At 35.7% G+C, this 72,089-nt stretch overlaps 1 protein-coding gene and 1 pseudogene across 1 annotated transcript; one reads left to right on the top strand and one right to left on the bottom strand.

Annotated features, from left to right (window-relative positions):
* The first annotated feature begins 21,870 nt into the window (after positions 1-21,870).
* On the top strand, positions 21,871-34,331 carry LOC113279832 (protein NAP1-like). The gene is made up of 24 exons (XM_026528486.1): positions 21,871-22,141; positions 22,239-22,630; positions 22,717-22,791; positions 22,982-23,062; positions 23,160-23,240; positions 24,340-24,422; positions 24,636-24,720; positions 25,466-25,591; positions 25,723-25,830; positions 26,078-26,122; positions 26,206-26,348; positions 27,123-27,255; positions 27,591-27,701; positions 27,842-27,920; positions 28,425-28,618; positions 29,186-29,331; positions 29,573-29,654; positions 29,835-29,945; positions 30,453-30,578; positions 30,685-30,824; positions 30,911-31,007; positions 31,590-32,581; positions 32,759-32,971; positions 33,503-34,331. The coding sequence occupies exons 2-24, from the start codon at positions 22,253-22,255 to the stop codon at positions 33,993-33,995; spliced, it is 4,122 nt and encodes a 1,373-aa protein (XP_026384271.1). The 5' UTR covers positions 21,871-22,141; positions 22,239-22,252; the 3' UTR covers positions 33,996-34,331.
* A 1,826-nt stretch (positions 34,332-36,157) lies between these two features.
* On the bottom strand, positions 36,158-38,485 carry LOC113352868 (annotated as a pseudogene).
* Positions 38,486-72,089: the final 33,604 nt, after the last annotated feature.

Here is a 72,089-nt window from a genome sequence, read left to right as displayed (position 1 = left end):
TTTTAGGTCGCCCATTCTTAGCTACGTCTAATGCAATCATAAACTGTCGAAATGGTATCATGAATCTATCTTTTGGTAATATGACTATTGAGCTGAATATTTTTAATATCAATAAGCTACATTCTGAGATAGATAACACGTGCACTGAAGAGGTGAACATGATAGGAACCTTAGTTCAGGAGCCATTACCAAACATTGTATCGGAAGATCCGTTAGAGAGTTTTCTACCCCATTTTAGCCTGGATTTCGACGATGATAGCAACATTGAACAAGTAAATTCTCTACTGGATTCTATTCCTGTGTTAGATATTGATATATGGAAAGATAGGTTTGAAACATTGCTAGCTTCTGAGTCTACCTTAATACCTTGTTTAAAAGAGCCTCCTGAGTTGGAGCCTAATTATACATTTTTAGGCCCACCCGAGTCTTTTCTTGTGATTATAGCTTCCGATTTGGATAGTGAACATGAGAATAGGCCAGAGACCGTGCTTCAAGAAAATAAGGAAGCTTTAGAGTGGACCATAGCAGATATAAAGCAAGTAGAGGATGAACCACTTGATCATAACTTAGAGAAAGCAATCGACCTTTTTCAAGAACCCGATGGTCTAGAAATTAGGAATATTGTGACAAGTCTATGTAGATACAACCAAAATCCTAAGTTTTGGAGTAGAGAACTAGAAGAATCTCTTGAGTATTTTAAGGACTGGGATGATCCGGAAATTCAAGCAATAATCAGAGGTTTGTCTGAGAGTGGCCAAAATCCTAAGTTTGGGGGTAGTGATGATTCTTGTGATCGTCAAGTGTCCCTAATTCGAGTCCCTAACTTGGGACTCGAACCTTGTACGTCTGAGATATTAATAGAGTCTGTTCGGACTCCGCAAACCGATCCTCCTGATACTGTCCAAGAGGTAAACCAGGTATTAGAGACCCATTTTGCGGATGAATCTAGTTATCGAGACACACATATGAAGCTCAATCATGCAAACCCAGTTGTCTTGACAGAAACCTTAGATGAGGACGTGCTCCTTCTTCTCATTTTTCTAAACCAGTGTAGTTGTCTCATACTTGTGTTAGCTCTATTTGGTCTTGTGGATCCACAATTGTTTCGACTATTGGTATACGACTTTGGAAGGTGACAATTCCTTTAGAGGTATTTGATGTCTAGATAATGACTATAAATTTAGCATTTATTGGGAGGCTCCCGCGCTCATGTAATACGGTAATATCCTTCCTTATTTCTTTTCCCTCCAGTGGTATCAGTTTCTCCTTGTTCATGCTTTTAACTTCATCTTTAAAACATTGAGGACAATTTTAGATTTAAGTTTGGGGGTATGGGAAAATCTTTTAGTTGCAATAAATAAACTCCAAAGCCTAGAAATTTATGCGTATTCAGGATGGCACTAACTAATCTAAGTGGATGGAAACATCTTGGTTGTAGGAGTTGAGGAACCAATCTGATTAGATGGAAACATCTATAGAGTCTATTCATAAAAGCACAGAGCTCAGGTGTTAGAAATAACATGATAGTTGCACCATATCTCGTTGAGTCCTTTTCACTTCTATTTTTATTTTGTTTTGAAACTATGTTTCTCTAAGTGATAGGTGGGGCCCACGATTCAAGTTGTTACCAATGCTAGGGTGAATTAGAGTGATTGAGATACCATGAAAAAAAAATGGTAGTTACCAAAAAGTTGAAAAAAAAAAAAAAAAAATTTGAGACCAGACCATTTGACCAAAAGGAATAAATTCAATAAAGTCGACCACTGGTTCCCTTGTATATGCCAGTTGTGTTGACCTAGAGTTAGGTTATCGACCACTGGTACCCTTGTATATGCCAGTGTGTTGATATTAGTCAGACTAGTATCTCAATCCATTAGGATAGGTTCATTTTGGCGGAGGCCTTCAGACAGATATGGGAAACGCCGTTCACTTAGTAAACATCAAAACCATCTATGTTTTTCTATATCCATCTCTTAATCTTTCCATGTGATTAGTTTGATTCCGAATATGATGTCCATTGTGCAACTATCTGAGTAGATCTCTGTCACATATATATGAATTTTAGTATGCTTGAGTGCAAACTCGTGTACATCAATTGGAATTTCGCATCAGGGTACTTCCTCTTGTAGTCAATAAGTATGCCAACCAAGGAGATTCTTTAGTGCCTTCCAAGGTTCGTTGTATATAGCTAGGGTCTGGAGTATTAAGGTTTTGTGGGTATACCTATGGTAAACCCTCCGGAGACAACACTCCGCCACTAGGGCCACCTAGGGGTTCAAATGATTTTCCTTTCTAGAATAAATTTGCTCGAGGACTAGAAAATAATAAGTTTAGGGGTATTTGATAGACACATTTTTGTGTCTAATTTGTCCTCAATGTCCATATTGTTGGAACTCTATTTTTGTACTAATATTGTGTTTTTATGTATTTTTAGGAAATAAACATTTTTGGAAAATTCGGCTCGAAAAGTTGATTTTGGCACCCGGAGGACAAGTGTTATTCGGACTCTCGCTTTTGGATAAGGGGTAACCTAATTACTAAGGGGCACCCCCAGGTCACCCTCAAGGCAGCTGCTATTCGCACCCCAGTTCAGGATAGGGGGACACCCTTTCTTCTTCGTTTGAAAACTGTTTTGGCGGGAAATGAAATTCTCAACTGGCAGAAGTTTGATCACAAAAATGAAGGGGTTACGGGTCGATTCAATGGATGAAATTTGATAGAGAGATGTGATATAGGTTAAGGAACACATTTTGGGCAGTGGGTTCGATCGGAATTGGCTGGAAAACGCGTGATGATTCACACACCCAAAACAGAGCACGTGTACTGTAACACGAGCAAAATTGAAGTTCTTGTGTGCATGGATGAGTTCTACTAGCGTTGAAAGAGTGCTGAGACGTGGACAAGGATAACTAGAGCGTGCAGGATCAAATCTAACGCGTGCATGGGCTTAAAAATGGAAATTATCTTTATTATAGGCAACAAGGAATATTCGAATTAAAGAGAGTATATACGCAATCAATGGTCGGATTTTTGGACTCAATTCACTATAAATACACGTACAATTGAATCTAGCGAAGTTTCGAGAGTCTTGGGGAAAGTTTAGGAGTCGAGAGAATCAAAAGAAAATCACGCAGAGAAGAGAAGCTTGCTGCTGGAGAAAGGAAGAACACGAAGAACATAATACCCTCAGGGACAGTCGTTTATCAACAGTGACATCAACTGTCAGCTGTGGGTCGTAGTTTCCCAACGACAACAGCACTTCATCTTTGTCGTTGACTCTGGACGCCTTCTGTGGGTCGCAGAATCCTGTTTTATATCATTTTCTTGTCTTTCTCTTCATTGTAAAACACTTTTGAGCATCAATGAAATATTTTGAGAGGTTTTCCAACATGATGAGCGGCTAAAATACCTGGTGACTGAGGCGACGGAGGAGCTATTCACTCATGTTTGATTGGTAAATTCTTTTTATAATTTCTTAATTATTTATTTTATTTAATTCACTTGGATCAATAAAAAAAAGAGAAAAAAATGGTTTTCTTAATTAGTTGTGAATCAGTTTGATGTTTTATGCTTAGAATTAATTCTTTGATAAATCATGCTTAAGGATTACAATTTAATATTTGGACACCTTATAGATTAATAAGTGATTTAATGGAAAAAGAGCTAGATAATAATTATAAAATATTTTTGTATCCAATCAACTTGAAGTAATAGTGAATCCGGAGCCTTAGTCCATTTTAAATCTTGACATCACTCTTTGAAAATTAATTTGCTTTATTTTTATTAAATCTAAAAAAAAAAAAGAGTTACCTTCACAAGTTCGAAAAGAACCCCTTTTACCACAATCTACAACAACTTTTGAAAATACATCAACCTATCACTCTTACCAAAAATGCATAAACGTACATGTTCCAAATAATCGAGACCAAATATATTTAAAATACAAACAAAATATAAAAACAATTCTTAGTAGTCAACAAAAATATATATGTCCAACCCTAATTATCTTCTTTATATAAACCACAAATCAGAGGTTTTAAAAATATGATGGTGCGCATTTCGAAAGAAAAACACATAATGGAGCTGAAAGAATTACGTTTTTATTTCTTAAATTACTCGAGGAAAATCTATGTTTTTCCTTCTTAAACTGCTTAGGACAATTAAATCATGTAAGTAGAAAACAGTTCATGTAATGTAGCATCGAAAAGCTCTGTAAGAAGGTATCGAGAATTAGATATCCTAATAACTACTACCTTCATACCGATATTTTTCAAGAAATACAATGATACATTTGCATAATATTGTGAAGGAGAACAATCTAGAAGATTTTTTGGCAATATTTAATGATTTGAGGATGATAAATATTTTTTTTTCTATTTGTTGTTCTTTTGGTTTCAACATGGAAACCAAGACAAAGAGAAAATGAAGAATATTTATGTCCAAGATAGCGATCGTTTCTTACAGGAATAGAGAAGAGGTGGAAAAATGTTTTACGACCAAGAAAAAGAGGATGTCAAAGAATGCTAAAAGAATTTCATTTTCAATGCATTGTCTCCCACAAAATTCATATATGTTTTAGCCCTTTTTTTGTTTTATTTTCTTGCGCACCAACTTAAATATTAGCTTATTGCTTTTTACCATTTTTCTTTTTAGGTTTTGGTAGAAATTAGTTTTAAACATGAGTCCAATATTCCACAAGCAAGAAATAAACCCGTGCATCGCACGAGTAATAAACTAGTGATATAAAAAATTAAAGAAAATAGAACGATCACTCAAGTACACCCCTTTCCCTAAATATAAAGATATCAAAACTATTAATAATAACACAATCTTCAAAAATCAGTGGAAAAAGATGAGGGTGAGTAATCCTTTGATCAAACCCTAAATGACGAGCCACGCAGTCTGCGTTGTAAGACATGGTTAGAAACCTAGCTGAATAAAAACATAAAACATAACCAAGTAGTACCTCCAAGACATAATTAAAATCATGAACAGGTAAGATTTGTGAATAATCAAAAGTTACATAAGAAATCCTAGTCTTAAAATTTGGAGTCCAAATTTCAAAATGCTTTTTTACTTATATTACCCCTATTTATTTGCTTGAGAATCATCACAACTGAGTATATGTCTCTAACATTGGGAATATAATTAAGGGTAAAACGGAAAAAACATAAAAATGTATAAAATCAATAAAAATTTCTTAATCTAAGAGAATTGGTCCCTCCACCTATATATGTGGTACGGAGGGAGTAGCAATGAAGAGGACCTGGGTGGTTGTCGAGGTAAGTGAAAGCTTCAAACTCCGTGGCCATATCCATGTACCCCACTATTTTTTTCCGTGTCCGTACCTTTTTTTATGATAAAAAACCATTCCCATAAACAGTGGGAACAACACGAGCAAGGGTACTATTGTCATTGTAAATGTCTTCATCCTAATGAATGAAGAGATCGTGAACGGTCGTCCCGTTAGAAGAAAATTTTTCCCAAACCACATTTGGAGAAAATTCACAAGGACAAAAGTCTTCACCTCATGAACGACATTGACACGACTGATTTCCGAAACAAGCAAATCCAAATGGTGATACAAATTACGAACATGGGTGAGAATGAAAACAAAACACCCAAGTTGAATTGAATTAATGTAAAATTTATTTTTGAACCAATTAAAATCTAGACCATAAATTAAAAAAATAAATCTCAAAAGCTTTTTTTGACGAATCTTGAAAATGGCATGAGTTTACCCTCTCGATTTACATAATCCAAAACTTAGTTACTCAAATAGGCCGGTACATGAATGATTGAGAGCAAAGCTTGGCAAATATGAACAACCAACAAAACCTTGTTAGAAGGTATGTTAGAAAGAACCTTTACCCCCATACATTATGATTAATTTTAATACAAATTTTGATAAATATTCTAACTTTGCTTGCATAGGTCTAATTGTGTGTAATGATACAGGTGTTTGAATTGAAGCATCAGAAATTTCACTAAAAGCTATGGACGAGGAACAAGCTGAAGCAACTGGAGCTTTGGAAGCTATTTTTTGGGCCAAAGTAATAAGATTTAGACGACTCATTTACATCTAGAGAGATATTATAATAATGTTGGCTTTAAACGGAGAATTCCCACTATTAAATAGACAATGTTGTAGGGCTTACGACTCATATATGTGCGGCCCATCTATATAGTTTGGGTTTACCTTTCCATGTATATAAAGGAAACTATAACTATGTAATAAGGTGGATCCCTAATGAATAGAAATACTTCTCTTCCTTGCCTCTTCACTGTCTTCTACATTTCCACTGCAAAACGTTATCAGCATGATGTTTGTCATGATGCATTATTGTATCATTATTATACTAGACAGTTCCTTTAGTCATGTATGTTCTAGACAGTTCCTTTGTTTTTTTCTTCTTTTAGTTAGATCTTTGAATTGGAAGCCATGATGTTTGTCATATGCAATCTGTAACCTATGTCTTATTAGTGAGCAATTATATTTGATTAGCTGGGTAGCCTGTTTTTCTTTCTTTTTCCTTGTGATTTTTCTGTTCATCATAAATTTCAACATACGTTTTCGCTTAAACTTGTCTACCACTTTGACAAAGCATCTTTGATAAACACATGATTTTATCCTGTTTAATTTTGATATTTTTCAATTTTATATATGTGTCATTTTGGGATGTTTTAGGATATTACTTTATGGCACTTGGTTTTACAATTTTATCATTTAGTGTCATCTGGTTTAGTGTGCACCCACTGTTTGATATTTTGTATGATTTGATCATTGCTATTTTATCATATTTTAATCCATGACTGATTGTGACATCTGATTACGCAAGCATGCATGATCATACTTTCTTTACCTAGTTATATTGACTGATATTTGAAAAGTAAGAATAGAATAACTATTTTGTCTTTAGTGTTATGTATGAAGCTGTGTTAGTTCATGTATTGTAACGTAAGGATTTCTTTTTGGAGTCTTTATTTGAATTTCCTTTACTGTAATTCATTTTTTTAAACGTATGCTATGTTATGTTTAGAATATTTATGTATCTTGGTGTTTGTATATGCCCTATCAATCCCGTATTTTTTTAATTTGTAAATGTTGATTGTAATTCCTTCGCCGTTGATTGATTTTTTTTTCGTCTTTTCTCCCTGGTGGTTTTCCTGTCCTGCACCGCGGAGGAGATGGTGTTTTCCACTTTCTCTGAGAAAGAAAGAAAATTTCCGAACCAATCCAGCCGAGCCGATCTAGCTGAGCCGAGCCGGGCCGATCCAGCTGGTTCGGTTCCAGCATCTGTTCCTGAATGGTTTTCTGGCTGTGTGCAATGAAGATTGTTCCAGTTATGTCTATGTACGGCGGGAACCAAAGCTCAAGGTAATGGGGTATGTAACTAATGGAACATCTATTGGGATTATTTATTTGTTTTTGGAACATTCTTTTGTCTTGGATAAGTCCATATTATATAAAGGGTCAATTTTAATCTTGAAAATGATATTGGTTATAGTTGAATGTTGTATGTTATTCAATTGGTTTTACCAACTCGATTTAAGTGTACTCATTTGAGATTTAGAAATACTTGAGCAACGTTATTACGTACATGATATTTTGTTCCCAAATTTGAATGTTCTGTGGGATGTAATCCATTTGCTCGACTGTTAAAGAGTCGGTAGTTTCAAAAGATACATTCAAATAAAATTACATGTATTCCAATTTTTGTGGAGGAACTCACAAAAGATGATATGAGTCAGAAAAATTCCATTTATCTACTTCATCTATAATACTAACGAACCGGTATATGTTGAAGTATGATGACAAGAGAATTAATTATTTTTAGTAATATATTAAACCTAAAGTAAGTGGTTGACATGTGTAGTGAGATTCTCTTGGCCTATTGAGATAAATAAATTTCTCAAATAAAGCTAAATGTAGCAAAATTGAAAATGGAAAGTACCCCGAAGTAATAAGGGTTAGACGTAATGACTCATACAAAGCATGTGAAAATGGACTTATATATCATGAGACAAAAATGTATTTTTTTTCCCCAGCAGTAATGACACCAAATAGGTATCAATTGAAAATGGGATCAACTAAAATGTAATTCTACCTCCTATCATAAATAAAAGAGTTGAAAATGCACCTGGTCATAGGTGTTGGTATATACAATGTAATGTGTACGTGTATCATAGTAACAACCAATTTTCACATCAACTTTAATGGAAACAAGAACTTTGCCTGGCCAATTGAATATTTTATCGAGCGCAAAACTGCTCTTTTTATTTTTCAAGATAGAAGAAACACGTCGCAAAATCTCTAGATGTACCAAGAGATAATCACACCTTGTTAAATTTCCAAGTAATACCCGTGCAAATGGATATCATGTGGAACATCAAAATGATGGGAATGTAATTGATTGCATCTTTTATAGTCTCTAATATATTTGGAAGGAAATATATTTTAGAGAAACTAATGAGTCAATCTAGTGCAATGTAATTCACTATAATATGTTGATTATTGAATCCATATTGACTCCGACGATGAAATGTTGGAAACTGACTCATACAGGCTTTGGTAATAACCATAAAGAAACTTTGGTTATGACATGATGATTGTTTTGAAAGAACTCATACAAATATCAGTTTATTTGAGTGAATTAAAATGGGGAAAATATTGACAGAATGCAAAGTGACGACATGTCTCTCAATAAGTGTTTTCTAAATTACTAGATGCACAACCCCCCTTCCCATTATGCTTTTAGGTAAGAAAGCATATCACTCATTTTGACAAAGTCTTTAGTAAAACAGGATCGAGACCATCCTAAGATGCAATTGGTAAAAAAAAAATCCATATTACAAAGAAAACAAGGTGAAATTTAGAAAAATATTCATGTAGAATGCGGACCATTAAAGTGACTTATGGCTCTGGTGAATATTTTGACATTTTGGATTAGTTATAGTTCCCAAGAAATTTGAGTTTGAAAACTCCTAGCACATATTACACAATGCAAAGTGCAAAGGCTCACCACCCTTGTTAATGCTATAGAATTTGCATCAAAAGGACTTGATGAATATTGCATGTTTAATAGGATCAATATAGAGCATCTTATACACAATGGTCTCGCAAAGGCTACCATCAAAGGTTACAAATGGTGCCTAAGAAATAGGTTATGCGTACCAACCTATGATTTGGGGATATGCAATATTACACGCATCTTACTTAATTCGTTTTTAGAACCCAATATTAGTCAACCTTTTCTGCGTACCAGTTGGTAACTGGATTTAAGCCTGACACTCGTGTTCTTACGCATTTTTGATTGCACTATATATGTGCCATTACGACTCCACATCGTACTATGATGGGTCTTCAAAAATGTTAAGTAGTTATGTTGTAAATGAGTTTCCAATAATTATCCGCAATTTAAAACCTTTGGAAGGAGATCTCTTACCGCTAGATTTGCGGGTTATCACTTTAATGAGACGGTCTTCCCGCCGTTAGAGGGAGATAAGAAAAAGAATTTTCTAAGGGAACGACAGGAATTGTCATGATGTAATCCCACTGTGTCTCATATTGATTCTAGTACTCCACAAATATAAATGTGAAGTGACAAAGAATAATCAATTTTCAGAATGTACACTAATGTCGTTAACGTGATGAGATCACACATACCATCTACAAACCTACCTGCAAGGTTACGAATCAGGAGTATGGGGTACACCGTAGACTAAGATGTTGCAACTACACTTGGTGGAAGTGTACCTGAGGTCGTGGATCCATAAAGGAAGATGGAGAGACCACCAAGTTCGATCAATGCTCACCTAAAAAGGAAGTAGATGAGTAAGGCACAACCTAATTTGTATTATTAATGAAATTATCTCATATGATTGTCTCTGACTATGTCCATGAATCAATACTGGAGGACGCTCCGAAGTTTAATGATTCTAGAGAACAATGAAATCCTGACAGATTATGAAAATGCACATGAGTCAATAGAAGGATCATGTGTGCACAATGATGATATAATCCATAAATAGTTGCTCTAGAAGTAGAGCACAATGAGATCGAACCAGGCTTTATTTTGATTAATTTCAAATAAATAGCATATTTGGGCTACACAATCCAGGTAGCACTTAGTTCTTTGGCAAATATATGGGTATTTGGTGTGGTAGTGCTAACCAACCAAGTGTAAAGCCTATTGGACATACATAATTAATTTTTCATAAAACATAATGAGAAGAAAGTAGTCTTAAAGTACAAATACTCGCCTTGTGGCGCGAGGTTTCTCACAAATCCCTGGAATTGTTCTCTTGTAATGAACATTATAGAGTTATGCTACCTAGTTAGCTTGGTAATTTCAAAAGAACTTGAAATGCAGCATATGTATGTGGTTGTCACGTATCTATGAAAGAATCAAGAGATAGAAGATATTTACAAAAGTAATTGATAGACTTTTGATGCCAAATCAAATGACTCTAAACCACAAAGTGCTTTTACAGTTAGATAGAACGCTCACTTATAGATTCAAGCAATCAGACGGATGTGGTATACCCGTCTAAGTGACTATTTTATTTGGAGGGGATATATAAGTAAGTTATTTTTCCTTGCGTATTCATAAGAAAGTTCCTGATTTGGAATTGTAGCTATTTATGTTGATGGTACAGACATGATGTGTACTCTTGATGTGATAAGAGACAAGCTATTTAAAATCCAAATTTGAGATGAAAAATCTAGGGAAAGCTCGATCAAATACTGAGCTTGTGGTATATTATTCCACCAGTTTGCATATTGATGAGTGCTAAAAAGTGCATATTTCTATATATTTTTCTTGGCATTTAACTCATTTTTTGTGCATTAATTCTACATTTTATCCCATATTCTGTATTTTCATTGTTTTCAAGAATAAATATTTTACTTACTTAATCTTGCATTTTTAGGTAATAAATGAAGTTCGGATGAGTCGCGGAGCGAAAAGAGCAGAAAAGTAGTGAAAAGCCGGGAAGAATTACGCAAGGAAGCCGCAAAGAATGGAGCACACGTCCAAAAAGCTAGGAATGGGCTCAAGAAGGAAGAATTGTTCTTAAAGAAGATATGGGCTTGGCATACCCAAGGCCCAAAACCCTTACCCAAACCCATTTTCTATATCCATAACCGCCTCCATTCTCAGCCGTTAGATGGGACTACATCGAAATCCTACGGTCGCTCCTTCGTAGAGCATCAAAATCTGAAGTCTCTGCAAAACACCACAACGCTTAAATTCCAAGCCTTCAGATTAGATTGTATTTGAATCCAACGATCGCTTCTTTTCCTGCGCATCAAACCTCGATACTTCCGCTTAACACTACAACACCTAACTCCATCTGGTGTCGTTAATTTTGTTGTATTGTATAATCCAACGGTCGCTTCAGGATCCACTTCATCTCACCGTCAGATTGATCTTTCATCTCCATATCCCACGGTCGAGATTTGCCAAACATCGAACTCAATGATCCCGCTACACACCATAGCGACCGAACCCTATGACCTAACCAAACATCCCCTTCTTCCCAAAAAAATCGACCTTCACCTTCTTCCCCTCTCCGTCTGCAGAACTCGTACACCATCACCTCCACCTGCTCTCCCAACTGCTCCGCCATCACCACCATAATCACCACAGCGTCAAAAAATGATAACCCATCATTGTTCCCCTCTCCCTAGTCCCTCTACTTTACTTATTTCACACATTTTCAACCGAAACCCTAAAGTGTGAAATAGGTAAATTAGGTCGATCTAGAGGCAAATTGACGGTATGGGAAGGAGCAGAAGACGTTGAGGAAGCATGGGTCGAGACTATTGGGAAGAAATCAGAGCTGTTAGGTGAGTAATTTCGATTCCTATTTCTCAACAGGAAACCCTAATTTTACAAATTGGGGATTCTTAGGAATTGATGATTACAACTAGAAATAGAGGCATGGGTGAGTGTTATTGAGTAATTCAGTGACATTAGGTAGGATTATTTTGATTTAATTTTGATTTTCACCAAACCCTAATGTCTACTGTTTTGGGAATTTTTGGGTAAAAAGGGTGTAAACCCTAATTATGTAATTGGGTATAAAAAGGGGACTGTGGGTGTGATGTAAATGCTTATCTCTGGACTAGCCAGTGTATCCCCATGAGGGCTGGACTAGCCAGTTCCTCTTGGGTAGATTTTTTCTTCCCTGTTTTGTATTTGTAGATTTAATTTTAATTTTCAATTTTAATTCCAAATTCAGTTTTAGTTTATCTTGTTTCAATTCATGTTTTGCTATCCATGTTTTGCTATCCATGTTTCTCCATTTGATGTAATGTTCATGTGTTTAATTCCTTTCCCTGTTTTAATGTCATGTTGATGTTGTTGTTAATGTGATGTTTTTGTGTTGTTCCTGTTAATCATGTGTTGTTCCATCTGTTCTCTCATGTTCTCACTAGCTGAGGCTCAGATGAAGCTTTAGTGGACTGTTAGGTAGTGGAATGCTAGGTTAGAGCCTTAGTGCAGTGTTTTGCTTGTGCAATGGGAAGAAATTAGTGCTCTGGTATGCCTGTGATTGACTGTGCTGTCAAAAGACAGTCAATACTAGGGGCATATCAGTGAGCAAGCTGATTTTCCTCCCATTCTAGATGTATGCATAGGATTTTCAACTCAACCTAGGATCACATTGCTTGGCTAGGACACAAGGGTGGATTCAAAGCCTTAGCTTAACCCACATTCTGTTTTCACAGTCACTTGCAACTTAACTGTTTTGTTACTTCTTCACACCCCTGCCCTTGGCTTAGGCCTTGGTTCCATTGTTCTTTGTTTAGTTTCATTGTTCTGTCACCTTCTCATAATACTTTGTGTTGTTTGCTTTTGCCATTGTAAATTTGCATCCTTTTGCCACTGATGTTTGCTTCTTTCCCATGATCATTGTTAGTTTGTTGCACTGCCATTGTTAATCTCTTAGTTATTGTTCCCTATTCTTCCCTGTTCCTCATCTCTGTCTGTGTTCTCTTTTATTCTCTTTCTTTTGCTATCTTTTGCTCTTTTAGTTTCTCTGTTTTGCTCCCCATTAGTCCATCGAAGCTCACTGTGGCCTAAGTGCATTGATCATCAAGATCTCAGTCCAGTTCACTGTGGACTCATTCAAAAACCAAAATGATAGCTCTATCAAGCCCAGCTCACAGTTCACTTTCCAAGCTAAGGCCTGTCACTGTCAAGCCCAGATCCTCATACAAGCCAACTGAGCTCAAAGCTCACTTCAACACTGAGCCCAAGTTCAGCTCATTGAAACCAAAGGCTAAAGCCTAGTTCATAGCTCAGAAGCCTAGCTCAAGCTAAGGCCCAGTTCACTTTTACTGTGAAAGTTCACTGTGAAAGCCCAGCTCAACCCAAGGCTCAAATCACATCACAAGCCCAGTCCAATTCAGTCCACCAAAGGCTCAGTTCACTACACTAAGCCCAAGCCCAAATTCAAAACCAAAGCCTAGTTCACTGCCAGGCTAAAAGGGCCAAGGCCTAAAGCATTTCATCATTACAAACAAACCCACTAAGCCCAAAGCACAATTAGAAGCCCAATAGCAATTTAGAGCCCAAATAGCTAGAAACTCCAAACACCCCCAGTCTCTGTGGATCGACCCGTACTTGCACGAGCTACAACCGATGACCGTGCACTTGCGGTATTACTGTAGGCCCGCGTTTTCATTTCGCTTAATTTTCACACATTTCCGGGCCCACCACATATGTCTAATGTTGTCAGGCAATTTAACAAAGACATGCATCCTGATAGCACTATCATGATTAGTCGAGTTTCAAATGTAAGTAAGTAACTATCTCGTCCAAAGGAATATGACGAAAATGTGTTGGGAGATGAAATTCCCATATCTAAGTACAATAGACGCATTATTGTACTTAGTATAATAATGTACTCGATTAAATTTTACATCCTCAGGGAACTTGTTCGCTAGATATAGCTTTGCGCCAAAGCAACGTCATTGGAATGGTATAATGAATGTAATCATGTACTTAAAAGTAACCATTGACATAAATTTGTTTTATCCCTACAAAGACATTAAAAGGAATGCTAATGAAAGTGCAATATAAAAGTTGTTGATTATGAAGGAACAATAATCAATAATAATCAACATCTCTTCTCCAATGAAAGTAATCAGAGGGAGATATAGTAGACTATTTTCTAAGTCATTACCAATATTCAGTTTCGAAATACACATGACTAAAGGAACTGTCTACAACAACTCTGAAAGTAATCAGAGGGAGATGCCGACATCAGGGGGAGGATCCAAGGATATGTTGTCGACATATTTTACCTCAAAATTGAAGCTGTGTTGTACTCTTTTTCCCTTCGATCGAGAATAGTTTTTCCCAAAGGGTTTTGTTACTCGACAAGGTTTTTAACGAGACAACACTAAAACATCAAGTATGTTGAACGTTGAAGACATAAAGATCGTGTTGATAGTACTAAAAGTATCTGATTCAAAGAAATGAAATGCGACATTCTGTTAAGCAACGTAACTTCCAGAATTAACAACAGGGTTTTATAAACACCAAAGTAAAATGTGTTAAACTCCTTTTGACTGCATTAGACTAACGAAAATTGTCTGACATCAGGGGGAGCATCTAATGGTGTGTTGAACTATTTTCCCTCACCGGGGTTACTTTTTCCCACAGGGTTTTGTTACTCGGTAAGGTTTTCAATGAGACAACAACAAACACGGGAAATATAATTTCCCAGCTAAGGCTATTGTATTTCCCAAGAGGATTTTCTGTCTTAGTAGTTGTGAAGCAACTAGTAAACTTCAACAAATAAAAGTGATCATCTGCAACAAATCACCTTTACTTGCATCTTCCACGTTGTACGATTTTCCCTTCGTCAAGGTTTTGTCACATTGGGTTTTTCCTTGTCAATGTTTTAATGAGGCAACGTATATGCATATAACTATGTCCTAAGTTTGATTAATATTGTATTATTTTCTTTAGCTCAGGTTTTTTCCCTATGGGTTTTCCTGACGAAGTTTTAACGAGGCAATTAACTTAGATCATCGATCTTTGAAGATCGTATTACATGTGATGAACTACATGTAAAGTAAGAAACAACATGTGAAGTACTACATGTGAAGAGTTGTACCAAGGTTTTATCCCACTGGGTTTTTCCTTGTCAAAGTTTAAATGAGGAAATTGATTTCGGCGCAAGTCATCAAGAAGAGGACGACATTTGAAGAACTATGTTCGAATCACTATATGTGAAGCAGTGGATATGAAGTTCTATTGGACCGCACAAGAGGGAGTGTTGTAGGGCCTACGACCGCATATATGTGCGGCCCGTCTATATAGTTAGGGTTTACCTTTCCATGTATATAAAGGAAACTATAGATATGTAATAAGGTTTATCCCTAATGAAGAGAAATCCTTCTCTTCCTTGCCTCTTCACTTTCCCCTACATTTCCACTGCAAAAGACAACTAATTTTATCATCTTAGACTGCTTAATTCTTTTGATTAGTTTTGAAGAACGGAATGCAGTCAGAAAGGCAAACATCCCTCATGATTTATTAGCTAAGGAATCTTGCGGTGCAATTTCTAGATTACTAATTTTACTTTATGGGTGCAAACCTTAGTTGAGGATGATATGTCCTTTAATCACATAAAATGAGGCTGATCAAGAAATAATTAAACGGAGAAATCATCCTTTGGTCCTATTTTAGGTGGTCCAAGTTAGTTTGGTCCTCCAACAAAAGGAAAGTTTTGTTTGGTCCTTATTTATTCACAGATATTAAAATATCTAAATTATCCTTTTCCTCTCTTATTTTCTCCCTACCTCATGTGATACAGATACATAATGATAATTTTTTTTTGTTTTGTTTTCTCTCTTCTTTATTTTCACTACTAATTTCTCTCTATTATTTATATTACAAAAAAATCTAAAATTAAATAAATCTCAAAATATAAGTCAACAATTAATGAATTTAATATATTCTGAAAGGTCTTGACAAGATCTACACAATGATTACCCATTCTACTATGTTTTTTCTTTAAGTATAATATTATTTCATATCCGAGAATGAACACGATTTTAGAACATGGTAGTTCATTCTAGTTATAGCAGTTCATTTCGTACAATGAACTCGTATATGCTAGCAATTTATTTTGTAGAATGAACTCATAATAGTAGTTCATTTTTAAGAATGAAGTCGCAATGATAGTTCGTTATTAAGTTCATATTGTAGAATAAATCCATGACAGATGTTCTTATTGTCAAATTAACTCATAATGGTTGTTCATGTTGCAGGATTGATAATTCATGTTGTAAAATAAACTCGTAATGATAATTAAGTATGGTAGTTCATATTTTAGAATGAACTTAAGTGTTCATTTGGGTAGTTCACCTTATAAAATGAACTCGTAAATGGTAGTCCATATTGTAGAATGAACCCGTGATAGGTGTTCATATTGTAGAATGAACTCCTAATGGTATTCATATGGTAGAATGAAATCGTAATAGTAGTTTATTGTATCAGTTCATTTTGTAGAATGAAGTCATATGGTAGTTCATATTGTAGAATGAACTCACATGATATTTTATTCAAACAGTTCACTTTTTAGAATGAACTAGCTAGCATGGTAGTTCATTAAAGTAATTCATTTTTTAGAATGAACTCGTATAAAAGTTCATTCTAGTTGATTTTTAGCTAAAGGATAAAATAAAAATTAAAAGCTCTGAAATATAGCAACAATGGTACTCGTCTGAAAGCTCTCTTCGAGGGCTTTTCGAAAATATAAAATTTATTATATGTGGAAATAATAAAATATAGCAACAATGGTTCAAAAGATATTTCAGTTTAAGTTTTTATTTTCATACTTTATTTTTATTAAGAGAGAGAAAAATGGTATTTCTATCATTATTAAAAGATTATGACATCATTGACGACGTCATCCCACGTGGGTATTGTCCACCCTAGGACCAAACAATAATATTTATGATAAACAATAATATATATTTAAGAAAAGGACCAAACAGACAGTTGACTCAATTATATTTTTTCTAAGACTATATGGTAGTTTCTACTAATCATATAAGGCAGATCATCAGAAAAAGAAAAGGTCAACAAGACCAAGTTAACTCAATTATATTTTTTCTAGGACCATATGGTAGTTTCTACTAATCAAATAAGGCGGATCATCAGAAAAAGAAAAGGTCCAACAAGCCATACCATCCTAGGAAAAAGAAAAACAATCCGAAAAGCCAGTAGTAGAAGCTTTACAGTTCATTAATAATGTTAAAAATACAGGATACAATTGATTGAAATCTTTTCTTGGTTACAAAATAAAGAAAGGAATCTGCCTATATAGCACACAAAGGACATGTTCGTATGTAAACTAGACCGACCACTACAAGAAAACTTGGCTTTAATAATTATTTTCTTACCAACCGTGGTGGGTGGAATTTTTCAGCAGTAGTTTATGATAACTAAAACCAGCTCTGGTTGGCAGAAACATCTGACCACCAATGTTCCAACAACGAGAGTAGGTGAAACTCTTTAGAAACAATACTTTAACAACCAAAATATCATATTTATTGTTATTAACCTCCGGTCACCATGATTGGGTAACCAAAATGTACCTTGGAAGGTGAATATTTTTTGTCACTTGTCTTACCCACCAGAAAAATCTGTTGGTAGACACCTAAACCAACCATCAAGTTGGTGGCATTGTTAGTGGCTTTCAGCAACGAGAAAGTACAGTAGAAGGTAAATACTTCAATCCACTAAATGTAGCCACGAAGTCAATCCGTTGGTAAACACTTATACCAAGCCACTATTTTGTTGGTGTGATTAGTAGCTTTCGACCACCATAATATGACAACTACTAAGGTTGGTTTATCAATCTTACAAAGACATTAACGTTCAGAAGGCTTCTTCTTTTGTAAACAAAATTGGTTTTAATGAGTTTATCGCCAGTGCATCTAAGTGATTTAAACGCATCACTTTGTTTTTAAAGAAATAAATAAAATCACACTAAGAATATTAATTATAGATCGATAGTGCTCTTTGTTTGTAAATTGATATATTATTTATATATAAGTATTTAGAGTCAAAAATCAGATAAAATTTGAGTAGTTATACAAATATGAAATTCATAGAGAAGTTTTAAAATAAAAGGAAAAACTAATTTAATTAATTTTCTTAAAATTTTTAAATAAAATAAAATAAATATATAATATTTTCCAACATTAACACCAACAACATATGAAATAAACACATCTGAAATTGATGATTGTATCCAAATAATGAGTGTATTATCATCATCACACCAGGCAGTAAAAAAACAAGAAATTTAGGAGGACAAGGAATAGATTCATCTAAAAAACCAGAAACTTGGAATCTTCTTAATAACGGAAGAATCAAGCTTAATTTTCCAAATGAGAATATTATCATCCTTAAGTTTGTATTCAAGAACATTAATAGTTTGTATTGAAAACTATCATTCTTAATAAAGGAATATGAAAAATACAAAATTTATACAAATTTTTTATCATAAAATCAAAAATTGCAGGAAAAGTAAAACAGAGGATACGAAATTGAAGAAAATAAACCACTAAAGATGATGAAACAACAATAGTATGCTCGATTAGATGTCTGATACCGTAGTAGAACCCATGACGCAACCAGTTTCGTCCTAGCTATTTTTTTTCGGAAAAAATACTTTCGGATTAACTATTGACAATGAATCTTGTTTTGTGGATAATCTAAAACCCTTTCCAAAGATACAAAAATTATTAAAATCGGATGTATACATTAAGAGTTGTGAATTTTTTTGGGATATGTTTTAAAGTTGGAGAGATAAAAGGATAAATAAAATAAAAACATAAACATAAAGGACACGATTGTCTAAAATTTTTCATGTCCATTTCACCCATACATAATCTTTACATGTCCATTTGAACCTTATTTTAAGGATTCTTGGGTAATTGACCCATTTACCCATTGATTAATGGGAAACAAGATGACATCACATAGACGGTTGGATATCCAGTTTCAGTTACACTTGATGTAACAAAAGTGTCTACTGTAACATACAAGATTTTAAGTGCTAACTGCTAACAGCCAGACCATCATAATCACAAATTGGTGGTTCTTCTTAGAAAAAACTCGCAAAATTGAGGTATACCCAAATTAATTAGGGTATATCAAATAAAACAAATAGGATCATCGTGAAGTAAAATAAAAAAACCTCTTAACTAAATACTTTAGGAAATGACTAAGTCACTCCTAAGTGATTAACACTAATTCAAATTTGTGATTCTTGTTAGAAAAAATAAATAAATATAACAAAACAATTTGTTAGATTTAACTTATGAATCTTGTTAAAAATTTTGGTTTTTGAACAAAAATGAATCATTATAGTAAAGCACTTCTCAAGATGGCATCGAATAAGGTTATATCGGTTTAATTCGTCAAATGATCGCAGAAATTTAAATTTTCAGAATCCAGTCTATGAAAAGTCGGCATACTCGACTGAAAAAAGCACGCCGATTAAGCACTTTTAGAATTTAGTGCATGCAAAGTCGGCATGCTTTACTAAAACAGAGCACACCGACTAAATTTAGCCGGCATGTTTGACTGAATCAAAACGTGCCGACCAAACATTGGATTTCGCATTTACAGTCGTCATGGTAAAAAATGCACCACACCGATGACTACCTATTAGTCGTCATCTTATTTTTACAAAACCATGACGACCAATAATAAATTTGTTCACACGATATTTTTTTTGGGAGTTATTAATCGTCAAGGTTTAGCTTTTCAAAATCCGACGACTATTCGTACCACATAACTAGTCGTCTAGATATGTGGATGACGACCCTGTGAATGTTACTTTCAGAAATAAAACTCTTTGAAAATTCGTCACGTTATTCATCCTATAATCTTGACGACTAAAAATAAATATGAACAGTCGTCATGCTCGACCAAAAAAAAAACCATGACGACTATATAACTGCAACTCAACAATTTCAAATTTTCTGATATAATATGTCATTCAAATAACAAAACAAAGTACTAAATAGAGTTTGAAAGAATTAATTGCTAATAAAAAAAAGTATAATCGACGATTTTTTTCATTTCAAAACGATAAAATATAGAGAGCGAGAAAGAAATTGATCATTAGGTTGATGATGATGGAGAAGGAGAAGAATAAGATTTATCTAAAACCAAAAAGAGGTAGTTTTATTTATTATTAGGAACTGAGTAATCGAGCAACTTTACATATATTAGCCATCCCTTAGCCCGCTGTCTTGGTTGGAAACAAAATAAATATACCCCAATTTATTTGGGTATACCAATCCGTCCAGTAGAAAAACCTGGCATTTTTAGGGGGATCCTGAAAGAATTAGGGGCGACTAATAAAACAAAATAAGATCACCCAAACCTAAAATGAACCCACCCCTTATATCCCGTTTTTCATAATGGCGATTTTACTCTTAATAAATGGTAGTTAATTTTACAATCGAGAGAAATTTGTTATATAAATGATATTTCATTTTCGCATGATTCAGAACAACCCAGAATCGGTAGATAATGGAGTACCATATCTACCAATTGAAAACTACTGTGCTAAAATATATGTATAATCGATACAAAATGATATTTGATAGGCTTCCGATTACAATGTAGCCCGAAAATCCTTAAATTTTCGAATTCTTTACACAAACATAATCGGTAGTAAATTTTCGAATTTTCGTGATGTTCATTATCTACTGACTGTGGTAGTACCCCCAAATTCAAAATTTTCAAACACTAATGGAATTTCAGATTTCTCTATTTTCATAATTGGTAGTCTCGTGATGTCTATTATCTACCGATTGTACAATCGGTAACTTCAGGATGTCCATTATCTGCCGATTATCATAGTAACCCCGAATTCAAAATTCTTAAAAGCCAATGGAATTTTGAATTTCTCTATTTTCACAATCGGTAGTTTCGTGATGTTTATTATCTACCAATTGTGACAGCAACCCCAAATTTATTTTTTTGAAACAAAGCAAAGAAGAGAAGAACACAGTCATAATCGGTCGATAAAACCAATACTAAACTACCGATTGTAAAAGGGCATATAGGTAGTTTCTAACCACCAAAACATCCCATAATTACACCTACGGGATGATAATAAAGAAATCACCCCTAATTCCTTTGCGGTCGCCTCTAAGAATGGAGTCCAAATCTGTTCACACTCCTCTAACAACTGTATATTTCACATATTCTTTTGATTGGTTGATTATTTAACTGATGACCCCATTGTCCTCGATGTATAGAATCACAACCCTCATTACGTAACTCCCTAAACCAAATCAAAGATAGAGATTGAAATGTGAAATAGACATCCTGGACACGAATTCACACTCCTAAGAATGCGAGGTTGAAAAAAGCCACCTTCACAATAATTGTATTTTTGTTGGCGTGTTTCATCCACTGTGCAATATTTGGATTCAAAAGGGCTCCCCCAACTGCACTCATTTTCTCTTTGTGTGCAAAACAAGAATGTCTGCTCCAAACCTCAAAAGTCTTCACTATTGTTGATATAGGTGAGGTGATAGCCACTCTAATACAGTATAAACAGTCAATTTGTATGCATACCTCCAATCAAGCCAACAAAGTGGAACACCATTACTACCTGCTTGATGCCGCTTTAAATGATTAATCAAAGATCATTAAAATATTTCCTAAGTCTATGTATTCGGTTTTGTACCATTATCATGCTCAAAGATTGTATTTTTTCTAACCAGGAGTGAAGTGATTTACTAAATTTGGCCAGTTTTACCATAGTAATATTTGGAAGTAGGTATCGGCCTTAACATCCACAAATTGACAGACTGAGTTAAAAAAAGAAACCAAACACTACCTAAGAGTCTGACTACGCCTAAAACATTTCTAGTGCAATTAAACTCAGCTGCCCTCTTGCTTTCCCCCCTTCTCTCTCTCTGCTGCTGCACAGAAATACTTTTAAGTTTCTAGTCCAGTTTTTGGGTTTTAAGGTTTCCAGATCTAAACAGGCGATGTAATTTCATTTTTCCGGGTTAGGGTTTTGTAATGTGAATCAAGTAGCTGCTCCCATCTCTTGAAACTACTACTACTTATACCTGGTTAGTATTGTACGTTTTAATTCACCACCTACTTGTCAAAATGTACTTCAAATTCCTCGAAAATTTAACCTAATTTCTTCTATTGTGTAATTTTCAGAGGAATATACGATAATGGCGAAATCAAGGCAACAACAATTAGCAACTGATGATGGGTCTCCAACTTCATCTGTAAGATCAAGAGAGTTTGATAGTCAATTAAGATGGTCTGAATATATGGTTACTGAACCACAACAACAATCACAGAATTCAACTCCATCATCTCAAAAGGGTTTGTTGAATATGCAGTCATTGGTACAGCTTAATGAAGTTGCTCAAGGTTTAGTAGCTAAAATGTATAGGTTGAATCAAATATTAGATTACCCAGATTCACTATCTCATGTCTTTTCTGATGCATTTTGGAAATCTGGTATTATTCCAAATCATCCCAAAATTTGTATCATTGTTTCAAAGAAGTTTCCAGAGCATCCCAGCAAATTGCAATTGGAAAAAGTAAGACTTGTATTTGTTTTTTTATTTCATGGAGGTTCTTAATCTGTTTAGTGTGAAATATAATTGTTTGTTGGGTTTTAATGTAGGTCGATAAGATCGCTTTAGATTCACTGAATGACAATGCAGAAGTACATTTTCAAAGGCTGGAACCTTGGATATCGGTATGTGCTTATTTTAGTTCGACGTTTTATAGGAACACTACTTTATCATCTCATTGTTCATTTAAATCAGACAAGGGACATGAGAATTCAGAAGCATATACCAGTAGATTTATCCAAGAATGTGATCTGAAGTTTGCATAATTTAATTTAATCGGGTAGAATTTAACATCTGTTTTAATCATTTAAGCAGCTGCTTTTAGATTTAATGGCATTTCGAGAAGATGCCCTACGCCTTATATTGGACTTGAGCAGCACAGTGATAACGTTGCTGGTGAGTTCTTGCTCTCTATTTTGTTATACATTAAGAAAGATGTTTACTACATAATTTCCTAAAGTGAAGGTTCTACATTTCCCCCCTCTTTTTGCAGCCTCATCAAAACTCACTGATTTTGCATGCGTTTATGGACTTGTTCTGCTCCTTTATCCGTGTTAGTCTATTCTCTGAGAAGGCAAGTCCCAAATTTCTTTCTCTCTTATAGTCACTATTTATGTTTTTGGCTTCTGCCATCACTGTTTCTACCTCTACATTATATGTGCATAACCAGTGTTTTGATGCATGTGAATCCTCATGTTTGACACACTTAGGATTATATAAGAGAGATAACTACGATAATGACCATTTACACATAAATCAAATTTGAATATCATCTTTTTCACTGTTAACCTTGAATCCAGTATTACAGAGAATAAAGTTCTATACTCAAAACCCTTAATATTTGAAATAATGGTCTTTTAGGTGAATGCAAAATCCTATTAGGCTATTACTTGTTTACTTTATGATCAACAAATATGAGTTAATAGTTATCATTATTGGTCTATCAGTTTGACGTTTGACTTTGAATCAACATATTATTGGGTTAGAGTAACTGAGTTACATGCAATGGTCTTATTGGTGATTTATGAGTGGATCATCCTCACGAAAACTATTTTATACTCTGAGCCAAGAACCAAAGTTCTAAATTTGTAAACGGAAACTCCCATCGTATGAATTGTTAAGCTACGGAAAATTAGCGGAAAATAATCCCCGGTTAAACATTCTGAACCTGTAAATGAACACTACCAATTAGCTCTAACTCAGCAATGAACTTTTTAAACATGGTTGTGCTTGCTAATTGAAATCGAACCAAGGCCTTCTGTTCTATGATGTATATATCTTCGCTATGGAGAACTCTTTCTGCTAGAACTGGACAACAGGTTAAAGTGTTGTTCTGTGTCATCATTGATAGTGTATCGGCATTTGGTGGGATAAGAGGGTCTGAAAATGTCTTATTGTCTTGAGAAGATGCCAGGAGATCATCCTCACAAGATTTAGACTGAGACATATCATCTCTGGCTGTCAGCCAGTAATCCTGTAAGCCGCTGGATGTCGACCTCAGTCACATATCTTTATATATGTATCGGTGTTCTGGAGTAGTGTAGTATGGCGATATAGGTGGTGTTTAGGGTGCCAAGCAATTTCAGCAGGCCAGAAGATGAACATATGCACCATCTTTTTTATTTATTTGTGTCTTTTTGCATGCTAATTAAAGGAACGTGTTTCTGGCACAGATACCGAGGAAAATGCTGCTGCAGATGTATAACCTTCTGCATGCAATGTTAAGAAATGGTCGAGACTGCGAGTCTTATCATAGGTAGTGGACATTTTCGCTGAATTATACAAATTTCGATTTGAATGTCTTGTTTCGTAAGTGCATTTAGAGGGCTTCCTCCAATGGACTTTGCTGTTCGGTTGTGGCAATTATCGAAGTTGTATATTTATGTATGTCTTGTTATTACTTAATAAAATAGTTCTTCATTTCATTATCCTAAGTTGCACCTAATTTCTTCCTCTTTTGTGATGGCAGATTGGTTCAATTTGTAGATTCTTATGATCCACCAATTAAAGGCTTGCATGAGGATCTTAATTTTGTCAGCCCACGCATTGGGGAGGTACGCCTTTGATTTTTCTTACCTCAACATAGGTTCAAACAATTTCTTTCTTGACGAGTGTACACATTTATTTATTTTTGCTTGTTGAAACCTGTTATGTTATTGTTCTTTTATTTTCATTAATTTTTATTTACAGATTATAGAAACATTTTGTCAGACTCATGTGTAATAGTTTGGACAACAACAACCGTGTAATAGTTTGGACGATAGTACAAATTGTATGCTTATCTGGACGGAAAATACATATATAAGAGAAGGATACAAGTATTATTTATTGTTAGGTGCTTCTTGATTAGCCCACTTGGCAAAGTCACTTTTGGAGGAGAGACTTTATTCTTGGGACCTCCGCACTCCCTGGTTAGAACTAAGGGGTCCCAGTGGCTTGGACCTGTGCAGGCTGAAACAAAAATACTGTAGAAAGTAAATGTAGAACACCACTCAAAGAAACAAACAATACATAGCTTACAGAGGAACTCACATAGTTGGATTTCTATAATTTAGGTAATCAAGTTGCCCCATTATTTGCCCACCTAATGGTTAGTGCCATATACTCTGTGAAGAAAAACTACCTCGGTTTTTTTTTTTTCTTTCTTTCACTTAGTTCTCAGCATCAATGAACTTATAACAATATGAGTGATGTTAATATACTTTTAGTGTTTTGTTTAATTTAACATCTTGCATTTTGCGTATAACTTAAAATATAATGCCACGGTTGAAACTTAAAAATTTTACGTTTCCTTTTCAGGTTTTAGAGGCGGTTGGTCCTATTATCTTTTTATCTACCGATTCCAAGAAGTTGAGAAATGAGGGCTTCTTAAGTCCCTACCATCCTCGTTACCCAGACATACTCACTAATACTGCTCACCCAATGGTAAGCTTCTTTTTCATTTTCAATGTTGTGCATTCTGCAAGACAACATAGCTTGATAAACTTAAAATGTACCTTTCACGCTCCTATCATGTTTAATTGTTGCCTTCTATTTATCTTGTCATTTTTTCGCAGAGGGCTCAAGATTTAGCTAACGTAACTTCTTACCGAGACTGGGTCCTATTTGGGTATCTTGTTTGCCCTGATGAACTACTCCGTGTCACAAGCATTGATATTGCTCTGGTATGCATTGAGAGTCTTTTACTTCACGGTTTCTGCTGCCTTTCTTTACATACTGAAAATTGATTAAAAATTTATCCTGAAAGTATTGGCAACAGTAATGCTTCATATGTAAGTTGGCATAGTCATATTTATTTTTTGGGGTGCATTTCTTTCATTATTTAAATACCTATTGTTTAAAATGATGCTTGTTAGGTTTTACTGACATAATTAGATTTAAGGGATCTTTTCTTAAATTTCTTATTTGCAGGTTGCACTGAAGGAAAATTTAATCCTAACACTGTTTAGGGATGAGGTAAATTATTATCTATCCCTGGTTAATTTTTTGTAGTCATGTGCTTGGACATGATAATCAATGTTCTCTTCATAAACATGCAGTTTATTTTGTTGCATGAGGATTATCAAACATACGTTTTACCGAAGATATTAGAATCCAAAAAGATGGCAAAATCTGGCCGGGCAAAGCAAAAGGAAGCAGATCTGGAGTATAGTGTTGCAAAGCAGGTAGAGAAAATGATAAGGTACAAAATTTTCGTACTATCTTCTGAGAAAAAAATATTACTGGCAAAGTTAAGGGTATAGATGGTCGAATAGCTTACTGTTAGGTGTGACAGGTGAAAAACACCAAAATTCTTTACATTTCTCGAAGGTTTAAACTCTCTTACTCTGCAGTATTATCATTATCTTTTCATGCCGGCTTCATGCATGATTTAGAGACTTGTCACGGTATCAGATTTTGAGTGGGTGCGGGATACTACATCTTGTTCACCTGCAGAAACTCCCAACTATTTCTTCAGATTGGAAGGTCGAGGAGAAGACTTATTTAATAGTTAACTACCTATAGGCTATAGTATGGATGTTTCGACTAAAGAACTGAAGCAGGATGTAAAAGCTCTGTTAGAGGTCATGCTCTGGACAGGGTAAACACTTCCTTTAGTAAATATCTGGCTGAAACCCTTTCTCAAAATTTGCTCGTACACTTAAGTATTATCATGCCCAAGCAAAACACTCCCCTGTTTTGATGTGATATCCCCATTGGCTCATTCAGTAGGAAATGATATTTGAAATTAATTGGTGATAATTCGTATCAGAAAGCTACAATATCAGTTATGACCTTATTTTAATTCAGTTTGAGTGATCTGATAAAACCGCTGACATCTGAAATACAATATACATGTCTTTGAAACTGGCACCATGTACTTTTCTTTAAGCAGGTAGAACCACTTTTCCTCGTTGATTTTTTTATATATACAGGAAATAGGACATTTGTATGACGTAATGTTGAAATTCTGTAGTGAAGTGCACGAGCAAGCACTAGTATCTTGTGATGCTATACACCGCGAGAGGAGAATATTATTGAAACAAGAGATTGGAAGAATGGTTCTCTTCTTTACCGACCAGCCAAGTTTGTTGGCTCCAAACATTCAGGTGGTTTTTCTTCTGTTCTTTGAGTTATCTCCCCACCCTTCCTTTTCCAGGTTAATTGCACATATGATAATGGATTTTTGTCATTGTCCCTCTCCTTCCTTCGTTGTGAATCTTGTGATACATCTCAATGTTATGTTCAGTTTGAAGTAATACATGATATACACATCAATCTAATTGTATGAGGGAGGATATAAATCATGGACATTTTTTCCTTCCAGAAACTTGAGAGTTATACTGTTTTCGACCAGATCATAATTTTCCCTATTCAGTTTAATTGCTGTAAAATTTAGTTCGAATAATAACTTTAGTTTATTATGACGACTTTATGCGTGCAGATGGTATTTTCTGCATTAGCTTTGGCGCAGTCTGAAGTCCTTTGGTACTTCCAACATGTTGGAGTTATATCATCAAAGTCTAAAGCTGTGAAGATGGTACCAGTTGAGCTAGTAAGCTATTCACTGTTTATGTCTCATTATTAACTCGGACAACAATTTTAAGTTCCTCATCTAATTCTGTGAAGAGGCTGCAGTCTTGTAGTTTTGACCAGTTAAACCTGTGCATATAATGAGTATAATTTTTATTTCAGGATCCAAATGATCCAACAATAGGGTTTCTATTGGATGGTATTGACCGTCTTTGTTGTTTGGTGCGGAAGTACATTGCCGGTAAGTCGGGATATGTTTTCAATTCCTCAGTGTTGAGAGCGGAAGTGTTGTATGGACTTGTTGTCATAGCATCAACATAATATATAACAGCAGAAAATTAAAAGTTAAAACCCAGTTTCTTGAACATGGTTTTAGAATTTATGTACTCTTGCTTTTACTGTACCCAGCATTCAAACTTCTTGTCTGAATTTTAGAATGACCTGAACTGGAGTACAAACATGGATGACACATGGTCCCTTCATCTCAAGCCCGTCCTTGCCAGTTTACTGGTCAAGTGGGGGTGGCAAGGTTTCTTCCGAGCATCAGGAGGAAAGACCTGATCAAGCCCGACTTTATTAGAACTTAGGAGCCTTTTGATATTAAAAATTTGAATGAATTAACAACACAATGTTTGCGTTGTTAATTCATTTGCCTGGTTATGGTTTTAGTTATTATTTTCGTCAACTAGAAGGAGAAACTCCTGGTAATATTTCTAGAAATAATATAGGGTGCATTTGTATGCAGCAATAAGAGGCTATGCACTATCGTATTTATCATCCTCCGCTGGTAGAATTCGTTTTTTGCTGAACACGCCAGGCATGGTGGCTCTTGACCTAGATTCAACCTTAAAAGGACTCTTTCAGCAGATTGTTCAGCGTCTTGAGAACATACCAAGGCCACAGGGTGAAAATGTGTCTGCTCTTACATGCGATTTATCAGTAAGAATTATCTAAAATACATTCTCATTCTCACACTTGTTCTGGTTCAAAATCTGTCTACCACGAGTATATTATGTTATGGCTATGCATTACTCTTCTGCATTTGGATAGTTCATCTCGATTCTAGTTCGCATGTATAACGTACATAAATTATTATTATTTTACATTTTGTGAAGAGACAATGCCATACTTCCCCAGGGAAATTTAATCATTATCTTATTTAGAAGGATGATTACTTATTTATCTTCACCCATCTATGAGTAGTTTGATGTTTATTAATGCTATAGAAGGAGGATTATTCCTACAGGGATTTAGTAGTCTTCTATTGAATTTTTAGCCCTCAATTTTATTTCAGTGGAGTTTTGCAACTCTGATTCTCTTCATCAAGCCCAACTTAGCATTGGAACAAATGGTGCATCAATGGAAGAGAGAGTCAAAAAAATTATTCATGATCAACTGATTATTAGGGATAGTTTTTTCTTAGTTTATGTTGCAATTATTAGGGTAAACTAATAATTATTATAGTAGTTTTGCCCTTTGATACAGCATTTGTTTTCCGTGGTGCAGGATTTGCGCAAGGAATGGTTAGCAGTATTAATGATTGTCACATCTTCTCGCTCATCTATAAATATTAGACACTTGGAGAAGGCTACTGTCTCAACGGGGAAGGAAGGTTTATTATCTGAAGGAAATGCTGCTTTTAATTGGTCAAGGTGATTTTTTTCTCCGTAGTAGTCTCAGACTTGTTGTTAGTTAGTTTGCAATTCATAACGTACTGGTAGATTAAAGCCTCATAATTAAGTGTCCTGCTTATTCAAGCTAGGTTGATGTTTTTGCATTCTGAGTTGCATATATTTAGGTCAACTAAGTGATGTATAATTATAAACAGGCCGGGTTGTAATTTGCAATGGGATATGTGCTCACCTGCACTGACTCAAATAAACTATCTTGCAGATGTGTTGATGAACTTGAATCTCAGCTGTCGAAGCATGGCACGTTAAAAAAGCTTTATTTTTATCACCACCATCTTACAGCGGTAGCATTTTCATTTCTCTAGATTGGTTGTTAGCTAATTAATTTAAGGACTTGCTGGTTTATCGGATACTAAATCTTTATTGCCCTAATTTATTTATTTCTGTTTTGTTTTGTTTGTTATTCTCTCCTGCTTGAGAAACACGTTATTGGGTTTGCTGTTTACATATTACATTCTGACCAGGTTTTTAGAAACACCATGTTTGGCCCAGAAGGCCGGCCTCAACATTGCTGTGCCTGGCTTGGAGTTGCTAGCAGTTTTCCAGAGTGTGCGTCCATTATTGTTCCAGAGGAGGTAAAGCAATATACTCCCTCCATTTTCTTACTTGTCACTTTGACACAATTTCGTGCCTCTTTACTTGTTATTTTCACTAAGTAGCTGTTTCTTTACAGCTTTAATCATTTCTACAGAAATAGCTGATTCTTTTGTCTTAAGGCACCGCCTCATTTCTCCAAAGGAAACCTCTGCTCACTGCATTAACACATATTAAAACCTTGCTGGTCATTCTTACAGAAATTTTGATCGTGTTCTATGACATATGCCTTGAGGCACCGCCTCATTTCTCCAAAGGAAACCTCTGCTCACTGCATTAACACATTTTAAAACCTTGCTGGTCATTCTTACAGAAATTTTGATCGTGTTCTATGACTTGAACCCCATTTTAAAAACTTCCCCAGATATCAAAAGATTTTAAACCATCCCTTTTTCTTTTTTCCCCCTTTCTCTGCTGACCATGTCCAGTAATCAAGTCTCTGTGTATGTTAATTTTATTTTATTTTTTTTTAATTTGTTTTGATACAGGTGACTAAAATTGGTCGGGATGCAGTTTTGTATGTGGAGTCTCTCATTGAGTCCATTATGGGTGGACTGGAAGGACTGATAAATATTCTAGACTCAGAAGGAGGTCTTGGATTGCTAGAGACTCAGGTTGTTATCTCTTTGGTTATAATATTATAAGTTAACCTTAATAACTATGAGATTATTTTTACTTAACTAAGACTTTATATGGAACCAAAATTTATTGAAATTTCAGCTTCTTCCAGAACAAGCAGCTATGCACATGAATCATGCAACAAAGTTCTCAACCCCCTATGCTAAATCTCCAAAAGGCTTCTCTGGTTTACCGCTCCCTGGGTATGAGAGCTACCCGGAAAATAACAACTCTATCAAAATGTAAGTGAACCCAATCTATGGTATACCCTTCCTGGAAATATTTGGATGGACAAACTGATGATCTTTCTTTGCATTCGAAAGAACAGGTTAGAAGCTGCAATGCAGAGATTAACAAACCTTTGCTCAGTTTTAAATGACATGGAGCCGATATGTGTTTTAAACCATGTATTTGTTCTTAGAGAGGTAAGAGTTTGAGCACCTTAATTTTTTTGGCTTTTCGAAACTCGTTTTGAATGACATGGAGCCATATTCAACTTTTTGTTGTTGAATATGGCTATTAAATGTGAGCTTTGCATATAAGATTGAGAAGGATGTATATTATGTCATAGATTTGTCACATACTCGAAAGGCTTAGGTCAGTCTATATAGTAATTTTGGAGAATTAGGTATTAATGAGTTGGCATTGATAACATCTTCGTTTTGTGTAATAAAATCTATATTTTCTGGAGAAAGATGAAGACCTCTCTTTGCATACTAGTCTTAAAAGCAAAATGATTAATGTGTATTTTGTAGAAAAAGCGATAAATATTTTGCAAATTTTAATTACAAACTTCTGCTGTGTGAGCAAATTTTAAAGGATAAATTGTAGATAGTCTGGTGTACTATTAATACAAATTGCAAGCCATTTTGTAGACTTGTTGGTAAACCCCATTAGACAATGGTTAAAAGACCTTTCTTTTGCTTCCTGATGCATTCATGAAGTCCACTGCACTGACTTCGAACTGCCCAAATATCAACCATAACACATCTACCATTTTCTTGCAGTATATGAGAGAATGCATCCTTGGTAACTTCCGGAGGAGATTGCTTGTGGTTCTTAAATCTGATAATGATCTTCAGAGGCCTTCGGTGCTGGAGGCATTAATCCGCAGACATATCAGCATAGTTCATTTAGCAGAGCAGCACATTAGTATGGACCTTACACAAGGCATTCGAGAAGTCCTGCTGATGGAGGCATTCTCTGGGCCAGTTTCTTCCCTGCACTTGTTCGAGAAGCGGGCAGACCAGCAGACAGGTTCTGCGGTTGAATCAGTATGTAATTGGTACATAGAAAACATTGTCAAGGACATATCAGGTGCAGGACTTCTGTTTGCACCTATTCATAGATGCTTCAAGAGCACAAGACCGGTTGGTGGGTATTTTGCTGAATCAGTCACAGATCTTAAAGAACTGAAGGCCTTTGTTCGGATTTTTGGTGGCTATGGTGTTGACAGGCTCGACAGGATGATGAAAGAACACACTGCTGCACTTTTAAATTGTATTGACACAGCTCTGCGGTCTAATCGTGAGGTGCTAGAGGCAATAGCTGGGTGCACACAGTCTGGAGATAGATTGGAGAGAGAAGCAAATCTGAACCAGATTGTGGACATGGATACAGTAGCTGGATTCTGCATTCAAGCAGGGCAAGCATTGGCCTTTGATCGCCTTTTAGCAGAGGCTGCTGGAGCTGTGCTGGAAGAAGGTGCACCTCTTGTATTTTCCCTGCTGGATGGCGTAGCTAAGCATTTACCTAGCTTCTTACCTGAGAAGGAGGAAATTAAAAGGTTGAGGTGTGTTGCAAATAGTTTCGGTGTAGATGGTGATCATGATTCAGAGTGGGTGAGGTCCATTTTCTATGATGTAGGGAGTGCAAGTGATGGTTCCTGGAGCTTGCTTCCATACCTGTTTGCTGCTTTCATGACATCTAACATTTGGGACATTACGGCATTCAATGTTGATACCGGTGGCTTCAATAATAACATCCACTGCTTGGCCAGGTTACTATTCTCTTTCTTTCTTTCTTTCTTTACGTTGCCAAAGTAGCAGCATGTTTTCGTGAATCCAAGTGTTCGTTTACTTCAGTAGTGATTATCGGTTACTAATTGGCTTTATTTATTTATTCAAAATTTTGTTGAGATGTCTTCTTACTTGAATGCTGTGTTTGCTCAATGTAGGTGCATCAATGCTGTTATTGCGGGATGCGAGTTCGTTAGATTTGAAAGGGAGCAGCAACAAAGTCGGTCTCTCTCAAACGGGCATGTTGAAGAGGCTCAAGAATCTGATGTAAACAACTCTTTGTTAGTTGAAGGAAACATTAAGTCTGCCATGCAGGCCTTTGTGAAGTGTGCATCAGGGATTATACTGGATTCGTGGAACGATAGTAACAGGTAACTTGGTTATCATTCTTTTAAATGCCAATATGATGGAAACTTCTGTGAACTTGTTCTGAAGTGGCTGCTTAACCAGATAATCTTCCAGATATTTTTCAGCACTCTTGTGTATGTAATTTCCTTCTCTAGACAAGTACATCTAGTTCATTAGACTTACCAGCCTACCAGTAAAATCTCTGCATGATTAGTCAAGTGGTCTTAATTGTGGGTTATATCGCACTTCATTTCTTGTTGCATCTGTACTGTAGCCTTTATAATCAAAGTAACTTGGTTTAGGTTTTAAAGAATTGGTAGGAGCACAAACTGGCTAATCAACTATCATGCATCTCCACCTTGTATAACTGAGAATTTTTTAGAATCGAGTTTCTTATTAGGAACTCGAAAATTGTCGAAAATTCTTGCTGACCGCTATCTGGTTGAAGCAGCTCTTTGATATATTTTGTTACGTCTGATGTTGCAGAAATTCTGACGTTGTTTTTCTTTTAGCTTTCTTATAAAAGGTATTAGATCTGACACTATTTTTAACAGGTCTCATCTTGTTGCGAAACTGATCTTTATGGACCAGCTGTGTGAGTTATCCACATACCTCCCGAGAAGTACACTTGAAACCTATATTCCATATGCCATTCTTCGTTCGATATATAGCCAGTATTATGCTAATTCTCCATCAATCCCGCTTGCGTTACAAAGTCCATCACCCCGGCTATCACCTTCAGTATCTCTAGCGCACAGCTCTCCTGCATACCGACAGAACCACGGGGAATCGACTCACTCATTTGCTACTGAATCTGTTTATTCCAGATCAACTACTCATGGGCAAGACCAACCTTTTGACACCGACAGTGGTAGCGTACGTAGCAATGACAGCGGCAAACATCGGAACCTTCGTGGTTCTGGTCCTTTGGATTATAGTTCAAGTAGGAAAGTAAAATTTGCGGAGGGTTCAACTTCAGGGAGTAGGGGTCCAAGTCCATTGCCAAGGTTTGCTGTGTCAAGGTCTGGTCCAATAGCTTATAAGTAGTAAGAGGTATTAATGTGTTTTTGTATTTTTGATGATTTATTAGTTATGTGATATATGTATCTAATTGTTTTCTTGCAAGTTTAGGATAGCGTGTGAGTGAGAGAGATGGTTAGTCCATGCAGAGATGATCCAAGGGCTTGCTTATCTGTAAGGTGTTGATGCCCACCATTTCCCTTGGAATTCTAATCCCAAGATGGGTCTATATAATCTGTGGCTTTTGAACCATCCAACTGGCCACAGTTGTTCAAGGAAGTGGAAAATTTCAAATATTTAACTTAGATGTATTTCAAAAGAACATTATAAACATTAAACAACCACATGTTCTTAGTATCCCAGCATCCAAGAATCTGCTGCATTCGCGTTGCATTGCTAGCTGTTATGCTTAAATCCTGCATTCAATATTTATGTGTGTTATGCTTAAAACCTGTGTTCCACACTTATGTGTCTGAGAAGATTACCAGCAAACATTGGAGGAGGAAATTGAGAATAAGTCTGAATACTCTGGTCAGAATCTAACTGAGAACAATTTAAAGGGAAGAAAAGAGATAGTTAACTGAGAATAGCTACTTACAGGTTTCAAAACTCGTGTTTTTAGTTATGGGCTTTTCACGCTTCCTGCCGTGTTTTTCCATAGCTTGAACTTCAACAATCCACGCTCATTTGGAGATTACTCCATGAAGGCCTTGCTATCAGTACTGCATTATGGGAAGATTTTTCCAAGGTATTGATATGGACAGCAGATTATGCAGCTCTCACAGAGAAACGATTGATCACCAATTTCTGCAGTGTCCTATAGTTTTGGCTGTATCGTTTGGGTCTCACTTGGGATACAAACCTTGTCATGACCGTGCAGGCTCTACGAAAGAACATGATTTTTTTGAGGGTACCATGATTTTATTAGGCCACCTTCCCTATAGCTATAAGGGGTGTCCTAAAACATTGAAATGACTAACCTACCCTTAACCTAATTTAATTTAAAACCAACCCAATAACCACCTATATATATATAACCACCACCTCCTCCCACCACCACCTCCCATCACCGATTACCACCACCACCACCGCCCACCACCGCCGATTACCACCACCACCTCCGATTATCACCACCACCAACCACCAATTACCACCACCACCTCCGATTACCACCACCACCGATTACCACCACCACCTCCTCCGATTATCACCACCACCAACCACCGATTACCACCACCACCACCACCACCTCCGATTATCATCACCGATTACCACCACCACCGATTACCACCACCACCACCTCCGATTATCACCACCACCGAATGTTATAAGGGGTGACCTATATTTACTTCTAATGTCTTTACCCAAAATAAAACCATAGTCCCCAAAAAAACCATGATCCCAAAAAATCGTTCCTACCAAAGAGGTCATTATCTCTGGGCTTTTACAAGGAAAAACTTCAAAAGTTCAAGCTAGGCAGCTGCATTTTCTGGGCCATTTGGAAGGCTAGAAATGAGAAGATTTTCCAGGAGAAACAGCCAAACATTGGTAAGATTTTAGAGAGGCTCATTTCTGGTTCTACTACACCCAAACTGATGAAAATCAGAGCACTAGTGACATGCAAAGTGCTGAAGCTCCCATTGAAATTGGTGTTTGGACCGTTCCAGAAGATGATACTACATCAAGATCAACATCGAACCAGCCTTCAAAGATAAATCTGGAGCTTGTGCTGCTGTTGCCAGGAATTCAAGTGCTATGTTTGTGGCCGGAGAATCAACCCCTCATAAGTTGGGCAGCCTTGTAGAAGCTGAAGCAAAGGCTATGATTTTGGGCCTGGAGCTGGCAAAGAACGACGCCCCCCTGAAGATCAGAATGCAGGTGTTCTTGATTAGAAGGCTCACGGCTGAAATGGTTTCGTGCGAGTTCAGTTTCGTGAAGAGAGCTGCTAACCAGGTGGCTTACATCTTAGCCCATTACGGGACTACCCCCCTGTATTACTACTCTCTGCCAGAGTGGAAGCAATTCTAGCTAGTTGGTCTTTTCTTTCTTTTTTTCATTTTTTGTTGTTTGGCTGTCTAGCAAATTTCTCTCTTGTGCATTGCTGCTAATATTTTTAACAAAATCCACTATGTAATTTCTCTTTTTCGTTTTCCCTTTTTAATAATTTGCAAACAATTGAAAACATAAAATAGGGAGTTGAAAATGAAGGCAAATAACTTTTAGGTAGGACTTAAAAATGCGTCACATATAATAGTTACATTTTGGGGATGGTGTTAGTGGAGGTCCCATTTGAGAGCAATTTTCACCTACAAGAGGCTCTTTCATTGAAATGATTGATATATAAAACACCTATAACATGCTAGCATATAGTACCATATACACCTATATCTAATTTGGGATTGGGCTTAGTTAAAGTAGTATATGATAACAATGAAGAGTGCGCAGATTATACAGTTGTTCACTTTCCTGGTTAATTATCATGTCACTGCGTTCTCCAAAATGCACAAGTAGCAACCACCATAACGCATGTGATGCGCAGGATGCTTATATTACTTAACGCAGGTGATGCCTGCAAAAGGTAGAATCATAGTGCGGTTATGAGGCCAATTACATAGACAAGCTATTGAAGTATTAAAGAGATGTTGATGAAGGCGATGCATCTAACCTCAAAGTTTCTTTTGTCCCACGTCGAACCTTACAACGTATTGTCGGGAGTCCAAGTAGCTGGTGAGCCTCGTAACGGTGGCAACCAGAGAAACCTGTAGATGTAGATACAGACAGGTGCAGCAGTTGTAAAAATGTTATCTCCTCGAGTAATAAATGCAATTCCCATGACCTGGTCACATCTAATACAAGTACTTACCGTAGTAAACTCCATCGACCTCAAGAACATCAATCTGCAAGGAAACCAAGACAAACTTAGGTTGATACAGTCTTTGTAAGTATAGTTACAATAACATGAATCCTTTCTGCTACACAGAGTCAGATACCAGACAATTGAGAAATGCTATTAGGCAATTTACAATAATAGGACTTATATTTGAAAATTGAAAGCAGCAATCAGGATTTATATTTACAATAATATAAAGCCATTATATTTTATTAGGCAATGTAAAAACTGCTATTATTCTTAGTGGTTACAAAGCTAGTGTTATGTACGCTGAGAAAAGTAACCAGGTAAAACAAATGATATTCACCATTGTGCATTAAGTTAGATAGGGCATCAAACAGAAATGCATGCTTAACGAAACAAAGATTTTCTTTGACTCCAGAAGCTGCAACGAACGGTAAGTCCATGTCTTCTGTATTTTAGAAACTGCCCTTGCATTTTCTTCTTTAACGTGTTGGTGCCAAATGCTTCATTAACCTAACACCCACAAAACCTCCAGACCAAAAATTCTGTTCTGGTTATGTTAGCAATACTTGAATAAACAAACTATTCATATAGGGAACCCCATAACTCCGATAGCCTAACCTAGACAACTTAAATTTTTCAGAATTTCCCATATAGACACATGGACACTAGTATTCGTGATGCACAGACACTTCAATAGCTCTGCTAGGCGAAAATAGAAAAGAAATGATAGAGAAGAAATTAGACAAAGAATCATAGATCCTGTTCTCGTGATTCATTTTCTTGAGAAGATTACATAACACTAACTCCTGCATCTACTTCCTAATTTATTTGGTTGCCATGTCAAAGTAAATGCGTTCATACCCAACAGCCACACTCACCCACGTTGATGTTACACAGGTTTGTTTCCCCTGCTATCTGACGCTGTAAGTTAACTCAATTACGCATTTACTTACTGCATACGTTTGTAGTTTGAAGGGCTCAAGATTTGTAAATTCTAGTTGCTTAACTAAGAATCATTGCCAATTTAGCATCTGATAAAACTAGCCAGCTTCTAGGTAAATACAGGATAAAAGGGCAAACCATTTATGTTTTGACTTACAGATTTCAAGATTTTGTTCTGCACATGTGAGGCTCCAATGGACCCAATGATCCTATTCCTATCTTACAGATTAATTGTTGTAAAATTAGGCTTTGTTCTTACAAAATCTTCTTCTTATTGTGTATTATTACTAGGAAAAGGAAACAAACAACAATAAGTTAATTGACTTACAGGTACTTGGAGGCCAATCTGTTGAATGCTATCCATGAGTTCCTCAACTTTTTTAGGGTCATTTGGTACGCATCAATGGTCTTCTGATGTTATTTAATGGAATTTCTATAATTACAGGTCCCCTTCCTCCTACCGCTGGTGATTTGGTCTTGGGATCACTACTGGAATTGTTATTTGAGAGAAACCTTCCTGGTGAAAAAAATTTGAAAGTAGCTAATTAGTAATTTGATTACCCCAAAACTTATTAAGAAAAATCCCAGTTGCTGGGTGAGAAAAAGAGAGAGAAGGAGAACCATTTCCATTTGGCGAGATAGCTGCTGTTGTTATTGAGAATGGTTTAAAGTTGTTACGGGGGAGATGATTTAGATACAGAGGAAGAAGATTTGCCATTTTTGTTTCCTATTCTTCTTATTTTTTCAAGTGTTTTGTGATCCTAATTTCTAACTTCATCTTCCTATCATTACTACCTTTCGTTTTTGTACTTTGAGTTGGAATCTCACACTTCGGGACACGTTTCATTGCCGCACGGCCCGCACCTTGTTAAGGACTTGCGCATGAGCTTCTCCCCTGTAGAAAAGTGAAAAATACCAGCACAACCCTATTAGATGGGTTCAACATATAGAAGCCCCACTAAATGGATCCTTCATTGTCAACTCCATACTTTCAGAAAATGCCACTACTAGATCCAAAATATCAATTTTTCTTCAGATCTGGCCCATAATTAATTATTCCGAATTTTAGCAACATGACCCTTTAGTGTATATACAAGAGGAATACAAAAGATATTTTTCATTTCTCAATTTTGTTTCTCTCTCTTCTCCATTCTCTTTCTCTCCCGTCTGCATTGAATTCAGATCGACGAAGAAGAAGACGAATCGATCCAATAGATTTTTCAGGTGATCATCAGTTAATCCACAAATATGAATAAATCATTCAATCGATTTCATGTGAATCTAGGTTTTAGTTGTTTCTAAGATGCATCAGGTTAGGTTTCGTTGGTTCGACTGGTTTTTTGAAGATTTTGAATTGAATCTAAGTTTCAGTTGATTCGAAGTAGCAAAAATCATTTCCGATTAGGTTTTTGATCAGGTTCATCATTCTTAGTTCGATTGGTTCGATCAGGTTTTTGATTTTTATTTTGATTGATTATGTTCAGATCTGAGAAGAAGAAGAACCTGATTGTTTCTGAATCAATCGAAGATCTTCAAAGTCGTTTTAACCTTAATTACTTATTTTTTGTGCAGATTCAACAATGAAATCAAGAAGATCTTCAACAACAGCAGAAATGAAATCGTCGTATGAGCAAAGATCTGCAAATCAGTAAGACTCTCGTTTTTTCTTGAATCAACAGGTTTTAAATCTATGTATGCATTTAGATTATTGTTGTTTTTGTTGTTGATGATGATTTATTGTTGTTATCAGTAATTGTAGAGGGTACTGATGTTCATCAATAGTGTTTATATATTGTATGTATCATTTGAGTAATTATGCACGTCATAATTCCTTTTAATTTTGAGCATATGGGTAAGGAGTCTTTGCATCTACTTATTACAGAAATTTGAGAGATGAAAATGGTGTTGATTCTGACAAGGGGAAGAAAGTTGAGACTTTCGGCGATGAGATAAAAAGTTTAGGTGATTCAAGTGTCAGCAAGGCCGCTGATATGGCTGCTAGGTAATGCATTACTTTCTAAATTATTTGGTTTTCTGTATATTTTGGTAAAATGTGTATCATGCATGCTGGGGAGTTCCATACATTGAAGATTCTGTTTCATGGACCTATATTTTGGTACTGAATATTAGCTTTTAGTATGATGCCTTCAGACTCTACGAGTACACAATGATAATTAGATGTATAGATACTAGTTACACATGTTAATTAGATGTGTAACTGCGAGTTACGCATGCTAATTAGATGTGTAATTGCGAGTTACACATGCTAATTATATGTGTAAAAGTTTGAGTAAACCCGAAATGATGAGAAGTTCTGTTTATTAGTTACATGCGAAAACTAAGTAGATTCCTTCGGATTGAGTTTGTGTTATGAAGTGAAATTACAAAGTGTTGTAACTATCCTATTGAGTTTGTGATTGTAGGAGGTGTTGGTGGTGGGGGTGCAGGTGCAGGTTTTAGAGGAGGATTTAGATCCAGTGGTGGTGCAGGAAAATGTAAGTATAATCAGTTTTTCTTTAACTTCCATTAAGCCATGAATTGATAATTGCATGCAGTTTAAATTCTAAGCTTGTGAATCTAAGGAAGGTTTTTATTTGCTGTGCAGGTTCAATATGTTATGTTAGCAACTCAGTTGAATGAGAAAGTGTTTAATGGTAATGTTCGTAAAGGATATGTGGTTGAAATGATTGATTACGCATGTAATATTATTCAAACTCAAAAGTAAGTTTTTCTAAATTCTGATCTAATTTTCTATTTGATTTCAATTTTGTTAGTGTTACAAACCTTTCAAATGATGCTGGCTTCAGTTTATAAATAGTTTTAATATGATATTTTGTTGGTTAGACAAGAAGGTTCTACTATATTATTGAGTTTATCAGCTTAAGAATCTAACAGATTTTGTTCCTGTGTGTGCCTTTTGTTTGATATAGATTACTAAGTGTCCATGTTTGTGAATATCAATTTGAATGATTGGTGAACTATTAATTAACTAGAAATAGTACAAGGAAGCGAAGTTAGTGAGAAAACATGGAGTAAACGATGTTTTTTTTCAGTTTCCTAGTGTTTTTTGTCTGAGATTATGTTGATTGGGTTAGAAGATACCTAAACTTAACCCTAATTGAATTAATTAACGTGATTACAAGATTTTTTGTTGATGTGTATACTATCAGTAGTTGTGATCGACTCCAACCATCTAAGAATCTTATTTGTTAGGTTTTTGGAGGTTGTGTGTCTGTCTTTTGTTGTAGATTATTAAGCATATACATGAGTGCTAGTAACGCATTAATTACTGAAAGTTGGGGTTTGTCCAGATGAGAGTGGAACTTGCGTAAGCAAGCAAAATTAGTGTGAAAACATATCTTTTAGTTAAGTTTCATCTTCTTAATGCTATAAAGTTTAGATCATTCACAGATTTTTCATCATTTTAGCTCAAATTTCATTTCATTTTCTCTGTAAGTGATCTTGATAACTTGACTTTCATCTTTCAGTATCTGTGTTTCAAGTTTGCATCCTTAACTGACCTTTTTTGGATGTGTAACTATTAATTACACATGCTAATTAGATGTGTAGCTTCTAGTTACACAAGCTAAATGGATGTGTAGCTACTAGTTACACATGCTAATTTGATGCTTTTGAAATATGGTTATGCAGTTTGTTGGAGATAAATTTTCATATGTACTCTCTCAGGGATTGAAGGTGATTGATTATATCTGTGAGACTAGTCCTTGAACAATGAGAGGCGCGCGACACACTATGACTGTTGTGGCCGTCCAAACAAAAGCAATTGCAGGTACTTTCCTACCCCTAAATGCTATCTACTACTTAAATGACTTAAGTCCAACACTTGCATTTCATGGCCAAAAAGTAGTTATATAGGAAATTTTTCGTGTAACTTCAGGTTACACAAGCTAAATAGATGTGTAATTTCTAGTTACACATGCTAGTTAGATGTGTAACTTTTACTTACACATACTAATTGAATGTGTAACTTCTGGTTACATACATTTTACTTACATATAATTATGGCTTCTACCACTAATAATTTGTGTATAAAATTATTCTATTACCTTGTTAACCAGTGAGTTATGTGTAATTTCTAGTTACACATGTTAATTGGATGTGTAACTTTTACTTACACATCAGGTTATATTAGACTATTGAGTGGATATAATGTATGTGCTCAGGTCATGGCAAACAAGCCTAAAATGTATAACTCCTAGATTCATGTGAAACTATACATTGTTGCATGTACTATTCATTAAATCTTAAAAAAACTGATTGCTTGGTGTTATGTTTCAGGTTTCCAATAACTTTATAAAAGTTAATTGCTTATTTGTGGTCTTGGTCTCGCTGGAATTGGAGTTGACGCTGAATACACAAGTCAGACGCATGTAAAAATCTCAATTGCACTCGATAGATGCATATGTAACTCTCAATTACACTATACAAATGCGTGTGTAACTAAAAGAAATTGTTGTAAATAAATCTTAGAGTAATACATGTACTTTTGTTTTTATGTTTGCTTTTTTATGTCTATTTTTTTGATGTGTAACTTCTCATTACACATGCCATATGGATGTGCAACCTCTACTTACACATGTCATATGCATGTGTAACTTCTGCTTACACATGTCGTACGCATGTAAAACCTTTTCATGCCATACCCATGTGTAACTTCTGGATACACATGCATGTTGCGTATGCAACTTCAGATTAATTACACATCCATATGTTATTGGTGGGAGCCGGTGATCGGTGGTGATGGCCGGTGGTGGCCGCCGACGATGGTTGGTGACGGTGGTCGGAGGCGGTGGTTGTGGGTGACGGCGGTAGTTGGCGGTGGTGGTTGTTGGTAGTGGTTGTGGGTGGAGGTGGTGGTGGCGATCGTCGGAGGTGGTGGTGGTGGCGGTCGCCAGAGGTGGTGGTGGCGGTCGGTGGTGAAGATGACCGTGACATCATGTTTACTATGTTTTAATATTTTCGGCTTAAATTTAAATTTTATTTAATTTGAGGTTTGACAATATATAAAAGGGTACGAATGTCGTTTAATAACTCGAGGCTTAGATTTAAACTTCTTTTAATTAAGGACCTTTTATTATGGATTACCCATGGGTGGGGCCTTAGCCTAATTTTTTCATTAGAAAAATCAATACCACGGTAGAGAATGGAGTCCGATTTTGGTGCACACTGACATTTTAATCTGCACTTCTGATTCAATTTTGGAAGATATATAAGGAGGGACAAAAATTTACACGTAATGAGGCTATTTGTTAAGAATTAACCAATTAAATGAGCATGTCGGATATACACTTTTTAGAGGAGTGCGTAAAAAAGTTGGACTCGAAAGGATGTACGTAGCGGTAAAGATCTGCGCTTGACCGACTTTCTGTTGCTGTTCTTCAGTGGTTATATCCCTAAATCATTTGTTAACTCGTTTCATACTCTCAATTAACTCACACCTGGTGGCTCTCTAAAAGAGTCACAAACTAATATCGCAAGTGCACGGTGTCGAGGTGTAGAACAATGCAAATACGGGTCGATCCACATAGACAAGGTGTGTGTGAGTTGAAGTTTCCTAGATAGTTCTGAGCTAGTGACAGTGAAGCAAAGGGACAAAGACAATGAGCCTAAGGCAGTGAAGTAAAGAGCCAAAGAAACAAAGTAAAACAGTTGCAGTGAGGCAGTGAGGCAGTGAGGGAAAGAAACAGTGACTTTAGGCTTAATCACTACGGCTTTTGATTCCACCTCTAACCTATGCTAAGTCAATTTTCAATTCTAACTCATGTTCTTGCCCCTTGTTTAGATATTAGTGAGATTCTAGCCTCAGCTAACTATCTAGATAGCAGTGGAGGTTCGAGCCTGCTGCTTATCAAAGAGGTGGTTTTAAGAGAAGGATTTAGGGTCACTAAGTTAAGTCTATTCCTTGTAGTAATTGGGGCTCTCACACTGCAACTACCCGCAGATAAGCCACTTAGATGATTAAACCTTCCTAAAGGATAATCTAATTACAGCTAAAATGTTCTTCCATAGCACTAACTGTCTGATTAGAGCACAACTAGTCTAAGGTTTGAACAATAAACATTAATCATGAGCTGCAGCACCATCAATCACAGGGTTATCCTAACTACAATGTATGCTTGACATACAATGTGAGAGCAATGTGATGAAATGCTTAAATTATAACTGTCCTACACAGTTTCAGAACACAAGAACATTGTCTACACCTTAACCAACTAGAATTAGCATGGAAGCTTCATCTCAACCTTAACAAGTGATAAATTAAAACCTGATGAATATGTGAAAATAAAACTGAATTTGAAAGTGAACCAAAAACAGAACATGAACAATTGAGGAACTGGCTAGTCCAGTCCTCTTGGTGGTGCACTGGCTAGTCCAGGCATGGCTCTACAACAACACCCACAAGTCCTATTTATACCCAATTTACATAATTAGGGTTCATACACCCAATTCCCAAAAATCCCCAAATAAACAATAAATTAGGGTTTTAAAATTACTCCTTACCAACTCTCTGAAAACGAATGATAACTCTCACCCATGCTTCCAATTCTTCTCTTGATACTCCCCACGCTTCAATTGCTTCTCAATTTCGACCTAATTTTCCAATTTTACACGCTAGGGTTTCTGATAGAAAACGTGCAGAAATTGAGAAAATAGGTGGCTAAGGAGAAGGAAAAATGATGGGATTAGGTTCCTTTGATGGACGTGGTGGTTATGATGATGGTTGAGGTGGTGACAGAGAGTTGGTGGCGGAGCAGGTGGTGGAAATGGTGGTGGTATGGCGTCTGAAGAGAAAGGGAAAGAAGGAGATGGCTCGATGGAAAATGGATTGGGTTTGTTTGGTTTTGGGTTATAAACCTAGATGCTAGGGTGTTGAGTGGGTTTAGCAATTGTTGATGAACAGCGAGGATGAGACGTTGGATGCGAAGATGATGGATCGATCTAACGACGAGATGGAAGGAAGCGGGAAGCGACCGTTGGATGCCCGATACAACGAAACTGACGTCTCAAGATGGAGTTAGGTGCTGTAGTGTTTGACAGGAGCTTCAGACTTCGATGCACGACGATGAAGCGACCGTAGGATGCTGAGATGATCCAATCTGACGGCTAGAAAGGGAAACGGGTATGGATATAGGAATTGGATTTGGGTGAGGGTTTTGGGCCTTGGGTATGCCAAGCCCATATCTTCTTTAAGAACAATTCTTCCTCTTCAAGCCCACTTCTAGCCTTTTGGTCTTGTGCACAACATTCTTCGCGGCTTCCTTGTGTAATTCCTCCCGGATTTTCACCGCTTTTCTGCTCTTTTCCGCTCCGCTATTCATCCAAACTTTATTTGGTACCTAAAAATGCAAAATTAATTAATAAAAATATTTATTCTTGAAAACAATGAAAATACAGAATATGGGTTAAAATGGAGAATTAGAGCACAAAAGATGAGTTAAATGCTAAGAAAAATATATATAAATATGCACTTTTTAGCACTCATCAAATACCCCCAAACCTGAATTTTACTTGTCCTCAAGTAAAACAAAACTAAGGAAATCCTAACTATACCACTGTCGCTGGTCTCTCGAATGCATTTAGCGTATGCACTAAGCCTTTTAAACCACTAAGTGTCCCTAGTGGACGAGTGAAGTCTCGTGAAGGTTTGCTTAGAACGTACCTACAAAGTTCTAGGCCAAAATATAAGCTCAGATTCCATGAAATGTGACATGTGCAAGACAGTTTTAGCTCACAGCAAAATGGAGATGTCAATCTAGCTATCAAAGGCACAATCCTAGTACTGATAACAAATAAAGACACGTGATAAGAGTGTAAAGTGTATGTACACATGTTTCTAGAATGACCTGAAGTTATGACTACTAATCACCAAGAGATAGTTTTTAGGCTAAGAACCGAATTCTAAGCCAAGCTAGCTGTCCGGCTTTACGAGAATTGTGAATGTTCACCCAATGAGTTGGTGATATTTCAGTTTACCCGCGTTATACATCGATGGCTGCACCCTCCTTGCTTATTACAAGACTATTTACAACAAAAAGATAACTCTTTACATGACTCTTATTTACATTGATTACTCTCTTTTATTTTTGCAACAAGAGAGAATATTGTCTTTAACATGACAAAACATGGAATAAATAAATACTTGATTGATTTGATTTTTTTTTTTTTTGAAGAAATAACTTTGATCTTTACAACATAGTGACACTTTTGATACATGAACAAAAAAGAAAAACATTATTACATGACTCTTAGCAAGAGGTGGCCCTTATCGAATGCATCCGGTCAAATTCTATGGTTGCTTTTCTTAACGTATCCTCCAACTTCTATCCCAGCCAACCAAAGAACAAGCTAGTCAAGTCTCATTCAGTATTCTAAAGTGATTGGCAATCTAACTTCCTATCAAACACCTTGAAGATCGAGGCTATACATGTATTGGTAGATTGTGCGTGTGCAAGTTTCTTATCACATGTGAATTGTGCTAGAATCAGGGTGCCTAAATATCTAGACTAAGACTCCTAAAATTTACATATTTGCACAAGAGTCAACATTTCAAGGTAAATGAGCTCCATTTTTATGTTTTTTTTTTCAATTTTTTAATTTTTAATTTTCATTTTTCCATTTTTTCCATTTTTTTTTTTAAAAAAGAATGAGTTCTATTTTTCGATTATAGCAAGTTATCAAATTATCTAGTTTTCACCCCCAAACCTAAACTAAACATTGTCCTCAATGTTTCAAAAGATAAACATGATTATAACACATACCATGAGAACGATGCTAAGTGTAGAAAAAGGAAAGAGATTACCGGATATTGGCGAAAGCAAGTTTTGAACTCCATTATTCAAGGAAAAACCCAACAGTAACTCAACTGAATTCACATTGGGTTAACAAAATATATACAAGAAACATATGATTCCACTAAACATTACCTACCGGATTATATACAAACAATTCACTATATACATACAGTCTAAAGAGTTGAGGATCAACCCAAAAGACGAAATGTAGACATTTCAACAGCTTCACACAATAATAATATGATAGGCATGCAAGTGAAGCTGTGAAACAAAATGAGCTACCCCCAAACCTGGATGTTTCAACAGATAAAATTTTGGATACAAAATCTCGCAGTTTTGGGGGTTCATCATGCACAAGGTCTAGCTCGAAATGAACTTTGCTAGGGACGGGCAAACATGCTAATTCCAACTGTGGCTCCTCAAAGATATTATACTTAGATGCAAAATAGTCCAAAAGGAATTGGGAAGCACACAGTTCCAAACCTAGGTTGGGCATTCTCAGAAAAATTGGTTTGACAATATCGGTACAAACCAAATCTAGGTTGGGTGGACGGCCATCAGATTGTGACTTATGTAGGACGATAGGCACATCATTATTAATCACATCAACATCTCCTAAGTCTTCTACAAGTGTCACAACATGCTCACCATGCTCACACAAATCAGAATCATCAACATCATCAGAAGAATTATTCTCATGCATCGGCAAATCAGTTTTATTTGAGAAACTTCCCGACAGTCATCATTGCATTCCACCGTTTGAAGGTGAATATCAACTGAAGATTTTGGAGAACTTCTTCGAAAAAAAGGTAAGTGAAGACTGAACACCTATTTCTCAACTTATAATCATCTTTCTTTCTATGAGACGATGTCACATAACTAATTATGCTATTATGCATAGACAATAATTTCGAGTCAAGTTTATCTTGATAATTAGTTCTCGAATTATAATGACTAAGCTTAATGAACATTTGTTCATACTCGATGATTTCCGATTAAGGACAATTTATTGTTCGGAATCAAAATCATAATTCAGTTTTTATCATTCGAAAATAACATGGAACATTGATATGTGTCATTGATGTTATTCGGAAATGGTTGGAGTCAATTTAGAGATAAATATAGAACTACTATATTCGGATACAAGACAATGTTATCAGTCTTACAAATTGAGAAAATTGTTATAAGTCTGAAGTCGTATTACATGTACTCGTGCACGTAGCAAAGTAGCTACATGTCGACATGCGCGTATTATTATGCATACCTTGAATAAAATCTGTCAACTCGTGAACCTGATCAGTACGCGTACTCGTATGGAAACAGTAAAGGAACTGTGGTCACATAATCGGTTTGGTACACATACCGGAACACGTACCAGAAAAGTCATGTGTTCTTGAACTCGGTTGAGTACCCAAACCAATACGCATACCTAAATAGTTATGTAGACTTCGGAACCGGTTATAGTCTTAAGGTACACAAATCGGTATGCATACCAAAATAGTTCGGTGAACTTCGAAACTTGGTTGTGTTTAAAAGTACACAAACCTGTACACGTACTGTGATTTAACCAACTCACGAACATCTCATGTATTTTTACTTTGTACACCTCCTTGCCATATCGATTAAATTCTTATGCACATAAATTATTTCTCTGAGATAATTTACATTTGAATAATCTCTATAAACACCATAGATATATTTGATCACTTAATTGTGCTTCGAGTTAAGTCTTAAGTATTTACGAAAATGAATATTAAGATTTTAAGTTCAAATCGTCTAGTTTCGGCTAACCACCTTGACATAGTCTTTGTACACGGTTCAGTTACGGTTTTACCTAACCAGAGTGTATATCTTGTTTATGTAAAATATATTTCAAAGATTCATCTAACGGTGAATATTAATTGCTTGGTTCCAAATCTATCTTAGCTTAAACCTAAAGCAACCTATGCTTTGAATATCTATATAAGGTTAACTTCAAGCAACTAGGATCTTGGAATCCTGACACTACTTTTTATGCGTCCTAGTTATAACTAGAGTCTTCATTGGGATTCGTGAAGCCAAATCCAGCTATTGTTTATCTTGATAGATTGAGTATCCCGATCTTGTTCGATTGTTGAGTCTCACTCCATCAACAAGATAGATAGTAATCATCAAAGTTCTCTTCGTCTCAAACTTTGTTGAATAATAATCTAGGCTGCACTTATGGTTGCATAAGTCCACATTTAAAGGTTAGCTATACTTTGTCTATTGCTATCGATTTTCACTCAACTTGATCAAAATCTTTTTGATCGTAAAGGAAATCACATATAGGCTTAATATGTGGGAGACAGATTGGTTTAAAGTCTTCAATTGAGTTAAAACAACTCTTAGCTGGTGTGAGGTCAGGTAAGGGAATCAATTGCGCGGATTCCTGCTGGGATTCAAGAGGCGTAAGGAATGCGACTGTAACTGAATTGCTGGGAGGGTTTAATTCGGTATCAACTACATTCAAGTACGAAGTTAATTGGTGGTAGGCTAATGTCTTTAGCGGATTAATACAGTTTGTTGTTCAATCTGGACTAGGTCCCATGGGTTTTTTACATTTGCGGTTTCCTTGTTAACAAAACTTTTGGTGTCTGTGTTATTTCTTTTTCAAATTATATTGTTTATCCTTATAATTGAAATATCACCGGTTGTACGTAAATTAATCATAGTGGATACATCCGACCTTGTTGTTGGATACAACTTGATTGATTACTTGGATAATTGATCTTTCGAATCATCCAAGTACTCTCACCCAGAAATCAGGTTAACGATCTTGTGTATGTAGATGTTCTAATTTGAGAGTTAGAGATATAACTCTAGATATTCCTTCTTGATTGAGATTCATTAAGTTGAACTCTCATAATTGAATATTGAGTTTTTCCATAAAGATCGCCTACCAAAAAATTGGTGGTATATTTTGGTATCCCCGCATTTTCAATTGGTATTAAAGCAAGAAAACACGTTAATACCTAATAATTATATGTTCAGAACTCTCTAAGAATCTGTATTTACGTACAAACATGATTCCTAACAGTTTTGATTATGCCAAGTGTTTGGGACTTACCTCAAAGGATAACACCTTAGATGATTCTTCCGAATCCAGAAGAGATGATCTAATGTTGTTAGTTTCTGATAATCCTAATCCCAAACACATTAATGGACTCATGTCAGAATCTGAATTGGAGCTAATCAGAAGCCAAACAAGGATGCTGAGATTATTGATTTTCTAGTTTCCAAAATCGAAAATATTGAGAAACAAAAAGATCAGTATATCGATCAGCTTGAAAAGTCTCTTGATAGAAAACATAATCTCATTGTCATGTTAAATTCCTTCCCTGATGATATCGAAAAGCTTGCTCAAAAGATTAACAATATCCGTGAAAAAGTTAGCATTCTTGAAAAATATTGTCAAAGAAAATGAGACACATGAGAAACAACTAATTGAGACTTAATCATCAAAAATGAACGAACTTCGTTTTGAAAAAGAAAAAGTCGAATCAGATCTTCTTTTAGCTCGAAAACAGAATAAACTCCCCAAAAAGGATATTTCAGCAATTACAAGTAAGGAATTCTCAAAATCTGATGTTGTCCTGAAATCCTCAGTGACATTACGTAATATTGAGAATTCCAGTCTGATAAAGGAAACTGGAAAGAAACAATCTTGTAGAAAACCAGAACACATTTTCTCCAGAGATCATGAACCGACTAAGTTTCATGATAATTGATGTAATTTTGAAGTGGTAAGAAATAAGGTTCATTGCTCAGACTTGTAGAGATTCGATTTCAGACTTAAATTATAATTCTAACAAATTTATACAAAAATATGGTAACAAGATTAAGAGTTACTAGGACTCAGGATTCCACCATTAATCACATTAAATTGGTTCATATAATGATTCATAACAATTCTAGATCCTTTGTAGACTCTTTTATTTTCCAAAAGTAGATTTTGTAAAACATTAATAGTAAATCACAAGCATGGCGCATCAAAATCTCTAAGTCTAAGCATACACCATCATACGAAATCACAAATAATTAATAAAAATCATAAATCAATGCAAAAAGTCATAGAGAATCAATTATAGTTACCAATCAATTGTGAAATATGGCTTCCTCCATTGTCCCAATGTTGGGATTTAGCTCATTATCTCAAAACACTCTCAAAAGGTTGATACACGGCTAAAAAGTGCTTGAGAAGAATAAAAGAATTCGAAATAAATAAATCAGTGAATGTGTAACGTTTATAAGTGGAAGGACAGTTCGTTGGTGTATCAGAATATGCGACTGTTAGTGTTCGTCCAATGTTCTTCGTCTTTTTCTTCTTCAACAGCAGTAAAGATGATTCTCTACACTTCTTCTTCTCGGATCTGCAGTCTCTAGTGACTTCCCCCAACTCTCGATACTCCTCTAAGACTCATATCCCCCATATTTATACTTAACAGCCAATACTCAAATCAACTGAGTATCTTTTCAAATATTTTTTTTCTTTTTCTTCACGGAAATAATCCTTCAGGATTTCTTTATGTCCTTTTAATTCATGCGCAAACTATGTATATTTTGATAGAAACAAATCTTGGATTGTCAAGAAGCATATATCCTTCATATAACAGGAATATCATACTATGTATCTTCACCTATCCTTCCAAAAGTAATCCGAACCATTCCCATATATATTTCTTCTTTTTCTTCTCCTACACGACTTCTGTAGCTTCCTTAAACTATTTCTAAAGATAGGATTATCCAACAGGGAAAGTATTATCCCTTATTCTCCATGTAATTCCATGTTTCATATAATTTCCATGTAAATACCCGAGATACTCTCTTTATCATGTTTTATCGAGATTGTCTAGAAATCCTCTCGTATTCCGATTATAAAGAAATTACCATTCCTGTTTTGGTGTAACATATCAATATGAATTCAAATCCCTGAAAAAGTCCAACTAAAACTCGACCAAATCCAATCCAGAAAACTTCGCAGAAGAGAGAAATTTTCCCGCCAAATTCTGTTGTTTAAATGGTGAAGAAAGGTGCCCCTTATCCAGATGTTGGGTCCCCTTATCAGCTAACCTGGTGTGCTTTAGTAATTTCGGGGTGCCCTTTTCAATTATTCAGGTGCCTCTAGTGATTCTTCTTGGGTACCAATAACACTATTCCGGGGGTTCCTTTAACGCATTTATGGGGTGCCTCTAATACTTCCTTCCAGGGGTGCAAACATCACTTTTCGAGCTAATTTCTCCGCAAAATCTTATTTCTCCAAAAATACCTACAAAAACATAAAATACCAAAATAAGCACAAAGTCGAGTACTAACATTACAGTGAATTGAGAATAAAATAGACACAAACACTATCAATAACGCACGAAGTTGTTCATACTTCAGAAAAAGGAATCACATTGCCCTAGAAAGAAACAGATTTCTGATCTTCAAAAATTTCTTAACGTTGCAATTAAAGAAGTAAACAATCTGAATGCAACGGATTTAAATTCTTCAAAAAACCAGAAAACTTGTGGGAGAAATAATCAAGGTGATTCCTCACGCAAATTCCATAAGTACAATAACTTTCATAAATGCAGTGTCTAACAACTGATAGCTAAGGAATTAAACCTAAAACTATGGTTATATTTACACCTGCAAGTATACAGGGTCAGATATTAGATAATGAATAAGCAGGGGAAGTCCACAGGGACAAGGAGGGAGCTGGTGTTGTTTCTACTTTTCTAGTGACAGTGGGAATGAATTTTGTGTTGTGTTGAAACACAACTGAGCTGTTTTGGTATGTGACTGAAATAGTGACAGAAAGTAAAGCAATGCAACAGGGTACTAAGGCTTCGAATCCACCATTTTACCTACGCTAAGGCAATCTCAGTTCAATACTGCTCTTGTCCCTTGTATAGTTATCAGTGAGCTTCTTGGCTCAACTGACTAACTAGATGGCAGTGGAGGTTCTATGCCTGCTGCTCATCAAAGGGTTGGGTTAGAAAGGAGGCTAAAGGCACTAAGATAATTCTAAACCTTGTGATAGTTGGGGCTCTCACACTGCAACTACCCGCAGAGAAGCCACTTAGGTGTTTTAACAACCTAAAGGATGTTCTTTGATTAAGACTATCCTAAACATTTCAGCACAACAAGCACAATATCTAGCTTGGATTGAATTAGCAGAAGCATCATGATTTCATCTCCCCCTTAGAAATTAAACTAGAACATGATGAATTGAACAACTGAAATTTAACAGTTGAGGTCCTGGCTATTCCAGGCCTCTTGGTGGTGCTCTGGATAGTCCAGGCATACCTTCTACAACAATTCATACATCCTATTTATACCCAAATTTTAGGGTTTACAATTTTCCCCCAAATTGGCAGTTGAAATTAGGGTTCGACTTTACCTAATTTGATGGCACAATCTCTCCCCCATGCGTCGACCCATTCTTCCTCTGACTCTCCTCCTCCATTCCCATGCCTCAATTGATCCTCTAGCTTCACCTATTTCATCATTTTCTCATCTAGAGTTTCAGAGAGAAAAGAGGGGAAATTAATGAAATAGAAGGCTAGGGAAAGGTAGGGTGATGATGGGTTTTGTTTGATTTGGTGGAGAGAGTTGTTGGTGGCGTTTGGTGGAGATGGCAGGGGAGAAGGTGGTGGTGATGGCGTACGGGTTCTGCAGACGGAGAGGGGAAGAAGATGGATTCGATGGTTTTGGGAGAAGGGTGTGTTTGGTTCGATTTGGTGAAGGTGGGTTTGGTGTTGTAGTGTTAGGCGGGTGTAGCAAATGTTGATGAACAACGAGGATAAACGTTGGGTTGTCACTTCTGAAATGGATCTAACGGCAAGATGGAAGCAGGCTTGGAGCGATCGTTGGATATATGATACATCAAAACTGACGGCTTAGATTGGAGTTAGGTACTATGATGTTTGACAGGAACTTCAGAGTTTGATGCACGATGATGAGGCGACCGTAGGATGATGTGATGGATCCTATCTGACGGTTCTCATGGAAATGGGTATGGATATTGGAAATGAATTTGGTTAAGGGTTTTGGGCCTTGGGTATGCCAAGCCCGTATCTTCTTTAAGAACAATTCTTCCTCTTCAAGCCCACTTCTAGTTTATCCGGCTCTTGCAAACATCATTCTTTGCTGCCTTCCTGCGGGAGTCTTGACCGTTTCTTTGCTCTTTTCGCTCAACAATTCATCCAAGCTTTATTTAGTACCTAAAAATACAAAATTAATTAATAAAAATATTTATTCTTGAAAACAATGAAAATACAGAATATGGGATAAAATGTAGAATTAATGCACAGAAGATGAGTTAAATGCCAAGAAAAATATATAGAAATATGCACTTTTTAGCACTCATCAAATACCCCCAAACCTGAATTTTACTTGTCCTCAAGTAAAACAAAACTAAGGAAATCCTACTTATACCACCGTCGCTGGTCTCTCGAATGCATTTAGCGTATGCACTAAGCCTTTTAAACCACTAAGTGTCCCTAGTGGACGAGTGAAGTCTCGTGAAGGTTTGCTTAGAACGTACCTACAAAGTTCTAGGTCAAAATATAAGCTCAGATTCCATCAAATGTGACATGTGCAAGTCAGTTTAAGCTCACAGCAAAATGGAGATGTCAATCTAGCTATCAAAGGCACAATCCTAGCACTGATAACAAATAAAGACATGTGATAAGAGTGTAAAGTGTATCTACACATGTGTAAAGAAAGATCTGAAGTTATGACTACTAATCACCAAGAGATAGTTTTTAGGCTAAGAACCGAATTCTAAGCCAAGCTAGCTGTCCGGCTTTACGAGAATTGTGAATGTTCACCCAATGAGTTGGTGATATTTCAGTTTACCCGCGTTATACATCGATGGCTGCACCCTCCTTGCTTATTACAAGACTATTTACAACAAAAAGATGACTCTTTACATGACTCTTATTTACATTGATTACTCTCTTTTATTTTTGGAACAAGAGAGAACTATTGTCTTTAACATGACAAAACATGGAATAAATAAATACTTGATTTTTTTTATTTTTTTTTTCTGATATTTTTTCTGATTTTTTTTCTGATTTTTTTTTTTTTGTAAATAACTTTGATCTCATATTGACACTTTTGATACATGAACAAAAAGAAAAACATAATTACATGACTCTTAGCAAGAGGTGGCCCTTATCGAATGCATCCGGTCAAATTCTATGGTTGCTTTTCTTAACGTATCCTCCAACTTCTATCCCAGCCAACCAAAGAACAAGCTAGTCAAGTCTCATTCAGTATTCTAAAGTGATTGGCAATCTAACTTCCTATCAAACACCTTGAAGATCGAGGCTATACATGTATTGGTAGATCGTGCGCGTGCAAGTTTCTTATCACATGTGAATTGTGCTAGAATCAGGGTGCCTAAATATCTAGACTAAGACTCCTAAAATTACATATTTGCACAAGAGTCAACATTTCAAGGTAAATGAGCTCCATTTTTATGTTTTTCATTTTTTAATTTTTTTTTTTTTTAATTTTTTCAAAAGAGAGGAGTTTTGTTTTCAATTATGGCATATTATCAAAGTATCTACTTTCACCCCCAAACCTAAACTAAACATTGTCCTCAATGTTTCAAAAATGAACAAAATTATAATACAACATATGAAGAGGATCATGTTGAGTAGAGAAAAAGGAAAGAGAATACCCGATTTCGGCGAAAGCAAATTAGAACTCCGTTATTCAAGGCAAGAATCCAACATATGTCAGCCGAGATCATTGGAGTAGCAAAATATATAAAAGGAACAAAAATTTTAAAATTTTATCTACTGGATTATATACAAAAAATTCACCATACTAACAATCTAAAGAGTTGAGGATCAACCCAAAAGAAAAGTGTTGAAACATAGACAGTTTCAAAACACTAAAATTGGACTGAAATGAGAGCGAGAGTGAAAAACCGGATGAATCACCCCTAAACCTAAATTTTTCAACAGGTTTACTTTTAAGCACAAAATCTAACAATTTTAGGGGTGCAGGATTCACAAGGTCTAACTGAAAATGGACTTTGTTTGGGATGGACAAACATGCATATTCCAACTGTGGCTCCTTAAAAGTATTGTATTTAGATGCAAAATAGTCCAAGAGGACTTGAGAGGCACACAGTTCCAATCCTAGGTTGGGAATCTTCAGAAAAGTTGGTTTAAAATTTTTGTTACAAACCAAATCTAGGTTGGGTGGAATAATCTCAATCTGTGACTTAGGCAAGAAGGTGACATCTAAGTTTCTCACATGCATGAGATCAAAAGTACCAATATTATCAGTCACATCAGCATTTTCTAAATCATAATCAAGTTGTGTAGCATGCTCATCATCACAACACAATTTCACAAGTCCAAATTCAGAATCATGGTTATCCGAAATATCCAAATTAACATCAAAAGAAGCAATATATTGTGGCTTAAGTATGGAATCAGACACATCAACTATATTTTCATGCATAGGATCATTAGTGTCAACAGAAGATTCAACATTACCTAAGTCATGCTCTTCACAGGATAACTGCACAATATCTAAATCAGTAGCCTCATCACATGTATATGGAATACTAGAAGAAACATCATTCATGAAGGTCGGGGCAGAAAAGCCTAATGTATTTGAACCCAAAGGTTCCATAACATTTTCAGCATAGACATGTTCTTCTAATATAACATCATCATAATCATCATCATCACAAATACATGAAAATCCTACTTTGTCAAAACCATTAGTGTTTTTCGTCCATACATCTGCCTCTAAAATAGGTGAATATGGATTGACATTTTCAGCAATAGGGTATGAAACACTATATCCAGAATTAAGCTCATTGGGAAAATCAACATCTGACTCATGGTGATTACCCATATCATGTGGCATGGTCCTAGTTTCCCTATAGGTTTCCCACTGATGGGTTTTCTCTGCAACTTCAGCTAGAAATAACCATGCATCGTCCACAGTTTTATCAATGAATTCACCATTACACATAGATTCAACCAAGGCTCGAGACTTAAAGTCTAGTCCCTCATAAAGAATGGCGACCAGTCTCCACTTCTCGAGGCCATGATGAGGACACTCAAACAACAAATCATTAAATCGTTCAAAATAATGAAAAAGTGTTTCTCCATCTAACTGGACAAAACAATTAATACTTCGACGAATAGAGATGGTCCTATGATGTGGAAAGAACTTTCCGACAAATTGATTTGTGAGTTGGTCCCAAGTGGTGATTGACTGCGGTCTCAGATTGTAAAACCATGTTTTAGCCCTTTCCTTTAAAGAAAATGTAAACAAGCGCAATTTCAAAGAGTCTTCGGATATATGGTCAGGTTGTAAAGCCCGGACAATTTGTTCAAACTCTCTTACATGGTTATAGGGATTCTCAGAATCGAACCCTCGAAATATAGGAAGTATTTGTATCATGCTTGCGTTTAGTTCAAATGGGCCATCAGTCTGGGGTAAGACGATACATGATAACTGACTTATTATGTTAGGGTACATGTATTCATGGAGACTACGGAGTTTATTCACACACTCGCCCATTTTTTCAAAAAATTTGGTTTTAATGGGTTTTGAAAATTTGGTTTGAAAGGGTTTTGAAAAGAAAATTTGGTTTTGCTTGGGATAAAATTTTGGTTTTTTAAGAGGGAGAAAAATTTTGGTTTTTGAAATAAGGAGCAATTTTTTTTTTTTTTTTTTAGTTAAGTTTGGTTCACAAAAGAGGCAAGCCCAAAATCCAAAAAGTTAAGTTTAGAGCAAGCCCACTATTAAGAAACTACAAGCCTAACAAACAACTAAATTACAAGCCCAAATAAAGAAAGAAATAAAAATAAAACTAATTATTACAAACCCACAAAAAAAAAATAAAACTAAAATTATTACAATCCCAAATAAAGAAAGAAATAAAATTAAAATTAAAATAATTATTACATGCCCAAAAAGATAATTAAAATTACAAGCCCAAAAGAGAATAACAATACAAACCCACAAAAAATTACAAGCCCAAAAAATTTGGGTTTGGGTTTAGGTTTACCTTTTTGGAGGGAAGCCCAATTGGGCTTAAGTCCCTTTTCTTTTGTTGCAAAAGCCCAGTTGGGCTTGGTTCAATTTCTGTTCAACTCCACAAGCCCAGTTGGGCTTTGGACTTTACTTCCAAAAACTCACAGCCCAGCAGCAAGGTTCTTCTAGCCCAGCAGCTAGGTAAGCATAGTGTACCTACAGCCCACCAGCAGCTCTGGCAAGCAAGGCAACAACCAACAGCAGCACCAGTTACCTGCACACTTAAATGTGTGTGATCAATACACAAAGAACATGGGCAAAGTAAGCAAAGTTGAAGAACTGCAATGCAGTTGTGCAATTGCAGATGGAGAAAATGCTACAGAATGCAGAATATAAAGTTGCTGAGAACATGCAGTTTAAGAAGTTGCTGAAAATGACAATGCATAGCTATCATTACAAGAGCTAAGTTACAGGAAGAGATGAAGGCTAAGGCTACAGAGCAAGATGCTAAAGTGAATGAAATGCAGAATTAGTTTAAGATGACGATGGTATGCAGCTAGACTAAAAATTCAAGTTTAAGATATAGTGGTATGCAATTATGAATTATGCTACAGGAATGGAATGCAATGCAAAAGAATGGCAACAGTGAAGATTGAGCTAAAAATGCATATGTACAGGAGAGACTACACAGCAAGCTAGAAGAGCAAGTGATCAGCAAATGAGCAAAGGGAAATATGAGAAACAACAAGGCACCGCCACCGAGTCCCCGGCAGCGGCGCCAAAAACTTGATAGCTAAGGAATTAAACCTAAAACTATGGTTATATTTACACCTGCAAGTATACAGGGTCAGATAGTAGATAATGAATAAGCAGGGGAAGTCCACAGGGACAAGGAGGGAGCTGGTGTTGTTTCTACTTTTCTAGTGACAGTGGGAATGAATTTTGTGTTGTGTTGAAACACAACTGAGCTGTTTTGGTATGTGACTGAAATAGTGACAGAAAGTAAAGCAATGCAACAGGGTACTAAGGCTTCGAATCCACCATTTTACCTACGCTAAGGCAATCTCAGTTCAATACTGCTCTTGTCCCTTGTATAGTTATCAGTGAGCTTCTTGGCTCAACTGACTAACTAGATGGCAGTGGAGGTTCTATGCCTGCTGCTCATCAAAGGGTTGGGTTAGAAAGGAGGCTAAAGGCACTAAGATAATTCTAAACCTTGTGATAGTTGGGGATCTCACACTGCAACTACCCGCAGAGAAGCCACTTAGGTGTTTTAACAACCTAAAGGATGTTCTTTGATTAAGACTATCCTAAACATTTCAGCACAACAAGCACAATATCTAGCTTGGATTGAATTAGTAGAAGCATCATGATTTCATCTCCCCCTTAGCAATTAAACTAGAACATGATGAATTGAACAACTAAAATTTAACAGTTGAGGTCCTGGCTATTCCAGGCCTCTTGGTGGTGCTCTGGCTAGTCCAGGCATACCTTCTACAACACATCATACATCCTATTTATACCCAAATTTTAGGGTTTACAATTTTCCCCCAAATTGGCAGTTGAAATTAGGGTTCGACTTTACCTAATTTGATGGCACAATCTCTCCCCCATGCGTCGACCCATTCTTCCTCTGACTCTCCTCCTCCATTCCCATGCCTCAATTGATCCTCTAGCTTCACCTATTTCATCATTTTCTCATCTAGAGTTTCAGAGAGAAAAGAGGGGAAATTAATGAAATAGAAGGCTAGGGAAAGGTAGGGTGATGATGGGTTTTGTTTGATTTGGTGGAGAGAGTTGTTGGTGGCGTTTGGTGGAGATGGCAGGGGAGAAGGTGGTGGTGATGGCGTACGGGTTCTGCAGACGGAGAGGGGAAGAAGATGGATTCGATGGTTTTGGGAGAAGGGTGTGTTTGGTTTGATTAGGTGAAGGTGGGTTTGGTGTCGTAGTGTTAGGCGGGTGTAGCAAATGTTGATGAACAACGAGGATAAACGTTGGGTTGTCACTTCTGAAATGGATCTAACGACAAGATGGAAGCAGGCTTGGAGCGACCGTTGGATATATGATACATCAAAACTGACGGCTTAGATTGGAGTTAGGTACTATGATGTTTGACAGGAACTTCAGAGTTTGATGCACGATGATGAGGCGACCGTAGGATGATGTGATGGATCCTATCTGACGGTTCTCATGGAAATGGGTATGGATATTGGAAATGGATTTGGGTAAGGGTTTTGGGCCTTGGGTATGCCAAGCCCGTATCTTCTTTAAGAACAATTCTTCCTCTTCAAGCCCACTTCTAGTTTATCCGGCTCTTGCAAACATCATTCTTTGCTGCCTTCCTGCGGGAGTCTTGACCGTTTCTTTGCTCTTTTCGCTCAACAATTCATCCAAGCTTTATTTAGTACCTAAAAATACAAAATTAATTAATAAAAATATTTATTCTTGAAAACAATGAAAATACAGAATATGGGATAAAATGTAGAATTAATGCACAGAAGATGAGTTAAATGCCAAGAAAAATATATAGAAATATGCACTTTTTAGCACTCATCAACAACACCACAACTATCAGTCTCTCTACTGATAGTGAAAGAAATTCAAGGAGATTCAAGTTCAGAAAATGGAATTCAAGTGAGTCTCAAGAAAGAATCTCAAGAGGCCCTCTTCTTACTCCTCAAATAATTTTTTTTTCGAGAAAACGTTCAAGAAAAGAGGAGTTTTCGAACTTCCTTGTAACTAAGGAAATAAGATCAAAACCTCATAAAAAACATAATAGAAGAAGATAAAGAAAAAACAAAGACAATGTCACAAGAAAGTCGATCTCAATGTATCTCTGGATGATACTAGTGGTGATAATTTGTCATTCTGTTGATTAACGTCGACATATGTGTCCTTGACAGTTAAAAGGACTATACGTATATCAAGGGTTGACCTTGCTCTCGATAATGATCAAGTCTAATTCTTGATTGATTATATATTGCATCTCTTCGAATAAGGATTAAGTATTACAATTGGAAAATTTTGTCCATATTAGTATTAATTCCTTGTACAACTCTATCTAGTGATCTAATCTGTAGTGCCTATGGAGAACACTAGTTTTATTGAGTTGAGAATCTGTTGTTATGAAAAGAGTAAACTTGTCTTTGTTTTAGTTATCAACCCGGGAACCTTCTCTTGTTCCGGATCGCTACTTTACCCGGTTCGCGTATCCTTAGTTGAGATAAGTCTTAGGGTTTACTTATAAAATGAGGTACAAAATTCTTATTTATCAATAAACCTTGATTGGAAGAATAAATAGTTGATTTTTTAGTTTTCATCTCTGCAAGAAAATGGAAAACCCAAAAAGATCTCATGAAACCATTGTCCTCGATGAAGATGATACAAAGGGAAGAAGCTCGTTTTATGAAACAATGCTGAAAAGAATTGCTTCAAGAAAAGAACATAATTCCTAGAATTTTGATTCCTTTAAGGATATAACTCACGCTCAAAATGACTCTAAGGTTAAAATTGCTAACCTCCAGTTATAATATAAAAAACTTAGACACCAAAGGAAACTTCTTGTGAGAAACCAAAAAAAGCTAATCTTAGAATATACAAAACTTAGACAGCATAGGAAACTTCTTGTGGGAATTTATTTTTACTTTTGAGAAGGATAACTAGTGGTTGGTATAGCATAAATTGTAATTACACAAGCTATTCAAACAATTTTTCATCTTGCATGTTTTTAGATTTATTTATTTAAATTCTAGAGTTTTTGGAAGATGAACTTGCAGTATGTAATCATTATTGGTTTAATTATTGCAAAAGTCTTATGAAATATATATGCCTTTACGGTTTTCGTGAATCAAGCTGATATTTCATATATGCTCAGAAGTTAAATTTATTATGTTTGTATAAACTGAAAAGTAGAACAAACTCTTTGAGAATTTTATCGCAATATTGATCTACTTGTAATCACACTTTTGTGTTATTACTGCAACATACACTCCGTAAGATTTTCTTATGTTGAGTCATACCGATTAAAATTATCTATTTGTTCGTAACTGAAGTTGAGATAATTTAAATCGATATTGTGGATAGAAATCCATGTGATTTGTTAATATCCAATAAAATCCATGTTTTTCATGAAGAAGGGTCACTTTTGTTGTTTTCTGGGAAATGACATCAAATGGGGGAGAGTTCTTAAATGAACTTGTGCTTAATTGTAATATCTTTGTGGGGAGTGTGGTTGTGGAATTTAAAAGGGATGCTTGTATATTTAAATCTCCTTCATGAGCGCTAAGTATTATGTTACTATGTGAAATCATCTAAATAAAGTTGATATGTAAACACCTTAGAATCCTGAAGTATCTTCTGGTTGTATTCATTAAGATCCTACGATTTTCGTACCTTTGCAAATTTTATTGACAAAAAGGGAGAGAATTATTTAGTAGTTTCGTACTACATACATATGATTTATGGATCATTATGTAAGGGGGAGTGAACAATAATCTATAGGTTTCAATGATGTAAGTATTGACTAAGGGGTAGATACATATCACCATAGTATTATTTCAGAGTTGGGATACAATTGACCTTTGGAGAAGATAAAAATACTATGTTTATGTATAACGAAAATTGAGAATATTTGTTTTCAAAGTTGTTATAGCTACGGATCTTCAACAACAACGATGCTGAGTTGAACACGTTAAGAGTCATTGCAACTTGAAGCAACGACGAATTCAAGGAGTTGAAAAAACCAAAGAAATAAAGCATGATGGATTCAAGGAGTTTCAAAGATTTAGTTATTTTTTTTATCCATGTGTATTGATATTTTTGCCACTAAAATTGACAAATGGAACTCACAAGTATTGCTATCTCAAGCTTCTTGTCAAATTTAGTTGTCAAAACTGTATCTTGATTTCTAGTCTACAATTAGTTAAGTCTCGGATTAGGATAGAAGAGTAGTTGAGAAACGTAGATCGCGGCAGTCATCATTGTGTTCCACCGTTTGAAGGCGAAGATCAACCGAAGCTTTTGGAGAATCATCACTAAAAAAAAGTACTTGCTACAATACGGGCAAAACATTCCATAAGTTATACATACATTAAAAAAACCTAAATATGGAATGCCATTTTAGTTTAGATGGAAGAAATATCAATTACTTTTAAACATATTTTTTGCAAAAACATGACTTCGCATAGAAACATCGTTGATTGGATAAAGTAGTTTGGTTTATTTATATATATTTTTTATATATATGAAACTTAGTGAATATTTAGTTATATGTATGTAGGGCCTTTAAGGATACAATTTTTTTATTCATTAATGCATTTACCGAGGTTATTCATTTATCCTCTTTTCCCAAATGGGGGCCGAAAAAAATTGTTCACCTGGCGAATATTCATTTATCAAGCATTTATTTTATTGAGGTTAGACTATATATAACACTCCGAGTGTAGATTTCTAAGAGATTAATACTTGAACAGTCAGGTTTATTGTGTAGGATCATGTACCCATCATTTTTTATAAGATCATGTATACTTCATTACAAATTAGTTATCACAACAATAAATCTGTAAGGGCATTTGGGCATGCTTTAAGTACACGATCTTGTGTTTATCATTATTTATAAAGTTATCATTTAATTGTATGTTGAGTTGAGAGCCATTGTATAATGATATAACTTTTCTTAATGTGTTATAGAATCATCTCTGGTTCTTAAAACAATTGATTCATATTTTACTTCATTATTTTCATGGATACTAAATATTATACATAAACATATTTTGATTTGACTAGAAAATGACCATGACCTTAGAATGCTATCATACACCCTTAGTTAGCATTTGTATTTATTATAAATTAGAAAAAACGCTCAAACAGAACACGATATGAACTAAGTAATTTAAAAGATTACAAGATAAGCTATGTATTAGGTTCCATCTTATTGGCCAGTGAATATAAAATATTTAATAAGGTATCTTCTTCACTTTAATAAGTTCTCTTCTTTAGTAAGTTCTTTCTATAAAAGGGTTTGATCATCAAAGTATGTGAACAAAAAATCTTTGATCTTATCAGCCTAACTTCCTGAGTAACGTGGTACATTTCACAGGTAGAGCGGCAAAAAAAATCACTTTTTATTCTAGAAATTAAACCTCCCTTCAATGGGGAAAAAAATTTAAGTATATCCACCCATGTATGTCTATAATATGAACCCATGCATAAGTAATGAGATATTCTCATTAACACTATTAACACTTGGTTTGATCCCATGGATTGGTTCGGTTTCGAACTTACACTATATATCAAGTATACATCTTGTTTAAGTAATCTCCTTGACAGTTCGTGTCTGTATTAGGTTACACAAAATGTGTCTGTAGTAGGTTAATATCTAATATATTATAATGTACTCTGTACCTTCGTCATTTCATAGGTGGGTTATGGTTAATGAAAACATATATGGTCCACTATGTATGAAGTTCTCAGACCAATTTTTAATCAACTTGGAATTATTTACATAAGCCGAAAACACAACCCAAAATACAAAATTTCACATTCTAATTTTCTTGATTTTAAATCTAAATGTCTCTCAAACAAATGCTGGTTTAATATTGTTATCATGATAAAATACAATTAGTGAATACATAGACCTTACTTGATTAATTGTTTCACTTTAGTTTTCAATCTAGACCAAAGAAAGAGAATAATTTTATTATTGAATCTAATGACATGTTTCTATTACTTGGTGCGCATTAATCTGTGTATGGACTATTGTTGTACGTAGTTGTGAATTTCTAATCACAACATAAATAATAAAGCATATGAGATACGTATGTAACAAAATATATGCAACATTAGCTAAATTATAAATATTAATAATAAATAAATCATTCCCTAAAAAAAATATTTTAAACCTTGTTGGGTCCATCTCTGCTTGTCAGTCTCTTTCTTAGATATCCACAAAAATTAGTTATATGAAAAATATATCTCCTCAGTATAAAAATTTATTTGGAAGAAAAGGTGTACCAGTGCTTTCTGGGAAGCTAAACATAATCCTACAAATGCGTCTTTAGGTATCGAGAGACATTTATCTTTCTGGAATAGAACAATACATGCAAGAGGAATACAACAATAAAAATGCAGGAGTAAGCTTAGAAAGCACCGGACATAGGAAAAACAAAAATAAACATAGATATGTCATGTAACATATGTTTAAAGGAAGTATATATACGAAACTTGTTTCGTAATCGAAAAAGAAGTCAAAAGGTGTTTTGGTCTGGTTTTCTATGAAGATCTATTGGATGACTAATTCGAACCTAAGGTGGGAATTTTGGTAGAACCGATCTTAACTTATGTTGAGAGTTATAATAGAACCAATCCCTACCTACTTTGGGATACATGGTAGAATCAATCCTATATTTTGTTGGGAGTCTTGGTGGAACCGATCCCTACCTATATTAAGAATCTTGATAAAACTGATCCTAACATTTGTTAGGAGTCATGGTAGAACCGATCACAACTATTGTTGGAATTCATGGCAGAACCGATCCCTACCTATATTAACTTGGAGACTTAGTAGAACCTATCTTAACCTATGTTAGGAATCATGGTAGAACCGGTCCCAAGAGAAAAACCTATTTTCAACATTCACGTATTACTTTATGGTTTTCTTTGAGTTTGGAATTAGGGTTTGCTAAATAGGAAAGTTCAAGATGTCAACATAATTTGAACATGTACATAATTCTTATCTTTATTTGTTCAAAGATATTCCTTTATATTCAAGGTGATCCCATACCAAAATATTGTAATCTTTAAAATAAGATTTTCGAATTATATAAAATCATTAATAACATGGGCTAAAACGTGCGATACAGAAGACTGAACGAATGATAGTTGGAAGGACCCAATAGTATGGTAATATTGGGCCAGTGTTTGTGCATCCAACAAGTTGCCATAAAGGATTGGACGTCGAGAAACTAAAGAGAAGTATTCCAGTACAATTTACAAAAGTGCTCACATGGTTGTAGCATAGTTCTTCTCAGTTTTGAAGTGTGGAAGCACCGGATGGAATGAAGATGGAATGAGCTAGTCACTTTTCTGATTTATACTAACAAAAAAACATTATCTATATAGTCATAGTATGAGGCCCATTGAAAAATACCTTTACCAACTTAAAATATACCTTTAGGTTTCTAGAAGCCCAATACCCAGATTGTCCAATTACTAAAATATTCCTAGATAAATACATACGACCATTAACCAGAGATTATACGGGCGTTATTTTCCATTTCATTCAGTTTCTCTTCCTTTCTCTCTCTCTCTGCAGAAAAAAACGAATCGAAAAATTCAAAATTACCGATCAAATCTTCGAAATCAAACATAAAATTAATCGAAATCAGTAGATCTATAATGTTGTTTGATTTAGAACATTAACTCTAACTGAAAGATAAAACGAGAAAAATAGGTTTCGGAGATAAATTTACTGTGAATCATCAACAACAACACTTTTAAAAGAGATGAAATCGAAGGTAAAAAACGATTATGTGTTTGAATTAAGTTTAAATTTCATTCTATTTCAATTTTTAGGGTTTCATACATAATGTATCTTCAAAATATAATTCGATTCATCGCTTTTTGATTCGTCATTGATAATTCTTCGATTTGATGTTGCCTATGATGAAAGACAAATTAACTACTTCTTTTATTGGTCATTAATAATCAAATGCTTTTGCTGGTGTTAAGAGATCAGTAAAGATAAAAAAAACAAATCACTGTGATTTTGTTGGTTTACTTGTTTTTGTTATATTTCGTACTTATTTTTTTCAATTTAATATGTTGAATTAGAACTGTAGTTTAATGTTGATTGTTCAAAGGTAATACAACTGAAAAAACTATAGGTTTTTGGGTTTTATATTAATTTTTCATTGTATTAGAACTGAATTAGTGATAACCTGAGTTTCTATTTTTGGGTGGTCTTTGTTGATTGAATTGTTCATGGTTTTTGGGTGGTTTTTGTTTCATTGAAATTCTCAAAATTCTAATGTGAAAGCCTGAGTTTCTCAAATTCTAATGGTTCTACTGGAGTGTATGTCAAATCTTTCTATCAACTTAGTGATTAGAAAGTAGTTATTTGAATCTCTACAACCGTTTTGTAGGAAAAAAGTTATTTGACTACAGATTTGGAAGACAACCTATACTAGTTGAGTTCACATTTGGAGGCAACTTGTTATAGTTGTTCCCAGTTTTGGAAACAACTGGTACTTGAATATATTATGTGCAATTGTGCAAGTTCCAACCTTAGCTTGTTGTCGTTCAATTGTGGTTACCAAAGATTATATGGTTTTAACTTCTAATACTTCCTTTTTTAATCTAATCAACAGTAACTGGTGCTTCTCGAGGTTATGCATTTGTTAAATATGAAAATGATAAAGAGATGAGGCGCGCATATGAGGTGCGTAATCTTTTGAGATGGAATATATCCCAGTTGCCAGTGCAAAACTGTCTCAGTTAGAGGCCTACTTCGATATAGTATGTGTGGAACCCTTCACTTATGCTTGAATGAAATATAAATCCTAATGTGGTTTGTATAGATATGAAATTTACATACTTAATCTGGTGTAGCTTATCTTGTATTGTATGCTTCACATATTGAGTTTGATTATTGTGAGATGAATGTTTGGCTGGAGAACAGTAGTACATATGTTAACTCTCAAGTTGTCTCCAAAGGTGGAAGCAACTTGTTTCAAGTTGTTTTCAAAATCTAGAAAACAAAAATCTGTGGTATCTCATTTGGGAAGCAATTTTCTCAAGTTGTCTCTAATATTGGAAGCAACTAGCAAAAGTTGTCTCCAATGTTGGAATCAACTAGTTTCAAGTTTGCTCCAGATACATCAGTAAAGTATCTTAAGCTTGACTTTTTTTTACAAAATTGATGTGATGATGCAGATGATGATAAAAAATTTCATAGCCCAAGGAGATGAATCTGCAATAAAAGGAAATTGATGTTGCATTACTAGTAAACAGAGAATTACCAAGTGGATGGGCAAGTACAAATATAAACTTGGAGTGTATATAACCTTTAAGATGGAAACATAAGAGATCTAGGCGTCTAATGAAAGTGAGCGAAGAAGAAGTGGCTGCTAAAATAAACAATAAAATGGTCAAGATTGCATTACGTATCTGTAGATGGGGAAAAACGATTTACTGGTTTTTACGGGATTGAGGAGATGACCGTGCGGGGGAAACTCCTTGAACCGAGAAAATGCTCAACCTCACACAGATGCACTGCAAGAAGGGAGTGCTTTAAGTTCGAGAGATCAATCTGTAGGACTCTGGCCTAAACCAGAACAATGACCGTTCCAGAGTCAATTCAGTCACAAGAGAGGATGGGTCGATCTGTAGGAGGGAAGCTGAGAAATGTGTGAGATCAATGGTGATCAAAGATTGTAGGTGTGTTGCGTATTCTGCATGAAGAAATAAAATAAGTTCTGATTGATTGAATTTTGCTTTGTTGAGAGTAATTGTTTAGACGTTGAGTTGTTAATCTCGTGTTGTTTGCTTGACCAGAGATTGTCCCTTTTTTCAATCATGATCCAGAGACTTATTTATATTGCTAGAATTGTAAATACCTTTATCCCATAAAGTGTGACAGTTGCTGGAGTCAAGGAGTGGAGAAATGTAAATCGTGTTAAAACCAGTTTCTCATCGTGCATAGACTTGGTTGATTTTCCACCCACTACTTTGCTAACTCCTCCAACTGATTGCACGACTTGCTCACATTCTCGTCGTGTGTATGAACACATGTTCTGTAGACCGCCAGACCAAAATTCTAGTTAATATCCCCCATGTGACACGATTGATGTCTAGTGATTGTGGAGTCAGTTGCTGACTTCATGGGACGATGGGTCCTTGTATTGCTGAGTCGAACGTGATTTGTAAATTTTCTGAGACTCATGAATTGAACATGTCTGTTGAGAAGAAGGTATCGAATAAATGTTGATAACCTAAGATGAGAAAATGTTGCTGAATCGTTGAATATTGATAGTTGAACCAATATTCGAGCAAAATATTGCTCATCTGAGCAAATGTTGCTTGTCTGGTGAATTGTCAGTATCGCTGAATATTGATAGTTGAACCAATATTCCTTAGTCTGAGAATATTAATCGTCTGAGCAAAATGTTAATTTAAGATGCTGACATCTGAACCGAGCATAATTATTAAAGTGTTGATCATGGGATCAACATAAAATTATTAGCGTTTGAATCTGCTCAGAATCATGTTTTTGCCGAGCTCTTCGAAACCCTAATTTTTGATCAATTGATGATTTATTGAAAATCAACCACGGAGTGAAGGAGGGACCGGCTACAGGGGATGAGGAATCGACCATGTCATGCCCGTATGCTCAAGTGAGCAAAATACCAAAATCTCTTGAAGACCAGTTAGTGAAAGGATGATTAAATGGTGGTTTAATCATCTATTAAAATAATGCTCGTGTGAGCGCTAGGTAGTAAAACCTGATTATGGACAGATGAGGGACCGATCAAGAGGGCATGAGACCGACGCTTGGTGGTCATGGGACCAGCTGATGGTTATTTGAGCAAATTCCAAGTTGTTTAAGAAAGTTTGGACCCAATATGAGCAATTGAGCAAATTAGGTCAAAATTGTTAAAACACGTGGGACCGGCTCTTTGCAAGCCTCAGGGCCGGCCTTGGTATGTCATGGAGAAATGCCCGTGTCACCATAATGTCCGTGTCTTAGTCCTGAGAGTTTCGATATTTTCTGATGCGCACTTGAGCAACATTTTGAGAAAATATGAAGGATTCAGGGTTTTGCTGAAACTGGGGAATCTTCATGAGATGATGAAAATAATTACTAATAAAATAGGAAATTGCAAGGAGTGGGACCGTCCACGGCTAGGGCATGGACGGCTAGCTAGCAAGCTCGGTCCCGCAACACTTTTTCCCAATTTTATGCAATTTTATGTATTTTTCATGATGTGAGCGAAATACCATAAAACTGAGGAATTTCATGAGATCAAGGAATTTCCATGAGATTATGGAAATAATAATAGTAAAATAGGGATTCATGAAGTGTAGGACCGGCTATGGCTAAGGCATGACCGTCCGGCCAATGAGCACGGTCCCATGGCACTTTTCCTAATTTTATATTATTTTCATGACTTTAGGGAAATATCATGAAATAAAGGAGTTTATTGAAACTAAGGATTTTACTTGAAGTGAGGGAGTTTCCATGAGATGAGGAAAACAAATAATATTAAAATAATGAGACAAGGGCATGTGGGACCGTCCACGTCTAGGGCATGGCCGGCCGGCCAATGTGCCCGTCCCGTGAACTTTTTCCTAATTTTATATTATTTTCATGAGTTGAGGGAAATATCATGAAATCAGGGAAATTTCATGGGATGAGGGAAATAATAAAATAATAAGGAATCATGAGATGTGGGACCGGCCACGGCTAGGGCATGGCCGGCCGGCTAGTGCTCCCGGTCCCGAGACACCTTTCTTAAATTTTATTATTTCTTTGGTACGAGGAAACACCATGAGACTGGGGAGTTTCCTTGAGACGAAGGAGATTTGTTCAAATGAAGGGATTTTCATGAGATCAGGGAAAAATAATAAAATATGATAAAATATAAAACTGGCCACGGCGTGACTGGCCAGCCGGTGGGCCCAATCCCTGACACCTTTGCTAATATTTTTTTTTTATTATTATTTTTCTTCTTATTTTGCATAGGTTCATCATTCCTTCGTATTTTGGAGTGCTCGTTCGTGCATTCAGATGCTCGTTTGCGCATTATTGCTGAATACACTTGCACCATTTTATTCGGGGCTTAATCGATAGCTACTCAGACGCCCGTATGTTGAATATTTATCACTAACCCGTGGAATTCTGCTGGGAAGAACCACAAATTGAAGTGACGAAATATTATGAATAATGTAGAATATTTTCCAGGGATTCAGTTAATGAATTTAATAATTTAGAAATAATTAATTGATAACTCTATACTAGCGCGATCGTCTAAGAGCATTAATTATTCAGGATTGAGTGATATGAGCTTGTTGAAGCGTCATATTTCTTTCATATAGTCAGGGAAAACATTGTTACATCCTAAAGACGTTATTGCTCTATACTAGCAGGTAACTTGTCTAGGAGCCGTCTAATCTTTCGATTCTATATAGAAGCAATTACTGAAATTGCCCAGCATTCATGAGATATGTTGTTGCCTTAGCTGAGAGACTGCACATATGTATATACTCTGAGAGATAGTATTCTCAATCAGAGATTCATGCGGCATGAGATTTCATGCTTCGACGAGAGACACGAGCCTCAATACTCATCTGATTGCTGGATCAGGAGCATTACGATTATGGTTTTATGATTTGAACCCTTGTTGAAAATCTACCATCTACATTAAGTCCCCTGCTTAGTGAGCGCAGTCATGTTCCTCAGTCAGCACTAAATGGTGATTTTCCAGTTATGAACTAAATAAGCAATTGAACTTAGTTATAAGATAAGATGTTACCGGATTTTCGATCGCGCCAGCGAACCACGGCTTGAACGAAGATCCCAGCGGCATGATAGAGTACCGTCTAATGAATCATAAATTGGTGTAGAACCGCTGACTCGATGGTGGGATCTTGGTCGAATTAGGATTCACGGGCCGGGCTTAATAAGGAAATCCTTGTGAGATTAGGTTTTGGAAATAAAATTTGATATAAAAGGGAATTAATCCTTTTTTTCTTATTTCTTTCCCTCGACCTACCACCACCTTCCTACCTTCATCACCTTCACGTCAGAGCACATGAGAGAACAGGAGAAAATTTTCGCCGGAGCCGTTGCCGCCATCCGACCCGTCCGGCCATATTCCGGCCGGCACCGACAGGTAATTTTTTTTTTTGATGATTTCATGAATTGTTCATGCGTTGATCACGTTGAAGTTATATACATGTGCATATATTGAGTGTGAATTTTATAGAAAACCCCTTATTTTATTAAACGTATGTTCGTTCGATCGTTAGTTCAAGAGACTAGCAATAATCCCTAGCTTGATAGATTTTTCTTTTGAAATAAACTTGTGTCCAGTGATAAATTTTTTTTATGAGCTTTCATGGAAACCAAAACTTTATTTTGAACTTTTCACAAAACCGAAATAAACCTTCGTTTCAAAGAAAGACGATCGTACGAAGGAAAAGAGATTTTCTTTTTTTTTTTAAAACCGTGGAACATCCACAATTTTTTTTTTATAAAATCACGTGAGCCTGGGCTCACATCAATTTTTTTTTAATTTTTTACGTGAGTTAATCACATTTGTATATATATATATATGGATATACATATTTTTGAAAACTAAAGCTTGACTTTGAGCAATATTAATAGCAAACAATTATTTATGATGAAATATTTGTTTAGTTTTCGTAATTCGATGACTAATGTTCGTATTTTTTAAGTGTTCATGACCTTATGAAAACCTTAGTTTTGCT

This window comes from Papaver somniferum, chromosome 1 (assembly GCF_003573695.1).
Source record: "Papaver somniferum cultivar HN1 chromosome 1, ASM357369v1, whole genome shotgun sequence".
NCBI classification, from domain to species: Eukaryota; Viridiplantae; Streptophyta; class Magnoliopsida; order Ranunculales; family Papaveraceae; genus Papaver; species Papaver somniferum.
This window is presented reverse-complemented; position numbering and strand designations above follow the sequence as displayed.

Bases quoted from the DNA above. Each gene is read 5' to 3' on its own strand.
- LOC113279832 (XM_026528486.1), top strand. From the start codon at position 22,253: ATGGCGAAATCAAGGCAACAACAATTAGCAACTGATGATGGGTCTCCA. The intron at 22,631-22,716 runs GTAAGACTTGTA...GTTTTAATGTAG, and splicing joins GCAAATTGCAATTGGAAAAA to GTCGATAAGATCGCTTTAGA. The intron at 32,972-33,502 runs GTAACTTGGTTA...TATTTTTAACAG, and splicing joins TCGTGGAACGATAGTAACAG to GTCTCATCTTGTTGCGAAAC.